Genomic DNA, 72,089 nt, shown 5'->3' on the forward strand with positions numbered 1-72,089 from the left:
ATAGGTTACTTACCCTTGGGATTTGCTTTTTCCTTTTGGGTGATAGGTAAGATTCCCATCTCACAAATGGAAACAGCAGTGGAACAATGTAGAAACAAAGGAGTGAGAGGGGAGAGAGAAGAGGTGAGAAGCTGAAGTCAGATTTCTACAGAAGTCCTTATGAAGAAAAAAAAAAACAAGTTGAGGGCAGTTATTACTGGAAAGAAAGTGTTAGCAGGAATCTGCTACTTGTTCAAACATGAGTTGCATGTCTGAGCTATGGAAAGAAAAATACACCATTAAAAAAAATTTACTCTAGTCAAACCGCCACCACCACCAATATCATCTCTAGCAATAAATAGGAAAGTTTTCCAGGAAATTACCCACAGGACTTGGTAGCAAGTTATTGGAAGTGGAGAATCTCCCTGTCAGTAAGGTGAATTTTAACGTAAGTAAGGTGGATTTTAGTGTGTGAAAGGGGATTTTTATTATTTCTTAGGGTTCCGTTTCCTAGGATGCATGGCCATAACTATCTCTATTTCCCAGGTATTAGATATGAGTTTCCAGGTTCATGGATCAAAACATCTCCACCATGCTTGCGCAGCATTATGTAAGGATAAATAATATAAACACGTGTGCTAAAACGGTAAATATCCACTGTGACTGCACGGTGAGATATAGGGATGAGGTGATGTAAACTTGAGAGGCTATCCTATTGCTGGCAACATGCCTTCTTTGTCTGATGCCCTATGATAACAGGGGGACATTGGGCAGTGAGTTGGGGAACCTTTATGGTTGAATGCACAAGCTGGAATGCTGTGTCGCTTGACTGGCCCCCATCAAGGCTCGGGAGGGGGAATCTGTGTTTGCCTCAACTGGCCCCATTGAAGCTTGAGGGGATTTAGGGGAACCTTCTAGGGTTGAATGCACAAGTTGTGCCAGTCTCGATTGGCCCCATCAAGACATAGGGGTCGTTGCCCACCCCCTTCTCACTGGCCCCTGCGAGAAGGGTGATTAGGGAATGCTGTAGGAGTTTGTGGCGCTTCCATTATCAGCAGTAGTACGTTAGAGGAGACTAGACTAGAATAAAGCTTATTATTAACCCTTTGAAGCTGTTTTCCTGTCTGACCAGATCAAGAGTGAACCTGTTAGAGGCTGGAGTCAGAAACCTCCAGTGCCTCCTGTGTATTATCTGTCTAACATCAGCAAATGTGGAAAATATTATAAGGACCTGCAAATTTGTGCCATGTTTCTGGCGGGAGGGATTGTTTTTTTTCATGTTTATGTTTTTTGCCACTGCCAAGTGATGCCCGGCAGACATCACTGTGGAGGGTACTTTGAATGAGGGGCACTTCCACCCAAACCTCCCAAAAGGGAGATTTGATTGATTCCCCTTGACAACACCTGTTCCCACCCACAGTATATACCTTCCTTTTTAAGTCTCCAACTCTATTCCTCCTTCCCTCTCTCAACTTTTGGGATGAAGAAAACTCAAAAGTCCCTGGTGCCAAATGACCAGTCTGCTTGGAGATAATATTAACTAGGAAGAATTTTAAGCTAGGGCAAAGATCATGGCTCCAAGTAAAAAAGCTTAAAAATACAGATGATAAATACAATTCATAATTCACTGATCTCTTAGGCAGTTCATTTGATTGTCAGGCTGGAAAGACTTCATAGTCAGCTGGATTTAATCACAGGCTCCCCCACCCTTACCCCCATCACAGAATTTATAGCAAAAACACCAACAACTCAGGATTAAATTATCTTTATCTAGAAAGGCATTGTTAAAAAATACAAATAGCGCAGAAGTAAAATTTATAGTAGCAGAGACACACCTAAATGTCATCTATTGTGGCTGGCGGTAAAACAGAAGGGAGAAACAAAGGACGGAGTAAATTCACCATTGTGCCAGCGGCCTCCATGAATAGGCAATACTTTAATCAGTCTCTGCTGTATTCTTTTAATAAGCTAAATGGTGAGCCAGAGAAATTAAATGGTCCTAGCTACTAGGAGGCTTAGAATTGTTTGCTTGGAAAACACCTTCCATCGGCTGCTGCCCCTCACTCTCCAACTTGATCTCTGTATCTGTCTCCAGAGAGATTTAAAAATTACAGCTGCAGTGGAGAACACCACCTTCTAGTTCTGATCCCACGAGGGCTTTGTCTCTTCTAGAACTAGGGAGACATTCAACCTCCACAATTTTTAGTGACTTAAGCTGAGACACAACGTTTAGTCCAAACATTGCTAGAATTACTATTAAACAAGTCACTGGTCTTCCCACTAGAGGAGATGAAATGTCTTGAGGAAAGTTTCTCTACAGTTTATCAGAAAGAAAAAAAGCATTCCTTGAAAGATAGATGGAAATACCTCAAGGGGAAAATTCCAAAAATCTGAAATGGTAATAGAGGATCAGAAGATTACACAGAAGATGAGGGAAATACAAAGGAAGATAAAAAGGACCACAGAAACTTTGGAACTATATAATTGTTTGGAAGCTCTTCCCATAGAGGGTAGAACATCTTTCCTCATTCCATAGAATTAAGATTAGGATTTTCAGATGTTGCCAGAAGAGAGGTTCTTGTCATAGAAAAGAGAGATGAATTCTGGTGAAATGGAGATAAGGTGAATTTATGTGAATAGATAAGAAGAATGCTATCAGCCCCAGGCAGGTGTCTGACACATATTAGACAGAAACTGTTATTCTGCAATTGATTTAGACTAGTAAGCAGGAACTGTTTGCCAAAATACAAATGTCGGGAACCTTGGGAGGAAGTGACCATCTCATCTTAGAGTTCGTGATTGATAAGGAGAAGAATGCTAGGTATACAATGACTCATTTCCTAGATTCTAGGAGAGTGGGTTTCAAAGAGTTCGCTGCTAAATCTTGCTGTTTATTTGCCCACAATATTTCTCTCCACTCACACAGTCACAAGCCTAGTTCAAGCTTTCTTCATCTTTCATCTGGCCGAAATAGCTTTCTCATTGGTCTTCCTGCTTCAAATACCTGCCCACTCCAATCCATCATCCACATGCCTGCTCAAGTGATCTTACCAAAATGCATGTCTTCCCATGTTACCCTCTATTAAAAAATTTCACTGGCTCTCTATTGAGTCTAGGATCAAATACCAATTCCTCCAGGGTATAAGTATAAAGAATGAAACAGTCCCTATATGAAATGAACTTAAAATTATTATTTTTTTTGGCGAGGCAGTTGGGGTTAAGTGACTTACCCAGGGTCACACAGCTAGTAAGTGTCAAGTGCCTGAAGCCAGATTTGATGAACTTAAAATTCTAATGGGGGAGACAACAAGCAACTATAAAAATATACATCATAAGTACAAAGTTAATAAATACAAATATATACAAAGTAGTTAAAAACAATATTCCAAAAGGAAGGTGATGGCAGTTTGGGGAAGGGGTTAGAAAAGGCTTCATGCAGATGGTTTGAGATTCATCTAAAGGACTGGGGTACCTAGGTGGCACAGTGAGTAGAGCACCGGTCCTGGAGTCAGGAGGACCTGAGTTCAAATCTGGCCTCAGACACTTGACACACTTACTAGCTGTGTGACCTTGGGCAAGTCACTTAATCCCAATTGCCCTGCCTTCCCCCCTCCAAAAAAAAAATAGAGATTCATCTAAAGGAAGAGAACTCTATGAAGAGAAAGCAGGAGGTAGAGCATTCCAGGAATAGAGGATGTGATGTGACCTCATAGCAACTCTTTATAAAGTAGGATTGGGTCACAGGTTAGGCTTCAGAATCTAATATTTCTCACTGCCCCTCCCCCAATCTCTAGAATTGGGATGGCCTGAGAGTTCTTCTATCTTGAAATGCAACGGGAAAAACCTAGCTGGTTTCAGCCTCTGGCTATGTGCTGATTTTGTTGGATAAGGGCTGAGGACTGAAAATCCCTGTCACCTTTGGTTGAGGTAGGGCAAGACAAATTGGGAAGACTCCTAAGGCTTTGGTCATAATCAGACAAATATGAGTTCCACCTAGGCCTGGCTGCTCTAGAATGGTGGCAGACAATTCCTGGGTCCTCCACGGGGGAATAACACCCAGGTTAGAAAGAGAGTTGGAGAAGATCAGGAACTGGACCTAGGGCAGATGTGGGGTCAGGAAGTCAGACTTCTCAGTCCCACTGTCTAGGCCTGGCCTCAATAGGCAGGTCTTATCTCCGGACCTAATAAGCACAAGCCAGCCTGAGGGGAGAGAGGTGGTGGGGTGAGACTAGGCCTACCAAAGGAACCGCTATCATTATATCTCTCCCTATCTCCAGGCAGTTCACTCTACATTTCTTTTTTTTCCACCTTTGGTTTGTTTTTTTTTTTTCCTTGCTTCCTGCCTAATTATTCTTGGTGGAATGGGGAAAGATTTGAGTGAAATTTCATGATCAACAAAGAAATTTCAGGATCTGACTTCCTTGGCCTGAAATTTAATACATTTATTTAAATTGTTTATAAAAAATGATCTAAATTATTTAAAATTTATTTATTTTGCTGTTACTGTACATTTTCACTTTTTCCCCCTCTTTGAAATCTAAGACGTTTGCCCATCTCCAGACCCATTTCTCTTAAATGATTCTTCAAAGATTACTAACAGCAGCTCAACAATCATATTCACAAGTTCTTTAAGTACCCTGGAATGGAGTTACTCCTACTCAAGTGACACCTCCTCATTTATTTTGTGTTCCAATTCCCTGTTAACAATTTTTGCCCTATCTGGGATTCTTTTATCCTTGAGCTGACTTAGAATTTCATGCCATGACTTCTATGAGCTCTTTGGATACAACTTAGTAGACTCTAGGATACATATTAAATTATGCACAGTATTGCTTGTTATATCCATCACAAACCCTGTTTGGTAGTCACTGCTTCCCAAGGTTCCTGTTATTTACAATTTGTTAACCATTTAATTAGTCATAATCATTCAGATTAGAATACATTCTTCCATAAGTGCCACTCTATAAAACATTTTTCTTTTTAAACAAATCTATTTTTAACATTTATTTTCTCTTTTTCAAAAAATTAATTTATTTTTAGTTTTCAACATTCACTTCTGTAAGATTTTGAGTTTTAAGTTTTCTCCTCCTCCCTCCCCAAGATGGCATGCAATCTGATATAGGCTCTACATATACATTCATATTTAACATATTTTCACATTAGTCATGTTGCAAAGAAGAATTAGAACCAATGGGAGGAACCACAAGAAAGAAGAAAGAAAACAAAACAAAAAAGGAAGAGCAAATAATATGCTTCGATCTGCATTCAGACTCCATTACTTCTTTCTCTGGATGTGGATAGCATTTTCCATCACGAATCTTTTGGAATCATCTTAGATCTTTGCATTGCTGAGAAGAGCTAAGTTTTTCAAAGTTAGTCATTGCACAATGTTGCTGTTACTGTGTACAATGTTCTCCTAGTTCTGCCCACTTCACTCAGCATCAGTTCATATAAGTCTTTTCTGAAGTCAGCCTGCTCATTTCTGGTAGCACCATAGTGTTCCATTACATTCATATACCACAGCTCGTTCAGCCATTCCCCAATTGATGGGCACACCCTCAATTTCCAATTTTTGGCCACCACAAAAAGAGCTGCTATTTTTTTGTACAAGTGGGTCCTTTTCCCATTTTTACGATCTCTTTGGGATATAGATCTAGAAGTGGTATTGCTGGGTCAAAGAGTATGCAAAGTTTCATAGCCGTTTGAGCATAATTTAACATTCATTGAGTATGTTTGAAGGCAGTAGGGAAGGAATCAGATGAGAGGGGGAGTGGAGATTTGACATCCTTAAAAACCTTCACTAGACCACAACATTCCTTCACGTTATCATCTTCTATTTCTCCTTCCTTTATCAGCCACCTCCCAGACAAAGCTTCCCACCCTCACTGCCTCCACTTCCTCTCCTGTCACTCCTCAGCCTTTTGTACTGTAGCTTACTTCATCCCTCAGTTGAAACTGTTCTTTCCAAATTATCAACGATCTTTTCATTGCCAAATTTTATTGGATCTCTTTTCAGCCCTAATCTTTCTTGACCTCTTTGCTGCTGGTAACCACTCTCTCCTGCATGCTCTCTTCTCTGGGCTTTTGTGACATTACTGTCCTGGTTCACCTGGTATCTCCTTCATTGCCTTTGATAGCTCATCATCCTTATCATGCATCATATATGTAGGTGTCTCTCAAGGTTCTAACCTAGCCCCTCTTCCCTCTACATTCTTGGTAAGCTCCCATGGATTTAACTAACATTTCTGCAGATGATTCCCAAATATCTATCCATCTATCTATCCTATTCAACTTTGGATTTGAGTTTGAGATGTCTCTGGGTCGTCCAATTTGAAATGTCCAATAAACAATGAGTTATGTGGGGAGAGATCAGGGTTTGGTAGGAAGACACACACTTCCCAATGATCCAGCAAGATCGACCTTCTTGTCAATTCTTGTCGTGCCACTCTCATCCCTCAATTCCATGCCTTTTCACTCCCTGCCCCCCATCTTTAAAATGCTTTCTCTCCTCACCTTCTAGCTTCGGGTCAGCTTAAATTCCACCTTCTGGAGAAGGCTTTCCTCAGTCTCCAAGAGCACTGCTAGTTCCTCCATTGAGATTACATTTGATTTATGCTGAATATATGCACAACTCATATATACCATTGCTCACATGCTCTTCCACATTGGAATGTGAACTCTGAGGGCAAAGGTTTATCTCCAGTACTTAATATAGCACTTGGCATACAGTAAGCACTTAATGAATGCTTGTTGACTGTTGAATTCTTATTTTTCTGCAGAGTAGAAGTTGATTTCTGAAGTTAGACTTACCCTCTTAACTTCAAGACTTTATATCTGTTACACTGTTCTTTTACCTTTATCATTTTATCTATTTATTTGCCATCTGCTTTGGATTCTCCTCTTTCCTGTTAGTCATTGTCTTCTTTATTATTGAGACTTTTCCATAATTCTTTTGGGAAATGCTTTGCTGATAATCTGCTGGAAAGTAGAAAGGGATGTCTCCTGCCCTTTGACATTCTACTCTAGCATGAACTTACTCTGCACTTATTTCACACGTAAGTCCTGTAGCAGGAAAACAAATGTGGTTTGATCCATGTAGGTCATCAGAACAATTCTTACCCTCCACAACTTTTATCTATTTTTTAACTACTCTAGATTGACAATGGCCTCTGTCTCAAAGGAATTTTAATTTACCCCTGTAACTTAACCACTCTAGGGGTTCAGTTTCTACAATTCTTGCCTATGGGTACCAGTTTTTGCTTCAGTTTTCTCTCCTTGAGAACAGTTGCTCTTAATTTTTATAAAATTCTAGGACTAGAAAACATATTAATACTTAGCCCTCAGGTAGAAAACATCTAAACTATTCAGGAGAGATGATTTTCTACCTTTTCTTCTAAATACTTTCTACATACTCAAATGATGAAGACCCTTACCTCTCATTCCCTTAGTTACGGCCAAGGCAGAAATTTTATTCTGCTGTACAGGCCCATAGTATTCCTTTCTTACCAGGTTGATGCAATAACCCTCTTGGGTTCTCTTTACATTTCTTGTACATAGATTTTTCCTAAAGGGCTCAAGAGCATCTGATATCAGTCATTTGTACTTTATTAGGAAATTAAGTCAAAATGTCACTTCTTTTATATGTACTTCCATTTTAAATCTTGTTTGTAATTGAGATATGAAAGACTTTATCATATTAAGTGGACTTATAGAATACTACATTTTGAAGCTATAGAGAAGAAACAAAATTACCTAGAGCTAAAATATTGCTATAGACTAAAAGCAAATTTTTATAGATGTCTCTAAGTAAACGATGAGTGCTATGAGGAACCAGCATTGGTTGGTAGAATGAAGGTAATAGACTCATCAAGTACAACACAGCCAGTATTCAAAAATACTTGTGATAGCTCCTAAACTGACAAATACTCAAGGCAGCATGACTTCATTCTTTGTGTATTATTTTAATATAAACTACATTTCTATTTACAAATATACAGATTACAAATGTGGTACAACTATACACAAAATACTAAAATATCTTTACAATTATCTTCACTTGGGAAATTTAATTCTGTAATAAAACTGAGTATGATCATCAATAAATGTAGATTTTCCAATTTCACAATTAGCAAAATCTTTTGAAAATGGATGACACTGTCAGTTATCAAAAGAGAAAAACATTTGGCAAATTGTATGATTCTCCTTATACTGTGAATAAAAGCTACAATAAGGAAATGTTAGAGGCTCTCACTTCAGAAAACTGTGGAAGATGAATTGTTCATTCTGTTGGTGGTCAATCTAACAACGATTGTATGTTCATTACAGCAGGATCTTTAAATAGAAAACAGTTCAGTATGATTACAATATTTCTCTACAATATGTCAAAATTATTTGTCAAAGTATTAATCTGACATGAATATCTCAACTAGATCTAAACACAAATATAAAATCTGCTAATAGTCCACAGTCAAATGCTGTTTGAATATTAAAAAATTAATGAAATATAAAAATATATACATAGCACAGGAAAACAGTGGAGTCTTCTTTTATTTACAAGAATACTGTCTGAATAAACATAAGTAATTTGAAAGTCTTACATCAAAATATTGAGCCATTAAGTCCAAAAATTCCAAATTAAGTGGAATAGGAGTAACACTATTAACACCATTTTCCCACCTGGACATTAGTTTGTAACATCAAAATTACATATGGCTCATAACTGATGATTTCTTTTTAGTAGGTTAAATAAGTAAATTGTTGTTAAGCTATCTTTATAAAAAGAAATAATTCATGGAAGCATAAGTTTACCTCAACCATGAAATTCCATAAAAGTGACCATGACAACAAAAAAGTGATGGTACCTGAGCATACAAAACATTTGCACCATCACGGCCTACTAATGGCCATCAAACCCCAACTCAAACAAAATAAATTTTTATCTTATTGCGGATGAAACGGTAAATTAAGAAATATATACATTATATCACATTTATTGGCTGATTATACAGCTATGACGTTTGCTTAATGCATGACTGGTTGAAGAAATTAATTTATTTCCTATTCTACATAAAGCTCCAGCCATGCTTAACGCTACAGATAAAGTCCTTTTACCACTTCTGAGACAAACAGGAACATCTCATGAATCAATTCCCATTTGAAGCAATGGATACTGTTTTCTCTGTGGAGAGTTTTTAGGTCTTTTCCTCTTCAGTACTATGTTAGTGGTTTTCCTGGCATCAGTCTCTGTTGGGGTGGTTTCTATCTGTGTTACAAAGCTCTCAGGTTTTACGGCTTCTTTCGTGTGGCTGCCAGAAAAAACTTCTTGGTGGAGCCTCTGAAGTTGTAGAATGGGCTGCATCGTTAGAACTTTGGAGAACCCATCTGCTTGCTCAATCAACACTGGCAAGGACTTAAAAAACAAAATAATGATATTTCAAGTGAATTCTCAGTGAAAGAAAAACACAATACCCTGGATTTCACACATACCAGGCTACAGCCATTCTAGAAAAAATATGATGAAGTCATGACTGGTAGGGTAGACTTTCTTCAAACTACCAAGAAACTGCATCAGTGCTAGATGAGAAACTTCAGTAATAAACTATAAAAGCTTAATAAATGAATATTTGAAAATAACCTAACACACAAAAAAATCAGCTCGAGTAAAGCTTGAGTAATCTATACACTATGAATTTTTTTGGACCTGGGAACATAATCATGAAAAGAACAAACACCAAAGGTAATGCTAATCTTGAAGTACTTAGTTTACTGATAAGACACATTTTACAACTTTCCACTGGAAATATGGGTATCTGTTCTTTAACAATACAGGCAGGTAAAAAATTTCAGAACCAAGAGTATGGAATCTGAAAGGTGTTTCAGATAACAACCTCAAGTTAGTTAGCTAGATATGTAAGAGATTTAATCCACTGCATACATGTACCGAAAGGAAGTCATGGTTTTTCAGGCAATCAGCTTAAATCACATCAGAGATGAAAAGATTTAAAGCTAACCTATGAAGCCACCACAAACTGAAGCAACAGTTAATACTCAACTAGGAGAGATGCTGAATAGTCAAATTTCTAATAAAATATTATATAAAGGACTTTTCAATTTATTTTATATATTTTAAGTTTCAGAGAGTTTTTGTTTTTTATTTTGGATAAAGTAATTCAATAATACAAGCTATAACAGTATTGTGAAGACTTCAAATTTGAATGTAGCCTCTAAAGCTGGCTGGATCAAAAACCAATACCATTCAGAACGACCACTGACCATGGAGTGAAACCTTAACTGCCTATTAGAGTCAGCTGGTGGTACAATGGATGGAGTGCTAGGCCTGGGCCTGGGATCAGGAAGATCTACGTTTAAATCTGGCTTCAAACACTTATTAGCTGTGTGACACTGGGCAAGTCACTCAAACACTGTCTGCCTCAGTTTCTTCAATTGTAAAATAGGGATAAGAATAGCTCCTACTTCCCAGGATTCAAATGAACCCAGATCAAATGATATATGTAAAATGCTTAGCACAGAACCTCGCATATAACCAGTGCTATATAAATGCTTATTCCCTTTCTTTCCCCATCTTCTCTTACACAAATGCAGAAAAATCAAGTTAAAAAAACTCCTAAGAATTTCTGGTAAAACAGACTCTAAAAATATGTGTCATGAATTTTCGAAGAGACCACCAAGCCACATATCTTCCATTTAAAAGGAGCATATGGCTTTTACCTTCATTACTTCAGTAATCTGCTTGGTAGCTGTTTCTCCTCTGCATTTCAAATTTTCCATGTGAGATTCTGCAAAGAAAACCCCAAATACCACTTCATTTCTTTTCCAAAAGAAAACACACAGAATAAAAGATGACTGGAAAATTTCTTAACAAGTATTCACCTTAATTTGATATCTCTTACAATACTATTATTGACTAAATTAAAAATTAACTACCCATGGCTACAAAAGATTTTATGCCATTATAATAAAATCAACAGTGGCAAACACAAGTGGCAGACTGTAATAGCTATACAAAGATGAATGTTTAGAATGTAAGCAGATAAAAGAACAGGGAATCAAGTCTTATGTTTTTTTAAACAGCAGTTATTAGAACATGCAGCACATTGTGGTAATGATACAACACAGCTTAAGAGTGATCATATTTTATGTTTAATAAGGATGTATATGTACAGCCTATATTGGGATGCATGCCATTTTAGGAAGGGGAGAGGGGAGGGTGGCAGAGAAAATTTAAAACTTACAGAAGTGAATGCTGAAAACTAAAATAAATTTATTTATTTTTTAAAAGGGGAAAAAAGAGTGATCATATTTTAAAGGAAATATATGTTAAAATATGAGTTTAAATTAGTAATATTTAAATTTGGTCTTTAACTTCCACATATATATAGACTCTTTACACATAAGAATTAATAATACTAAGCAACATTTGAATTTGATGTGCAAAATTCCACACAGAACAGAATTTTCTGGTTGTATTAACACTGTCATCTGTTCCTCATCCTTCAGTGGCTAAATTTCTTTTTAATTCTGAGGCCAAGTTTTTTCCCCCTTACATTTTCTGTCTTGACTTTGTCACTTACTAGTTCTGGACAAGTTACCACCTCTTTATGCTGCAAGTTCCTCATCTACATGCCTTGCACATAACAAGAATTGTAAAACAATATTTGTTGAAGGAATTAAATCTGTAAATTGAGGCAGTTGGTCTAGATGGGGGTGGGAGGAAGATCTTAACCTTATCTTAGTAAGTTTCAAGGAGGCCCACAAACTTGGATGAGAAAAAAATTACACCTTTATTTTCACTAACCTTTAACTGAAATTTATCATTTCCTCCAATTACGATTTTAAAAACAAAACCCCAAAGAAAAAGCTATTTTGAGAAAGGGCCCATAGATTTCACCCACAGACTGCTAAAGTCTGCTAAAGATGCTGAACTAGATGGTCTATAACGATGCTCTATGACTTCAAACTTTTTTAGAAAGATAGACAATGGTGGATTACAAGCACATTCATGGTCAAAAAAAATGAGCATGGTCATGATTAAAACAAATTATTTCACAGACACCAATTATGTTTTATTTTCTCTTCTATCAGTCTCCATCCTGTATAGCCGAGATATACACTCAAGGAATAAAAGGAAATGGGTGAGAACAACCAAAAGAGTGCTTTAAAAGTACGCTGAAATTTCAAATTGTTGTTGTTTGTCCTTTGTGCTTGAAGAGGACCAAAATGACACCGCCACGTTGGGGCCAACGTACAGTGTGTCTGGCAGTAGCTCATCACACCAATACGAGCTCCAAAGGCTCTACTACAGGCTAGACACAAATAATCCATATAACCATCTGGAAGGGAAATGCCTCTAAATTTGCGAATCTCATGTTTCTTTTGGGCTACTGAAATTTTGCTTTGCACATAGAGCACAGCACCATCTTTGATGTGGAAATGCCATCCCATGGCATTTTATACCACCATATATATATATACATATATATATATATATATGTGTGTGTGTGTGTATACACACATATATATGTATATATATGTACACACACACACACACACATATATATATATTTCTATATCATATAACAATATGCTCCTGTGCCAGTGTCTCCCACGTCTCATAATCAATACCAAAGTTCTTCAGAGAAATCTTGAGAATATTTTTGTACCACTTCTTTGGACCCCCATGTACAAACACATGTTTAGCAATGTGAACAATGTGGCCAGCTCATCAGAGTTGCACACTCAGCAGTAGGGCTTGAATGCTTGGCAGTTCAGCTCAAGAAAGAAACTCAGTGTCTGGTACCTTATCTTGTCAGGTGATCTTCAGACTCTTCCTAAGACAATTAAAATGGAAACAGTTTAATCTTCTGCCCGGGTGCTGGTAAACTGTCCAGATTTCACAGGTTTACAACGATGAGGTCATCACAAAGGCTCTGGAGACCTTCAATTTGGTAAGCAGCCTAGTATCTTCTCTCCCGCGCATTCTTTCGGAGCCTCCCCAATGCTGATCTGGCTCTATGTGTGTGCCAGCTTCATCATTTTTGTGTGCATCCCTGGAAAGTATACTGCCAAGGTAAGTGAACTTATTCACAGCATTCAAAACTTCTCCATTTTTTGTAACTGATGGTTCCACGTGTAGATGGGTTGGTGTCGGCTCCCGGAGGGCCTCTGTTGCCTTGCTGTTAGTTGTCAGGCCAAAATTAGCACAAGTGGCAGAGAATGGAACCATACTTTGGTGCACGTCAGCCTCAGAGGCTGCGCTGAGTACACAATCACCAACTCTTCCTCCACTTTAGTCTTGCCTTGCAGCCTTTTCAAGTTAAATAATTTATGTCAGTGCAGGAGTTGACCTTGATGCAGTTTCTGTCCTTGTTGAAAACATCTGACAAGACTGCTGAAAACATCACACTAAAAAGCACGGGAGCAAGCACAAAGCCCTGCTTTATTTACTCTATCCATGACTAGGAAAACACGACAGCATCGTCCGATATCCAGAATCCATGCAGAGAGTGCTCTTCCATGTGTGACATGTCAAGTGCATGGAAGCTGGCTCACCTTTTGTGTCTCACAGGCTACTATTCAAAATTCCATTGTTCGTGAATTATATGACCAATATCAACACAATCACTTAGATTAACCAACAGCCACAAGCAAACTTAAAAAACAAACCACTTGTGCATGAAAAAATACGACTAAATTGCTAAAACAGGAAGAAAATTTCTTCTTGACAAAAAAAGATTGAAATGAAAAATTGGAAGAAAAACTATTACTTTCTGAATGAAACTGGTTGAAAGGGCTTTTTTAAAATTTGGGATTATACATTAGCAATAAATTTAAGAATGAAACTACATTTCAAAACTATTAAATGTTGAATTAGTTGACTTCTGTAGCATCCTTTAACTCAAAAACTCTGCAATTAAAGCATTTAATTTCAATATGTAGGTGTTTACATTAAATTCTAACAGAAAAGTCCAAAATGTTTAAATTTTTCACTAGATGGAAGACCTTTCATATTAAGAAAACTTCCATTAAATCTCTTTCTTTAAAGATCTTAAACAACCCTCTACTATCTTCCTATATAAGAAGATTTTATACAGGTAACACCATAACTTAGGAACATGGCCTAAACATACTCAAATATCTGACTCATGGGGCAGCTGGGTGGCACAGCGAGTAGAGCACTGGCCCTGCAGTCAGGAGGACTTGAGTTCAAATCCAGCCTCAGACACTTAACATACTTTACTAGCCGTGTGACCTTGGGCGTGTCACTCAACCCCAATTGCCCTGACTTCCCCCCTTCACCCCACCCCCCCAAAAAGGAAAAAAAAGTATCTGACTCATACCATGCCAGAAGACAGACACCCTCAGGAGAACAAGTATTTTTGGTGTTCCTATATTCCTATCTTGGTGTGGTGGTGGTAGGGTAGAAAAAATGTTCGCAGAGCTTCCGTCTTGTCAGCTAGGACCATACAATAGGTTATGTTCCAATTAAAAAGCATAAACGTTGACCAGGTTAGCTTACCAAGTTAACACACAAAGATCCATTTAACTCATAATGTTTCTGAAATATAGCACATGCAACAGTACTGTATTATTTACTGTGCTGGAATGTTCTTGCTCCTCACCTCTACCTTGTAGGATCCTTAGCTTCCTCTAAGGCTCAAGTGTGACCTCCTAATAAGAGGCCAATCCTGATCCCCCCAATCACTTTGTACTTATTCTGTATATAATTTCTGGTTACTTATCTATGTTTGTTATCTCTCCTGCCCCTTAACTCCCACTCCTACAATTAGCCCCTTGAGGACTTTTTTCTTTCCAGCCTAGCACCGGGCACATAGTAGGCACTAATAAAAGTTTGCGGAATTAAACTATGGGTTAAACAGGCTTTTGTAGGGAACCAAATCATCATTTTTACTCTTTTTACACGGGAATGAATTTTGAGTCTCAAACAACCAGTTTACAAATAGATTTTTGGAATGTAACACATTGCCTGCAAATGATGTGCCAGGGACTTAACAGATTTTGTTATTAAGAAAAGGAAATATATAGATCTCTAAGATCGCTGTTTGCAGCATCAGCAAAAGAACCAGAAGAATCATGTCCTATTATTGAGAACCAAAGTTAACAAAGTTAGTTTTCTATATCACTACATATTCCATTAAGGATTAAGAAGGGTGTCTTCTCAGTTACTAATCTCAAAATAAGGAATGATTTAAAAGGAATAAGATATGGAAGCAGCCGTTAAGATGGCCTAAAGACCATGAAAGCTGTTTTCTTAAAATAGCTTAACAGGGAGGACTAAATGCTTGCCATTCGCTATCTAAATAGCAGACTAATGCACTGTTACTTTAAAAAGTACCTTAGTTCTTAAAAATGTGGAAGTTAAGTGCTACCCCTGAGAAAATTGTTTTCCCCAGTTATTGGCTTTCCAAAACAAAGGGAAATGAAAAAGTGGAAATGAAAGATTGAGCAACTGAACTAGTTTTGCTTTCAGGACACTGAAGGCCTTCAAGGAGAGGCTGTCAGATGACCCACCTCCAAGGGCCCTTCTAACGCTTCAATTGTATTCTCTGATTCATTTACTAATCTAGGAAACATGAACTTCTAAGAGGCTACACAAATATACAAACTCAGCAAAAGTGTTCAACCACGTACTTCCTTTCCATTTCCAACTATATTTGATTAATATGACCAAGCAAACATTTATTTTGGATTCATTTCAAAAGTGGTAACTAAAGCTACAAATAAGCAATAGAAAGTAGCACCACTGGTGATAATGAAACAAAATTATTTATTACTTCCTAATGAATAATCTTCAGTTGAATGGGCCTTGTAGAAATTTCGAAATAATAAACACTATGTTATGGACTTCCAAAGAAACTCATACCTCTTACTATTTTCCATGATTTCAATAATTAAAAAAAACAGAAACCCTGTCAAAAAAATCCCACTTAAAGTTTTCCTTTATGTTTACTTCATAGTTTTAATTCTCACCTAAAAAGTCAGACATTTAGGTGACTTTAAGTTTTATTCTATTTGTGATGTCAATATGTTGAAATATACTGGTGAAGGAGTTGAACCTATATAACCAGATGAATTTTATAACAATCTATAAACTGATTAGTAACAAAAAAGTCTGACAACATACAAAAATCTTCTCTTGATAATTCGTTAAAAAAAATAGTGTTGCTCCCTAAGAAAGTCTTGCATTTTCAAAATCATACATGGGTAAATTGTACAATACATGCCTCATTAACTATTTTTATGTTGCACAAAACTACAACGAAGTAGATTCCACCACTACATTTAGAAAACTGAACTCTCCTCAATCAAATATACTAACAGAGGGTTCAGTTCAATTTTGTCAACTACACCAACAACTTAAAGTGTGAACTAAAAATTTTAATTGAAAATTAATAGCTTCTGCAATGTTACAGGATATGAAATAAATCTCACACAAATCATCAGTATCTCTGTAAATTACCAACAAAACATAGTGGGAAGAGATAGAAAAATTTTACTCAAAACAACTTACAGAATGGGCCAAATATCTGGGAGTCTCCTTATCAAGGCACACACAAAGGAACTGTATGAATGCCACACAAAAATTCTACAGAAATAGACCTAAATATTAATTGCTCGTGATCAGGCCATACCAATATAACAAAAATGACAATATTAATTAATCAATTTACCTATTCACATCATTCAAAAACTACCAAAGGATTATTTTATAGGACTTAAGAAAATAGTAATGAATGTCTTCTGGAGGAACAAAAGGTCAAGAATCTTTTCTCAAAGGAAAAGCAATGGAAAAAATGGGAGTCTTGAAGTACCATATTTCAAGCAGTACCATAGAGTAGTAATCATCAAAACAATTTGGTTTTGGTTAAAGGCAGTAAGTCCATCGCATTAGGTACAAAACATAAAGAAGAAAACAAATTTAGTACAGTACAGTACTCAATAAGCACCAAAAACCCCAACTACTGTGGGAAATACTATTTGACAAAAACTGCTTATAAAAAGTCTGGCAGAAATTCTGTCTGCACCTCAGCCCACCTACTAAGATAAGCGCCAAAAGGGGACACGGCATCAATATAAAAGATCACATCATAAACAAATTAGAGGAGAAGCAAAGGAAATACTCTTTCTTTTACAGCGGTGGATAGGGGAAGAATCCATGGCTAAACAAGGCATAGAGAGCATCACAAACAACAACATGGACAATTTTTATTACACAAAATTTAAAAGCTTTTATATAAACAAAATCAATGAAGTTAAAATTAGGAGAGAAAATTAACTGAGAAAAATCTTCAGAGCAATTTTCTTTGACGAAAGGTCTTATATCCAAGATCCATAAGGAACCAATTCAAATATATGAGAACAAGAGCTATTCCCCAACTCCATAGTGAATTTTACTAAGCCTGAAAATATTTCTCACCTGGTGGCCAACCTGGGAATTAAAATCTCTCAATTTAGCTAGCCTGTCCTCTGAATGATACACATGCAGTACAGCCTATCATCAGATCTCTACTCAAAACTTTTCCAATTTGGTAAGAGCTCAGTTTCTACTAGAATATTTTTGGGAACTCAGAGTCATCAGCGCATCACAATAAGGCATTTGCATGTAGTATTAGGGAGGAGTGATAATTCATATTTATAGTGGCATATAAAGCACTTTCATCACAACAATTCCATGAGGTAGGAAGTACAGATAGCATTTCCATTTACAAAAGAAAGTCAAGTATAATCACACTAAGTGACTTGTGACAATTTTTAAAGCACAAAAATGTGTTCTGAGTCCTAACTTAGATCATCAGGACTTCTCTACACCTATGCCTTGTTGGTCAGACAACAGACAATCTATTCCTTTTCTTACTTCAATTGGAAGCCTCTCAATTCCAAGTTATTAGTGTTAAGTCCCATCAAGTATATGGGGACTCCAGCATAGCTAACTGGGGGGTGGGAGATATAGGGTAAGAATTATAAAAGGACAGAGAGGAAGGAAAAGGATCAGGATTCAATTGGAGGGGAAAGGAAGAAAGAGGTAAGGGGCAAAGAAAGAGGCAGTGAGTGGGGTTAAGTAGGAAGGAAGAGTCTGTGTGGGTACTAAAGAATCATGACAATGGTTCCCATTTTCCTTCTCTTCCTACTTTGCTTATCTCTCCCTCTTCTTCACCCTTAATGCTGCCTATGACCAGCACTACAAAAGGAGGACGATCAGCTAGGAACAGAATAGCAGAGGGGAATGAGAATGTTAACATTGTATAGAGCAGGTGAGGATGGTGGCAGAGCAGATGACCTTTTTCCCTACAGCCTGTCAAGTCCCCTCAACTATTACTCTCATCTCACTGGCATTAGAAAGAAGAAGTAGAGCTCAATGAGGGCCAAACTAGAGTAACCACTCATCTAAAGGAGTTGTATTTTGGTCACCTACATATATGCATGTTGAGAGTCTTCTATATAGAATATTATATAAAAAAATTTATTTTATATATGTGTGTATGCATATATATATGTATGTGTATGTGTATGTATATGTGTGTGTGTGTGTATATATATATATGTATATATAAAATTTAAAATTACAAATTAAAACTACGCAAGTAAACCAAGGACCTGTGTGATCACTGACAGGTTCTGTTTCTTCTAGGAGTATAGAAAAAAATCCTGTGACTACAGGGTACAAAGTTCAATATGGGTCATTGGGAAGGACTGACTCCTTTTCCCTGAAGCATAAATCTTAGATGTGATAGTGACTTGTCAAACCTGAAAATCAATATCCAACTGTGGTGATTCACATGGAAACAAATGATACTGTCAAAAACAAACCTAGATATTATCTCTAGGGATTAGAAAATCCCAGGCAGGAAACTTAAGACCTTCCAGGAACAGGTGATATTTTCATCATGGCTATGGACTGAGGGAAGAGACTTAAAAAGAGAAGCAGATGTGGAAAGTAAGAATCTGGCTTCAATGGTGTCAGAGAAGGGGATTTGGGTTTCCAAACAAGAAATTTATATATAAGACATAGAAATTATGGGCTCTTGGTCAGAAATGAAGAATACTTAATAAGTACCAGGAATAATATATTTGCCTTGAGATTCGAAGGTCTGATGAAGAGTATCCAAAAGCCAAAATGGAAGGGAAACGAACAAATTTCCCATATTACAACTGTTATGCCAGATACCACAAAATATATGACATTCAAGGAAAAAAATATTAATAAAAGCATTCAGTAAATAAACAGGAAACATATCCAAAAAGAACACTAAAAGTATTCATAGTTACAGATTGCATCCAAAAATGTGAAAAACTTAGGCTGAAAGCAAAGGTGAATTAAACCTCTTACTGCAAAGAGATAAGTATGGCCTCAGGTGCCACTGCAATTTGATTAGGAAGAATGACTAAAATGGCAGTGGAAGGGCACACTTTATTCAAAAAAGTAAAATATACCAAAGTGGTGGTTTAGTAACACATATGAAGAAGACAAAAATCTGTATCTTCAGTGGGGAAGCAGTTAGTTGTTGAAAAGTTTGTTTGAAACAACAACAAAAAACTCTTTTTAAAAATTAAGATTTCTAAATTAGCACAACAGAGGAATGCTATGGAAATAATTTACATAGATCTTAGTACAGCTTTTGATAAAATATCTCATTCTTGTGGAGAAGACTGGAGAGATTATTAGATAATAACATAACTAGGCAGACTCAGACTTGGATAGCTGAAGCAGCTGTTCGCTGGAAGAACTGTTAATGTTTATATCAGTGTGGTAGGAGGTTTCCAGTTGAGTGCCTAAGGGATCTGTACTTGGCCCTGCACTATTTAATATTTTTAGCAAATGCTCGGATAAAGGCATACACGGTGTGATTACCAAATCGGCAGTTGACACAAAACTCAGAATACCTAGCACAGTGGGTGATCCAAAAGATCCAAAAGGATCTTAAAAAGTTAGAGTAGCAGGTATAATAATAATGATGATGATGATGATGATAACTAATATTTATACAGCACTTGCTATGTGCCAAGCACTTCACCATTATTAACTCATTTGATCCTCGAAACAATTGTGGGAGGTAGGTGCAATGATTATCCCCATTTTACAGACAAGAGGCAAACAGGTGTTAAGTAACTTGCCCCGAGTTACACAGCTAGTGTTTGAGGCTAAATCTGAATTCAGGTCTTCCTGACTCCAAGGTTCATGCTCTATCTACTGCACCACCTAGCTGCCCAATAAAATCTAATAAGATGAAATTCGATCAGGATAAATATAAAGTCTTAGGTACAAAATAGGGTGGGATGAGATGGATAAACAGCAATTTTTCTAAAAAAAAAAAATCTGTAAGTTTTAGTAGATTACAAAGTCAATGAGTCAACAGTATGACTATGGAAGCCAAAAAAGCAAACGTGATCTCAGGTTACATTAATAGTGACACAGCTGGGATGACGTGTATATTGTCCTTTCCCAAAGGATTTTAATTTATTTTGCTAGGTTCTATTTTGAAAGGTTTTCATTCCATGTATTAGTAGGAAGCAGAACAACCCAGCTCTCTCCCACAACTACTCCAACAAAGAAGTGAGTGGGAGTTCAGTCCATCAGAACCTGACCAGGGCAGTAACTGTATAGCTCTCTCGCTGACTGCAGAATGGAATCCAGGATTCAATCCTTGAGCACAGACCGGGGTGAACCTATATCTCTGTCCCTGGAGGGGATTCATGCCACAGTTGAATGACCAGGGCAGGGATTATGGGTTGGGGGAGTGCAGGGCAGCTTGCAGTTCTCAAGGGATCACAGACCCAGCACAGCAGCATGAAATAGGAATGTGTCTGCAGCCAGGCCAAAGGCAAGTAACCAGGGAAAAATGACTGCAGCCTAGCAGGTGCTAAAGGCTGTATCACTCTGAAGCTGCAGAGCCTGCCAGCTGGTTAACGGGACCCAGGGCCAGCAACTGTCTACTAGACTACTTAGGGACAAGTTTAGAATTGTATTGCCCATTTCCAAACCAAAGACCAGAATCCGCAAAATTTAGAAGAAGAAGGGAGTTATCAGGCCACGGCCTTTATCAAGCCACTTATGGCCTGGGGTATTTTTGCAGTTCTCTTTTTCAAGACCTGGAGAATGAATGAACAGCAGAACCACAAATTTTGTGTGTGTGTGTGTTTCTGTGTTAGGACCATTCAAGGCCCCATCCTTCAAGAAGCATACTGACCCTGACACAAAGTGCCAATTCAGGAAATATGAAAGAATGAGTAAATAAAAAAAGATACCAATTAAAAGAGTTATTATGGAGACAGGGATCCCCAATACGTACACACAGATGAAAAGTATAATTCCAAAACATCAACAAGAAAGCCTCAAAGAAAAACAGATGCTGGCCATGAGAGAGATTCCTGGAAAAAACAGATTCTTTAAAAAGTTTTAAAATAGTATTATAAATAAAATGAGATGTCTACATAAAATAGTTGGAAAAGAAATGAGAACAATGGAGAAAAGACTTAAAGATAATCAAAAGCTTAGTACAACAGGTATAAATTTTTACCCAAGTAACAGACTCCCTGAAAATTAGAATGAACCAAACAGAAGTTAATGACTCCTTGAGACAAGCAAGAAATATAAAAAGAAAGTCAAAAGATCAAAAAAAAAAAAAGAAGAAGAAAACGTAAGATATCTTATATGTGATGGAAAACACATCAAGGAGATATAATTTAAGAATCATTGTTCTACCTAAAAACCATGATCAAAAAAAAGAGCCTGAATATCATATTTCACAAAAAAAAATGAAAAATGTGCTGTAAGAGATAACGAAGGAGACAATTTCAGAGAAAACTGGGAACACTTACATTAACAGAATGAAGTGAGAGAAACCAGAACAGTTTTATAACATTATAAAAACAAAATAATTTGAGAAACCTAAGAACTTTGATCAATGCAAAGATCGACTATGATTCTAGAAAAGTAATTATGAAGAATGAAACTCACTTCCTGACAGAAAAGTGAGGAACTAAATATGATGAATGAAACACACATTTTTGACACAGCCAATATGGGGAATTTGTTTTGCTGGACTATACATATTTGTTACAAGAGTCTGGGTTTTTTTTTTAAGTTTCTTGTGGTTTTTTTTTTTCAAATGGGAGCAGAAGGTGAGAGGGAAGAAAAAATAATTCTTGATAATTTAAAAGAAATAAATTGCACACAAAAAAAGAAATCATGAAAAAAAAATAACTTCCACAGGCAAAATATAAGCACTCAAAGAATCCACCCGGTTACCCAAAATGAAGACTTCTAGAAACATAATAGGTAAAACCCAGAGCTTTAAGGTCAATGAAAAAATTCTGAAAGTAGTCAGAAAGAAAGAGTTCAAATACGATGATGAATCACAGACAAGATTATACAAGGTTTAGCAGCTATCACTCACTACACAGGAGCTGGGAGCCTGGAAAACTATATTACAAAAGACAAAAGATAAAGCCTTACAACAAAGAAAAACTTACCCAACAAAACTGATTATAATCCTACAGAGGCCAAAAAAAATATCAAACTTTAATGAAAAAGAGGACTTTTCAAGCTTTTCTAATGAATGGAGCAAAGCTGGGTAAAAACTTTTAAATATAAACATGGGAGTCAAGAAGAGGGGCTTCATAAAGATAACATGTTTACATCGCAATGGGGGTGGGGGAGTCAGTGATACAAGTTTTCCCTTAGAATTCTATCATCAGGGGTCGTAAAGGGAGTGAAGACAGAGGGCTGTGGAGTGCATTGGGTATGTTTTAATGATCTTAATAGAGAAGAGAAAAAAAAAAGGAGGGGGAGATACATATTACATATTATGGAGAAACAAGGAAGGAGGGTAGGTGAGATTATCTCACATCATGAGATAATGTAAATAGAAGACTACAAAAAAGGGAGAAAGGGAAAAGGACAAGTAGCACCTGAGCTTCACTTTCATCAAAGAAGGGCAGAATATATATTCAGAGAACTAAGTGCAGAAATACATTTACATTTGATTTGAAAATCACAAAAAAAGATGAAAAACTTGAAAGCAAAAAAACAGCTAAAACTTTAGGGCTATTGTTTTAAAAAAGACAATAAGCATGAACTTAGTTATTTTGATTTTTTAAAAAGAAATAAAAAACAAATATCAAAAATGAAAACAGAGAATTTGTAACAAATGAAGTAGAAACTGAGAAATTTATTAGAAACAATTTTAGCCAACTATATGCCAATAAAACCAATAAATTTTAAAAATGGATAAATACTTCCTTTTAAAACATATAAAATGTCCATGTTAACAAAGGAAAGAGAATTTAAATAACCCAATCTCAGAAAAAGAAATTGAATGATCCATAAATGAACATTCAAAGAAAAAAAAAATCCAGGATCTGATGGATTTACAAGTGAATTTTATCAAACATCAAAGAACAAGTAATTCAAATATTACATAAACTGCAAAATAAGAAAAGGAATGCTTCTAATTTTATTCTATGATACAAATACTGTCTTGAGACAAAGCAGAGAAAGAAAACTGGACCACTGTCACAAATGAACACTGATGCAAAAATTTTAAATAAAATATATGTGAAGACTACAAAGTTAGGAAGATTACAAATTATAACCAGGTTGAATTTAAGCTAAGAAAGTTGGGCTTATTATTAGGAAAATTTTACATATATTTAACCACATTAATAACAAGAACAAAAATCATGACTATATCAATAGACTAAGAAAAAGTTTTTGACAAAATACATACCCATTTCTGTTAAAAAAAAAAAAAACACAACACACCAGAAAACATAAGAATGTATGGATCTAAAAGTGGCAAATTTTATATGCCTAAAACCACGAGTCTGGATCACACATAACAGGAATAAATTAGAGCCCTATTGAATAAGATCAGAGGCTAAGCAAATATGTCCACTGTCACCACTACTATTTGACATGACGTTAGAAATGCTAGCTATAGCAGTAAGACAAGAAAAAGAAATAGATGGAAGAAGTATAGGCCGAGAATAAACAAAATAATCACTTTTGCTGGTGATATGATTTACTTAGCAAAGCCTAGAAAACAAACTAAAATTTAACTGAAAACTATTAACTTGAGAGGGGCAGCTAGGTGGTGCAGTGGATACAACACTGGGCCTGCAGCCAGAAAGACCAGAGTTCAAATTTGATCTCAGACGCTCACGAGCTACGTGACCTCAAGCAAGTCATTTAACCCCGCCTGCATAAAACTGGAGAAGGAAATGGCAAGTCACGCCAGTATCTTTACCAAGAAAACCCCATGGGCAGTTGATCTATTGATCTATGAAGAGTGAGACACAATTGAACAACAACAAATAACTTCTACAAAGTTTCAGGAAATGAAATAAATACACATAAATTATCAGTCTTCCTCTTTATTACCAACAAAATGTAGAAAGATAAAAGAGAAGGAAAAACTCTATTTAGAACACCTACAAAATTTATAAAATGCCTCCACAACATACACACAGCAACCATATGAATACAATTACAAAATAATCTCTTACAGAAATAGTCAGATCTAAATGTGCATGGTTAGGCCCATGAGTTAAAGTTTGTGGAACTGTGAATTAGTCTAGCCATTGTGGAAAGAAAATGATAATCCTACTTAATTTACTTACTAAGTGGTATACCAGTCAAACTACCAGAAGATTACTTTACAGAACTCAAAAAAAAAATTCATCTTGGAAGAACAGAAGGTCAAGAATTTCAAGGAAAACAATGAAAAAAAGTTCCTAGCAGTACCAGATATCAAAATATAATACGAATCAGTAATCATCAAAATGATCCGGCACCAGTTAAAAAATAAAGTTCAGCCAGTAGACGTACAACATACACGAGGAAATGAAACTTGTGGCCTAGGGTTCAATAAACCCAAGACCACTATTGGGAAAAGCCACTGGGTAAATTGGAAAACATCTGGCAGAAATTGGGTTCAGACCAACACCTCATACTATATATCAAGATAAGGTCCAAATGGATACTTTAAAGGTCACATCATAAACAAATTAGAGAAACAATGAGGGAAATACCTTTTTGTAGCTATGGTTAGGGGAAGAGTTCATAACCAAACAAGGAACAGAGATTATCACATAAGGTAAAATGGGCGGTCTTGATTACATAAAACTTAAAAAGTATTACACAAACAAAATTAATGCACCTAAATTAAAAAGGAAATAGCTGGGGGGAAAATCTGTGTAGCAAGTTTCTCTGGGAAAGGTCTCATTTCCAGGATTAAGGAAACGATTCAAATTTATAAGAATATGAGCCACTCTTCAATAGATAAATGGTCAAAGAGATTTCAGGCTTTTATCAAACAAAGAAATCCAAGCTATGAGCAATGATATGAAAAAAATGCCCTAAAAATTACTAACAATTAGACAAATATAAGTTAAAGCCACTGTGAGGTTCTCACACTCATCTGATTGGTAACGATGAGATAGAAGGAAAATGGAAAATGTTTGGAGGGGCTACAGAAAAACAATCATATTACTGTGCTGTTGGTAGAGTTCTGAATTGGTCCTAACCGTTCTGGAAAGCAATCTGGAACTATGCCCCAAAAGTCACTAAACTGTACATACTCTTTGACCTAGCTATACCATTACCATGTTTATACTTCAGAGATCATAAAAAGAGGAAAAGTAATCATATGTACAAAACTTGATAGAATCTCTTTTTTTACATGGCAAAGAACTGGAAACTAAAAATATGCTCATCGAATGCAGACTGTTTGAATATTATGGTATATAAATATAATATAATACTTATATACAGGGTGTCCATAAAGTCTGTGTGCAATTTAAAATAGTTGTAACTTTGTAACTATATGTGATAGAAAGAATCTGTAACAAGGATTAGAAAGCTTGATGTATCTAGTTTATTTTTGCCTTTAGAAATTTTATGTTTATTTTAATTTTTAGAAATTCAACTTAAAAATTACTTATTTTTCAGGATTACTGTTGACCCATGGCTTCACTAGAAGAGAAAGTAAACTGTGTTCTTTAGTTGGCCGAACTAAAATCTACCACTGCTATCCAAAGTCTACCATTTTCTTGGCCTCCACATTCACCAGATTTGACTCCATTGGATTTCTTTTTATGGGGACATGTGAAAACTAATGTTTATTCAACCAAATTTCTATCTAAAAAAGACTTGCAAGGTAGGATAAGTGATGAGATTGCTGCCATTACTGAAAATCAGCTTGAAAATGTTTTCTACGAACTACAGAATCATATTACCCTTTGTAATAGTAATGATGGCGGACATGTTGAAAATTAACAAGAACAATAAAAAAAAATAAATGTTTCTTCTTTCTTTTGCTTTTTACAGATTCTTTCTATCACATATAGTTACAAAGTTACAACTATTTTAAATAGCACATGGACTTTATGGACACCCTGTATAAAAAATGATAAAAGGAATGGTTTCGGAGAAACCTGGGAAAACTTACATGAAGTGATGCAGAGTGAAGAGAGTAGAACCAAAAGAACAATTTATATGATAATAACATTGTAAAGACAAACAGTTTTGAAAGATTTAAGAACTCTGATCAATGCAGTGACCAGTTATGACTCCAGAGGACCAAAGATGAAAAATGCTACCCATCTCCTGACAGAGAAATGATAGACTGAAGACACAAAATGAGATATATATTTTTGAACTTGTCTGATATGGTTAATTTGTTTTGCTTTGACTATGTGCATTTGTTATGATAGCTTTTCTTTTCTTCTTTTTTCAATGGGGATTTGGGGATGAGAAAATATTAACTGGGGGAAAAAATTTAATTTTCAAAAAAGAAGCTGTTTACTACATAACAGGGTCATTTTCAAGTGCTCTCAACTGAAAGGTTTTCAGTTATCATATTTAAAACATACATTATAAGCAACTAGTTGTATAAGAACTCACTTACATGAAAAACTAGGGAAACTAAAAGAGAAGCAATGAAGGGTTCTCATACTAGCTGACAGCCAACATTTACATAGCACCTTAAAACCTGCAAAACTCTTGTACAAATACCATCTCATTTTATCCACACAACCAACCTAGGAGATAGGTACTATAACTATCCTCATTTTTACAAATAAGGGAACTGAGGCAAAGAATGGTTAAATGACTGGCCAGGGTTACAGTTAAATAAGTCTGAGGACAGATATGAACTCAGGTGTTTTTGATTCCATGTCCAGAGCTTCATCCACAGCATCAACTGGCTACCTCCAAGAATATAATGTTTCTATAGTTAGTTTGGCCTCTATAAAGTCTTAGGCTATCAATGGCTGCAAATAAAATCTGCCTGTCTCGCTGGAACAACCTATCTTTTATCCTGTTCCCTTCCATTTTAGCTTTGGATTTGTGGAAAATCAAATTGGATGAGTAAAGGTAAAGGCATTCTTGTTTCTAATCTATCAGTACAAAAACTGTAAGTCAAAACAATCTTGAGCTAATGCTTCATTTTCCCTGCAACCAAATGTGGACTCACCTTGTTTGGCATCAGATTTTATCTCCTCTGGATGTACAACAGGCCGGTAGTGCTTCTAAACATAAAATAAGAATTGGTGAAAAAATGACTCAATTTTATCTGGAAATGCAAACTTTCTTTAAAAATGAAAATGAGTTTCTTTTTGTCATTGTAAGCAGATATTTTATATTAACATCAGGATTTGCTGCAAAATACCAACTCCAGTCATCACTAGAGGAGGAGAAAAGGAAAAACAAGTTATTCAGCTAAGGCTAAATTCTGCCTTTCAGTGTTGCCACCTACTGTTCATTTTAAGGAGCAGTACCACAGATAATGATTATCAGAAAAAGCAATCTAGCAAGCAAGCAAACATAGACCACAAAGGTTTTGCATTTATTATAGCCATTCCCCAGCTAATGAAGAGGTTCAAGAGTCACACCTGCACGGAATTTGGAACATCTTGTGGGCATGGACACAATGTTATAAATGGTCACTGAGTTTCCAAAATAGATCACAAAAACCTACTTTAAACATGCAGGGTGACCACAAGCTATGTTCTGGCTATCATTGATCATCCAGTTTTGAAGGTAGAGGGAAGGGGAAGAAAGTAAGGGAGACAAAGAGAAGTAGGAAGGAGAAAGAGGAGTTCCTTCCCTTTCTCCCAGGCCTAAACAAAATCCTGAAACAGGAAAGATGTAATCTTCTCCACTGTCCCATCTTTATTTATTTTTGCATCTCTTTCCCACCTCCTGGTGACTCTAGGTAGGCCTTGAATGCCCTTATGCTGCCCCAAGGCTCTTAGTACAACATCCTACGCAAGCTTGCCAATCCCACAAATTTCCCACCATCCCAAATTACTTCCTCTCTCAACCTTACAGTAGGTGATCTCAACTAGGTATTAGGAAGAAAAACGATGTGACTGAACAAATTCACAGTAATGTGTAAATATAACCCCACATCTCTATCAGAGGTACCTGAATATTTTAAAGGGGAATGGAATTTCAAATAGTGCAAAAGTGAAATAGGAAAATATTCAGTCACAGCTTCTTCCTTTCTTCTACTATGAGCTCACAGATGTCTGAAAGCAGCAATTTTTTTCATAAAAGCTCCTATGGCAATAACAAATGGGATAGAGCAGGAAAAGGGTGAGCTAGCTTTAAGCATGCACAATTTGTAAGCCAAGAACTATCACTAAGCTACTTTTTAAAAAAGAAAGAAGTTATATATGTATATATGCATACACATACACCCACACCCACATACATATATTTAGATAAATAGATAAAAGTTGCTCCCTGACTACACAGAAAACTTTCAAAATGGATTCTAAGCACATTTCAGCATGCTCACAGACTTGGAAAAGGCAGGATTAAAAAGGTACAGCAAGGGAGACAATTTCAAAATCCAGTGTATCTTAAAGAAACACTTTTAATCAAATGTCTTCACTTGAGCTTTATTTAATTCATATTCAAGTCAAACATTTCTCTAAGTTTCTTACATATCAAGATTAAGCTCTATAACAACAATAATTCAAGGATCTACTTAATTATCTCTCCTTCAGCTCCTCTACTTTGCTCAAGTTCTACCAAAGGGCTGAAAGGTCCTAAGCATCACTAAAAATTAATCCAGTCATATACACAAAAACATATGCTGATATTGGTGGGAGAGGGGAGAAGCTAACTTAAAAATTTTAGGCAAAATTTGACTTTATATCCTTGCCTCCTCTTAAATGGATAAAAATGTGGATCGTGTATTTTTTTTTAGAATTACTAAATGTTTCAGATATGTTGTTCATATACTGCTACCCAAAATTCATATACTTTACACCCCTACAATTATTCCTAAAAACTACAGAATAAGAAAATTTTGTATACAACTATCTACATCAAAGCATCAAAATGTCTAAAACTTGAGTATAAGATAAATAGGCATTTCTGTCTCTAGAATAGAGGTCAGCAAACTACAAATCTGACCTGTTTTTGTATGGCCCACAAGCTAAGAATGGTTTTTACATTTAAAAAATAAAATTTAAAAACAGTTTAAAATGTAAAAAAAAAAAATATTAGCTTGCAGGCTATAGAAAAACAGGTGGTAGGCCAAATTTGATCCTTGGCCCAGATTTTGTCAGCCCCTGCTCTAGAAGATATAAGCATTTTCGGAGGAAAACAGTGCTTTCTTTGCTTATGAACATTCTCTTGTTTTCTTCTAATTTAGAAATTGGTACATGTCCTTGGCCTCCTAAGTCTCAAAAGACTTGGTATGGAGTGGACAAGGCTGGTAGCACTCATTGTTACTGCAGCGGTCAGAAATAAGAAATTTACTGTGTGATTGGTTCAAAAAGCTTGGAGAGAGAGAGGAGTAAGATCTTGGAACATAAACCTAAAGGGGGAGGAGAGAGCTAAGACCATCTAATCCCACCTCCTTATTTTTATAGATGAGGAAAGGGAGGCTCAGGATATTTAAATGACTTGCCCAAGGTCATACAGGTAGTGGTATTTGAAGCCAGATCTTCTGATTCTGGAGCTAGAGTTCTTTCCACTTTCCCACAATGCCTCCCTTCACCTAAAGGCCATAGAATTGGAAAGATGAAAAACTTAGGGACTCCTTGCCCTGAGACCTTGTACTACAACAAAGAAGCTGATGAAAAGTACCCTTCTTCGTTGAAAGATTACATACTAAGCAATATACAATATATTTTTATGTTTCTAGAACAATGAAGTGTTTGAGGATTGTTAAATAAACTGCTATAAGCAATGGAGCAGCCTTTATCCCTCTTTGGAAGACGTGTTCCATGACTGCCCTAAATAAGAGTCTTTTCAAGAAAGGTAGGTCTCACATTGAGATCTGTACTGGGACGATATTTAAGCCCATGAAACTAACAGTCTCAGGTACATAAATACTACCCATCATCAATGAAATCAAATGCAATTCCAAATCAGGTATTCTTATGCCCTAAAACAGGCCTGTTTTACATTCTTTACATTGTTTGTGGGCCAAGCAAATGGCCCTATGTTGTGCAGTTCTGCCCTAAGGGAACTTCACATAGTCAGTTTTGCTGAGGGTTTTGCATTTTCGCTGGCCAACTGAAATCCTTTGGTGGGCAGGAAGTGTGGGGGCTGTGGCCCTTGATATGGTGCAGGCCTGCCCTAAAAGAATAAATCTCTGTCTAGCAGTACTAATTACAAATGACAAAGAAAGGAGAAAACAGTTAATAGTGAATTCTCTTTAATTCTCTTTCCAAATTCTTAGGATTGTAATGTCACTTTTAGTCTCCTGACTTCAATTTCTACTTCAATACTAGCTCAATACAACACATGGCATTCCTAACAACAGTAGAATTCATTATAATAAGAATTTCCATAAGCTTATATAATTTAAATAATTATAAAGACAGTCCATCTTACCAAAATTTCATGTTGCGCTTTCATGGTTTTGATGACACATTCAGCAATCTTTCTAGGATACTGCTTACGTTTTGTAGCTGTATCTACTATAACTTCATCAAACTGATCTTCAAGAATTCTGATCTTAGGATCTAAATTCATAAAAATAAATCATTTAAAATGAAAGAAATTATGCCTGAAATATTTTCTGAGTACACTACTAATACTCTATAGGAAACTATTAAATGCTTAAGCTTTTTAAAAAGGTAGCACGCTTCTGGGAAAAAACAAAATAATTTTTGAATAAAGAAAATTAATTAACTTAAATATAAACCACACAGTAAGGTGATACAAGCACTGGAAGTACATGCAATTTCCCAAATTCAATCCAAGTAGGTAGCGCAAGTGAATATCTCTTTAGTGGTCTTAGCTAAATTAAACCAGCGAAATCAGTTCTCAAAATGGTATTGCTATCCCTTAAAATTAGATAAGCTAGTCACTTTGCAAAGAGCTATACAAAAATGAGTCAGGTCAATTCCAGCAAACATCATTAAGCACCCACCCTATGGGTGGACTTGACTAATCTAAGCCCCCGTTTGCTTCTCTGTACTTTGGTAGAACAAAGATTTCATTCATGTGTCCAGTTCTTTCACTAGTACACAACACAAATCCTCTATGATTTACCCTGGGCAATTTTTGTCAACATTTCTCATAAATCTTCTTATCCAATGCAGTTAGGAGGATTCCTCTAGCACTTTTGGTAGATACTAAGGGGTACCAACATACTGCTTGGACTTTCCAAACACTGCCCCCCACCGTCACATGACTAGCCCATCTCTTTGAGCCCTATATATTCTCTACAATTTCTAGGCTATTCCTTGTACACCAATCATTGTTGGTAACATGCTACAGTTCTTTACACAAACTATTGTCTTTTTATTGCCTTTTGGGTGATTTGTAATTTTAATCCTTTTGACATCATGGAGTTCTAAGATTCACAGTAACATAATGCCACTGGCAGAATATTAGTGTTAAAGAAAAGGGCTTTTGTGGTAGTGAGCAGTCTGAGATCACTGAAAACACACGCAATTTCAAAAATGCAATCCAACCATTTTTCTTCTATTTATTTTTGGGTCCACTTTCAAAATTTAGCCAAGATATGCTGGACTGATTCAATAGGCTGCCTGCTTAGCTTCATGTCACAGTCTGATCAATATACATTCTTCATCTACTTTTGCCCCCATTGTGGTTATAAGACCAATTCCTTTTGCTATGGATTCTAATGAATAGGTTTTGTAGGTAGTATTCAAAGCAATTAATACAATTCCATCATCAATGGAAGCATCTGAAAACTACTAACCTACAAAATGAAGGTAATATTTGCAGGAGCTATTTCATAGGCTAACGGGGAGGAAAGCCCTTTGTAAACTGCAAAAATATTATATAAACATAAGCTGTCATTATCATTGTTATTAAAATACACAATTATTTTAAGCCTACCCAATAAAAATGCTTATCCTGCAATATTCTTAATGTGAAAATTTCATTACAATTTTAATTTGCTCAATTAAAATGATAAAACAAAGAAATTATATCATTAGCCTAGAAGAAAATACTTTATGATTAATTGCAAAACAAGTCTCCAAGGCAAACCAGGTATGAATGAAGAAAAAAATGGGTTCTTGGCACCATCTATTGGTCAATCTGCAAAACTGAAAAATGTCATTTAATCTAAGCCTGTTTCTTATGAATGAAAGAGATTTAAGTGGTTACTATACACCAAACAGCGTGCTAAGCACTGAAGACAAAACAGATGCTCAAGAAGCACATGCTCTAATTGGGGAGACAACATAAAGCTCACTTACAGGTTGGAAAGTGAGGTATATGCGCCCTTAGGATTTATCAGTATTTCAGAAGGCAGTTGCCAGAGGTATAGAGATCACAATGGCAAGGTAGATAGCTATGCAGGAACAATGATAAACCTAGAGTCAGGGGTGGGGAACCTGCAGCCTCAAGGCCACACGTAGTTCTAGGTCTCTGGGCATGGCCTTTTGACTGAGTCCAAGTTTTACAGAACAGATCCTTTTATTAAGGGGATTTGCTCTGTGAAGTTTGGATTCAGTCAAAGGGCCACACTTGAGAGCCTAGAGGTCCACATGTGGCCTCAAGGCTGCAGGTTTCCTGCCCCTGGCCATCTAGGCCATCCTCCTCTTACTTTCTCTTTTTCTGGGTATTCCTGTTATGGTTGCCTCTTGGTTTTCTTCCTATCTGTATAATTACTCTTTCTCAGTCATCTTTCGCTGAAATTTCATCCAGGTCATGCTCACCAACTATGGGTATATTTTAAGGTTCTGTCTTGGGCCTTCCCTGTCAGCTTTGCTTGCTACTCTCTAACTTTATCAGGTCCCATGGGTTCAATTATCATCTCTCTTCAGATGACCCCCAGGTCTACTTATCTAGTCTTTGTCTCCCTCCTGAGCTCCAGGCCTGAATCACAAACTGCTGACTGGACATCTTGAATTAAATTTTCCCCTAAACCAACAATAAAATTAGGTCTCTAATGTTATTGAAAGCACCACTATCTTTCTAATCACTCAAATTTCCAACTTCAGTGTTATCCTCATTCTTCCCCACCCCACGCATTCAAGCAGTTACCAAATATTATCAGTTCTATCAACACATCTTTCACAGACATCTTCATCTCTTTACTCACAGAGCCTCCTCTCTTTCCCTGGACTATTGCAATAGTCTTCTAATCCATCTCTCATGTCTCTTCCTGCTCTAGTCCATCCTCTATATAGCTGCCAAAGTAATTTTCCTAAAGTACAAGTCTTACCATGTCACCCCCTACTCAATAATCAGTAGTGGCTCCTTATTACCTCTAGGACCAAATGTGAGTTATTATTAGAAGACAGTCTCTTTTGGGGAAAGAGAGTGAGAGATGTTTGTTGGCACCGCTTCTACTCACGAGTAAGTTTTCTACTTTCTACTAAGTTAGTGAGTGAAGTGGATGGATGACAAGGAAGAGGCTTCAATCGTTTAGGAAATACATTTATAAAACTGAACTGAACTGAGATCTTCCCCTTTATCTACTAAAAAATTAGCACACACTCAAAGTTACCCTACAGAACAAAGTCAAAACAAACTCTGCACACTACATAAACACTAGGAAGTGTCACTGAAACATCACCTACTTCCTCAGCCCTTTGACAGCATCAAGGCAGCAGCTCAAGTCATTTTTCAAGTTTTCTTTAACTAAATGAAGGCCACAGGACATCGAACTAGCACCAAAACAGCACTCTGCCCAGCTCCAGCACTCTTTCCCTCATGTTTTACTGTGTGATGCTGAGCAGACCACATGGCTTCTCAGCCTCCAGCTCATGATCAATACAACTTGGATAATTCCACCAGTTCTGTCTACTTGACAGGGTACTCAGAGGATCAATTGAGATAATGCACACAAAAGAGCTTCTTCAAGATCAACCAGATGACAATGCTCATTGCCAATACCATTTATAAGGTGTCAATCCAAGGTATTTGCTTGTTTATTTACATTATAAGTATGATATGCCTTCTTTATTGATTTAAATTTCTCTAAATTAAGGGCAAATGGAAAACTGAAATTAGAAATGAAATAGCAACATTAATATTCAAAATTAAATTCAAAATGAGTGGTCATACTTTATGTGAATAGGCTATAAAGGATTTAATCACATACCTATAGGAATTTCTTTATCTGAAGTTTCCTGCCACGCCTCCCCATTGAAACTAACATTCTCTTGAACAGCAGTTACAAAATTCTGCAATAAATTAAGAACAGTTAAAATAACAAACACTGCAAACACCTGATTAAAGCAGGGTCCACAACTAGTGCTTCAGATTTTGCCCATCCAGCACAAAGACCAGTCAGATCAGAAGAAGAAATCAAGGACCCAGGTTCAAATCCTACCTCTGCAATACACCTTTGCAGATTGAGCAAATCACAGAACTTCTCTGGGCTTCAGTTTCCCCATCAGCAAAATGGAGATCCTAATACTTGCACTACTTATCTAATGGAATTGTTCTGGGCAAAACGCTTCATTCTGGAGCATTAGAACAATATAAGTATTTATATGTACCTCTCTGTGGGGTGGGGCTAATACCAAAAAGTGATATTATGCCATTGGGTATATTTATTCTTTTAATAATAAAATCAGGATCCATTTCAATAGTTGAAATTATAGTTACTCAAGCAATAAGCATTTATTAAGCACTATGTGCTAGGCACTATGCTAAACGCTGGGGATACAAAGAAAGGCGAAAACACTAACCTTGCCCTCCAGGAGCTCATATTCTAATGTGACAAAATATAAATAACTATGCGGGTATGTGTGTATTTATGATGTCTATAGAGTAGAGAGAAGGTAAACTCAAAGGGAAAGCAGACATCTATCATGTAATTCTACAAGCCTTTAAAGTATAATTTTTTTATAACATTTAAAAGTAAATAAAAACTAAGGTCCCAACCATAGTACACCTCAATTAAAAAATGTTAAATGAAGACCAAAATTCTTTGAGTAAGAGTCTCAAAAGCACAGGTATTAGAATACTATATCCTGACAACTGACACAGAGCAATCCACTTTAAGACCATGTTAGTATTAACTCCTATTCAGCATGGCACGGTGGAAAGAGTACTACGGTTTTGGTCAGAGAGATAGGTTTGAAGCCAATTCAGGCATTTACAAGCTGTGGTACCTCAGGCAAAACAAGTAACTCCTCTGGGTCTCAGTTCTTCCACTATAAAATGAGGGCATTAGACTAGATGATTTCTAAGGTCCCATGCAGCTCTAAATCAGTGATCCTGTGATAGCATCTATAAATTATCTTATTTTCTACTCCAAATCTGTAAAGCAGCAAATCACAGGATCATATATTTAGAGTTGCCAGGGATCTTATGGGCCATCTGTCGCGAAAAACCGCATACCATGCTTATCAATATTGATTGTGTATTTTTAAGTATCTTATTAATGTTAATCCCACCAGTGCAATTATCATTAGTACGTGATATTATACTAGGTAGTTTAAGATACAGCTAAATCTCCTATTAATTTACACTACTATTTTGTAACATTTCCTTGTGTATTTTGTGTATCCAAACCATTATTTTCCAAAAGTTCTGTTTTCCAATCAAATAATTCTATTTTGAATTACGTTTAAAAACGTAAATAAGAATGACAAGCTGAGTCACAAATTTCCTGGGAGACTCAAGCATTTAAAATAATTTAATCAAGTTACTCCAGAAATAAATTCCAGGGACTTAACAAAACAGTTTATTCATAGATTTGAGCTGGAAGGGGGCTCAGAAGCCATGTAATACAACCTCCCTCTTCATTTTACAGCTAGCCCAGAGAAGTTAGGCTGACCAAAGGTTACACAGTAGTAAATGTCAGAGGCAGAATTTGAATTCAGGCTATGTCCAAACTCTACAGCCAGTGGTCTTTACATATTGTATCATGCTTCTGATTCCTAGTTAGTCAACAAACATTTATTAAGCTCTTCCTATGTGCCAATCACTATGCTAAACATTGGAGATGCAAAGAAAGGCAAAAACACTCTTTTCCCCAAGGCACTCACATCCTGATGGGTGAGACATGTAAATAGTTATGTACATACTCTGTATTCTACACAGAGTAGAAGGTGGGATTTCAGCTGAATCTTGAAGGCAGCAAGGGAAGGTAAAAGGTAGAGGAGAGGAGGCAGAGTATTCTAGGCATGGGGGGCAGCCATTATAAAGGCAGAGTCAGGAGGTGGAGTATCATGTGTGAAGAGCTAGTAGGTCACGGAAAATGGATTATAAAGTGCACGGAGGAGAGTAAAGTATTAAGACTGGAAGGTATGAAGGGACCAGCTTGTGAAGGACTTTAATGCCAAACCGAGGAGTTTTGATTTGGTCCTGAAGGTAAATAGAGAGCCACAGAAGCTCACTGAACAGGAAGGTTAAATGGTCAGACCTAGACTACAGAAAAACCACTTTGGGAGCTGAGCTGAGCAGAGAATGAACTGGTGTAGGGAGAGATCCCAGACAGAGAGACCAATTAGAAGAAGACTGCAAGAGTCAATGCAAGATGTGATGAGGGTCTGGACCATGTGAACAAAAAAGGGACATTTATGAGAGATGGCATGAAGTTCAAAACACCAGGATTTGGCATAGGCTGAGGAGAACACTGAAGTGGTAAGCCTGGGTGACTGGGAGGATGGTGGTACCCTCGACAGTAACAAGTAAGTTCCGAAGAAGGAAGATTTGGGGGAGAAAAGTATTAAGTTCTGTTTTGGGCATGCTGAAGTCTGAGATGTCTATGGAACATCCAGATTAAGATGTTCAAAAGATAATGTGGAACTGTGGTACAGGAGACAGCAGGACTAGATACAAACCTAGGAATAATCTGCGTAGAAATAGTAACTGAATCCACGGGAGCTGATGAGAACACCAAGTGAGACAGTTTAAGGGGAAAAGAAAAGAGGGTTCAAGAACAGAGCCTAGGGGGACAGAAGCAATTAGTGGGTGTGACATTAAGAACTGGCAAAGCAGACTGAAAAAAGAGTGGCCCCAAAGAAAAGATATGGAAGATACCCCCCCAGCTCATTGGCAGCCTCAGGGTTCACAGGTGTGCAATGTTACATAAATGTCAGATTTTTTTTTATGTATTTATTTATCAATTATACTCAACTTTTTCTTTTCTTTCTTCTTTAAAAAACCTGGTATAAGAGACTGCTGTCTGGTGGAGAAAAGGAGAAAGGATAGAGGAAGAAATTTGGGTAATGCCAAAACAACGTATTTTTTTAAAGAAAACTATTTTTTTTAAAGGGAGGCTATTACAATAGTCCGGGTGAGAGGTGATAAGGGCCTCAATCAAGGTGATGACTTTGTGAATGGAGAGAAGGGGACATAAGGGATAGATGCTAAAAAGAAAAGAAAAGACAAGATATGAGGTGAGTGAAAGTGAGGAGTTGAGGGGTACAGTGAAACATCAAGAGAAGTTCAGAAAAGGAGAGGGTTTGGAGTTGAATTCGAGATTGAATTCGCACTGAGCTCTAGACATCCAAAAGGCAGTAAATCATGTGGCACTGTAGCTCAAAAGAGGGACTAAGCCTGGATGTAAAGAAACAGGAAGATAATTCAGGATTTAGGAGGATGGATCAGTAAACCTCGGTGACTCTTTATTCTCTCTGCTCACGAACCACAGATCTGAAAAATATCTTCTTCTGAAAAATATCTTCTTCGCCCCTCTCCCTTGCTTATTATTATGTGACTTTTGATGTTAAAGTCGTGTATCCTTTTGGAGCTCTTCTTGGTATGTGGTATAGAGTGTGAGGGACCTATCTAAACTTAAGTTTCTACCAGACTGCTTTCTAGTTTTCCTAAATGTTTTCCGCCCAATAGATACCGGTCTTTGGTTTTCCTAGATACATAGAGTACTTGGTCCCTTTCTATGAGGGGCAGGGGACGCCCGACACGGATGGTGCCGAATGGCACATACACACTGCGCGTTGTCCCCCGTTCCTCCCTTCCCCCAGGTTTCCCTCGCTAGCCTTTCTTTCCTCCTTTCCCCATCTCTTCAGGCTACGCCGCAGGTCCAGACGTCGGGAGCTAAGGGAGAAGCCACAGCTGACCCGCTGATGCGCCCCCGGCCCTCCCTGCCGCCGGCCGCCGTACTCACTACCCCTCACCCAGCTGGGCCTCGGCTTCCTAGTCTGTCCAATAAGGAGCCAGGGCCGGAGGATCCCTCGCACCCGGGACGTGTGCTGTGAGGGACGGGGAAGGGTGCGCAAGCAGGAGGATTCTGACGCTACGGGGGAGGCGGCCCGTACCCACTGTGCGTCCTTGAGCGCCGGCTCTCTGCACTGCTCGGGCAGGACGGCCCCCAGCTCCTGGATGAAGCGGCCGCACATCTTCAGCACGTCGGCCACAGCCTTCTGCGACGCGCAGCGCACCCGGAAGTCCTCCGCGGGGCCAGGGGACGAGGCCGGGCCTGAGGCTGTCCCTGTAGCCACAGCTTGCCTCTCCTCTTTCTCCTTCTCTTCTTCACCTTCCTTCTGCTCCGGCGGGCGCTCCGAGTTCCCCGCCATTTTCCCCCAAGTTCGAAATCGGCGGGGCACAGACTCCGGAAGCGGAAGGGCGGGGCTATAGAAAACCGGAAGTGTCCCGGAAGCTGGAGCCTTCGCGTTTGCGTTCTGCCGGGTAGGAGAGGGTAACCATGGGAGACGTGGCGCGCGGTTTCGTAGATTGTCACTGCCACATCTCCGCGCCCGACTTCGACCCGGTACGTGGGGCCGCGGTGGGGCGGGAGTGAGGAGCCCCGGGATCCGTCCATCGGATCCTGTGCTTTCCCACTTGCGTCCAGGCCCTTCTCGGCCTCTGGCTGCCACGCTCCAGTGTACTTGGGCTCCCTAGGCGTTGGCCGCCCCGGGGCAGGGAGAGCGCGAGCCCTGTGGGTGCTGCTGCCCTGCCCGTCTCGGGCAGAAGAGGAAGAGGGTGGTCTGTTGAGACTTCAGTGAGTCGACAAACATTTATTCAGCGCGTAGTATATGCCGGATAATGTGCGCTGGGGATGCAAAGGGCCCACAATCCCTGCTTTCGGTAATAGTAACTAACATCTATTTATATTTACTGACCCCGTGTTAGCACTGTGCTAAGGGATTTACAATTATTAGCCCACTCGATCCTCACAACCACCCTGGGAGGTAGATGGCTGATATCCATCCCCACTTCACAGATGGGAAAACTGAGGCAAAGAAAGGTTAAGTGACTTGCCCAGGGTCACACAGCTGGTAAGCGTCTGAGGCCAGATTTGCCCTCAGATCCTCCTAACTCCAGGCCCAGGACTCTATCTCCCGTTCCACCTAGCTGCCCAAAGAGCTCATAGTCTGATGCAGGAGACAAGGTACAAACAAGCTACAGTATATACAAAGTAACTTCAAGATCATCTACAGAAGGGCATCAGCTTCAAGGTGGAATCGGTCCTGGAGAAGGCAGTATTGTACTGGGAACTGGAAGGGGAAGCCTGAGAGTGTTCTAGGCATGAGAGACCCCCTGAATGTGAAGTGCTGAGGGCCCAGCCTCTGAAAGAAGCCTCCACCTGCTTGTGAAATCCCTAATAGAACCACCTGACAAGTGTCCGTGCAGCCAGCCTTTGCTCGAGCACCTCCGTTGCGGTTCGGCTTGCCTCCTGCTGCTTAGGAGCCCATTTTCGGACTGCCGGTTATGAGGGTGGACCTCCTTATGTGCAGTATGGACTTGGTTTTTTACATCTTCCCCCTGCAGTTTCTAGTACTCTGAGACTGAGCAGAACGAGTCATTGGACAGGCCTTAAAATGGGGGCAAAATAACACCCACCTCCCTTGGGGGTTGTTGTGAGGATTAAATGAAATAATATTTGTAAAGCATTTTGCAACTTCAGAAAGCTATATAAATACTAGCTATTATCTTAGATGCCAGGAATACAAAAATAAAACAGTCCTACCCTCCAAGAACTCAGTTTCTAATTCTTCAGGTATTCAAGGACAGCTCTCAGTGCCAGAGAGATGTTTTTGTTCAACCCATTTCAATTCCCAATTTGTATTTTATCTTCTGTAGTATAAACAGTAGAGAGGTATGGCACTCACTTGTGAAATGAAAGTTCAGGCTAACCCGCTGTAAGATAGATAAAAATAGGGTAGCAATAGCAACCCACCCCATATAAAAATCTGTTAATGCTGATCCAAACACACTACAAGTTATAGGATTTAGAGCCAAAGATGAATCCAAACTCACCTTTTTACAAATAAGGAAACTGAAGCATGGAGATACCCGCCATACAGGGCTTTATGCTTGATGCTTTTGAAATAAAGAACGTAGGCCTTGCTGTGAACAGCTCACAATCCGAAAGGTAGGCCTAGGGAATCTGTGTGAGGCTCTTGGGTAAGCCAGATTCCTGGGAAACCAAACAAGGGTGGGGAAAAAACATTCCCAAAGAGTTCAGGTGCTCAATATAGAGAAAACTGAATCCAGCTAGACCAATACGACCATTATTGAAGTATTTAGAAAAACTATGCTTCTAGTAAACAGCTAGGTCACACAGTGGATTGAGTTCTGTACTTGGAGTCAAGAAGACCTGAGTCTGAATCCAGCCCCAGACAGTAGCAGTGTGACCCTGAGCCTCTGCCTCAGTTTATCCATCTGTAAAACGAAAACAATAAAAACAACTACCTCCCAAAGTTGCTGTGAGGATCAAATGAGATAATATTGGCACATAGTAAGTGCTATATAAATGTTAGCAAGGAGGAGGAGGAGAGGTGTGAGATGAACCCTTGAACAAGAGGTAACCTATGCTGTAGTGGCTTACGGGAAAACTTCCATGGCGGGAGGGGGGGGAGTGTAGTATAAATGACAGGAAGAACATTGGGCAACAACAAGCAGATGTCATGCTTATTCCTCCCTCTGCCCTCTCTTGGTTTCTCAAGAAGGAGATCCTTAAGCTTATCAAGGTGCTGCCAGAAATCACCGTGGCTCCTTCCCCAGGGAAAAGCAGAACATTGTCTCCTCTCCAAAGGATGCTGTTCTAGGGTTTCACCTTTAGAATGTTAGGACTGGAAGGAACTAGAAATTATCTAGGCATAGGATCATAAGATTTAGGCCTGAAAGGACCTTAGCCTCTGGTTCTGCCTCTGCAATGTAACGATAAAACAATAGTTATGATAAGGTCATGTGACTTGGTCAGAATTATATAGATTATAAGAAGGAGAGCTGAGATTCAATCCCAAGTCTTCTAATTCCCATAGGGCTCTTTATAACTCTTTAAACTTGTCTTGATTTTCTTTACTTGTGAAAGCATTTCCCCCAAACCTTTCCATATTTATCACACATAAACACATAGCCTTATTTAATTTTAATAACTGATGTAAACATTAGCCAACTTGAAGACTCAGAAAGATGCTTATTGTTGTTAATAACACTACTATTTGCTTGGTTATTTATTAGTCCTTATTCATGATATTTTCTTCAGAGGCAGCATGGTCTGTTGGATAGATAGCTGGTCAGGTTTCATTCCTGCTTCTGACCCATACTGGCTATGTGACCCTGCACAAGACTCTCACTCTCTTAGTTAACCCAGGCAGCTCTCTAAGACTATAGGTCTCTGTATTGGTAGAGGGTTTCTTTGTCAGAGAATTCTTTATACCAATGAAATCATAGGTACAATCCATAACCCTCTTCTACTCATTCTCCTTCCTCTAAACTGCCCATCCCTTCTTACCATGCTGGCCATTTTTTTTTGAAAAGGATGTGGGGAAAGATGGACAACCTAGGTAGGACCAATATTTTGTAGGATCCACTTTGATTAAAAATAACCTTTATTCACCCTGTCCAATTTCATTAGGTCCCCTTGTTTAGCCTTAATTTTTGAAAACACTGCTGAGTTATGCGCTGTTATACATTGTTTAATATATCATTCTGTTCCTCTACATATATGCTAACTAAACCTGAACCAAATTTGGAGCTCTTAAATTGTCCTGTTTTCTATCTGTTGCCATTCCTTATGGTCCTTCAGCCAGTTTTCAAACTATACATATTATTTGATATATGAATATACATATTCATCTAAAATGTAATAATATATGTGTATATTTATGTCTTATAAGATATTTAAGATTAATTATCTTGTCTTTTAGGACCTTGAAGATGTGTTGGAGAGAGCCAAGAAGGTCGGTATCTACAGCCTGTACTAATTCTATGTAGAGATGGCTTAAAATTAGGAAATTTAGCTTCTCTGGTGACCTAGGCATTGGTAGCATTTCATGTTGGTTATTGAGTCTCACATTTTGATTATATTGAGGATATTGGATAAATTTAAAAATTTTCTGGAACATTTTTCTTTTGTCAAGAAAAACTACTAAAATAACAATACTCAGAAGACCTCTTGAGATCCATTTTAACTCTGGCTTTCTTTGATATCTCAGAGAAATGAAAGAGCAAAAATTAGATCCTAATTTTCCTTTCTATCGTAGCCAACTTTCAAAAAAACATGCTTGTGGAAAATGGGATTAACCAAGTTAGTTAAAATTCATAGATGATGTATAAGTCTTCTGGAACAAATGAAACTAACTCTCATTCACGCACTACTTTAAGGTTTACAAAGCACTTTCCTTATAGTAACCCTGAGAGCCAGGTAATAGAAATTTCGTTATCCTCATTTTAGTCTCAGAGACTTAGTCATGGTCACATGGCTTATAATATGTACTGTTTGGTGCTCTAAAGGCTTTATATGTTCTTGTTGCAGGCCAATGTGTCAGCCATTGTAACAGTTGCTGAACATTCAGGAGAGTTTGAAAAGATCATTCAGCTTTCAAAAAGGTAGCTCCTTTTTTTATTTATACATTTACATACATACATACAATGTATACATGTGTATATATACACACATACACATTTTTTTCACGCATATATGCACACACACATATATATCTTAGCATTAAAAGTAAATATGCTAAAATCAGTGAAGGCATAATCGTTTATAGACTGAGGTATGAAATTTATCATCTGACCATTATCAGTGCTTAGTGAAAGGGAACAGTGAAGCCAATTTTAATATGGTCTTGAACAAATGGGGGACTGTCAATGTTTTTTTCTGGTTATTTTCCAAAATGGGACAGTAGTATACATTTCCTGCTCTACTACTTGGTAACTGTTTCTCTATTTTTAGATATATGGGGTTTATTCTGCCATGCCTAGGTGTTCACCCTGTTCAGGGACTTCCATCAGAAAACCAACGAAGTGTCACTTTAAAGGTACTGTCAGGTGGATGAGTAATATTACTAAATGCACAAGCGACTGCTGGTAAAATCTGTTTTACTATTGTACTAAACTTCTGTTCCCTGGTATTTGCAGTGAACATATAACAGTTTTTCCTAGGGTCTTGTGTTCTATATTGTTTAGAAAAAATTTTTTCCACATTTATTTTAAAATAGTTGCTGACCATTTTGAAGAGGGGCCGCTGGGTGGCAGAGTGGATAGAGTGCTGGGCCTGGAATCAGGAAGACTCATCTTCCTGAGTTCAAATGTGGCCTTAGACTCTCACTAGCTGTGTGACCCTGGGCAAATCACTTAACCCTGCTTTCCTCGTTTCTTCATCTGTAAAATGACCTGGAGAAAGAATGGCAAACCATTCCAGTATCTTTGCTAAGAAACCCCCAAAAGGGGTCACGAAGAGTTGGGCATGACTGAAAAACTGAACAGCCACCATCGTTTTGAGGAAATGGAAATCTTTGAGTAGCTTCTTAATGGTTTCATGAACAAGGTCAGATATGAGACTATTATTTTTTACGGTGGTGATTCTCAGTTCTTGTATTGCAGTATTCCATTAACAAGTATTTATTAAGTACCTGCTATTTCCTAAGCACTGTACTAGAGGTGAAACAGGTACAGAGACAAAAATCAAACAGTCCCTGCCCTTGAGAAGTTTAAGTTTTATCAGAGGAATCAATATTTTGACTCCTCCCAAAGTTAGAAGTCATTGCTGCCTGCCTCAGTTATGGACTGATTAAAATTCACAGCATAAAAGCTGTTTAACTTAGTAGGGTAGTTATAATACAAAAATTAAGATTCATTAAACCTAATGATACTGCTCTATGGCTGGCAGGTGATTTGTATTAATACCTAATAGAAATTACAGAGTTCTTACCATGCAAATAACACAGAGTTTAATATTGTTCCAGTATATGTTTTGTCTCTCCCTTGATTTCTAAGTTCCTTAAAAACAGAATACATCTTTCTATTTCTTGGAAAATTTCCACAGTACCCAGTATCATATTGGGCATGTGGTAGGTGCTTAATAAATGATATTTTGGTTGATGGATTACACAAATCTTTAATATATGGTAACAGCTAGAGTGGAATATGGAACTTTTAGTTTGATATTTTGCATAATTCCATGTAACTAAACAACAAATTAAGGCTAGGTTTTAGGTTAAAATTCTGAGTGGCAAAAATTAGCTACTAAATCCTCGAACCCCCAAAGGTTCTGAGACATAAAGGGTTTTCTTTAACAACAGACTAGATATAATTAAAGTAATTCAAGATAAATAGGATTACTTAGTTATGTTTTAATTTATTTTATTTAAAACAATCTGATCTTTTCTTTTAGGATTTGGATGTAGCTTTACCAGTTATAGAAACTTATAAAGATCACTTGTTGGCAATTGGAGAGGTAAGCTCCCTTTGACTTAGTTAATAAGACTAACCAAAACTATTTCATCCCACAGAAAACACCTCATCTCTAGCTCGAAAACATTTCTTAATTTCTGTCCTAGTCATCAGATTTGCTTGGGGTGTGCCAGTCAATGGCACCGTGAGAGGCATTAAATTAGAAAATATGTTTACCGTCAGGGAGCTTATAGTCTGTGAGGGAAATTAAGACATGTACACAAATAACTAATAAAAAGAATAAGTTAAGAACCTAAGAGGTTTAAGTATGTGCTTTATCAGAATTGATAGTAGGAGAAGTCCATTTCTGGCTGTAGTGTTGGAGAAGATTTAAGGAAGGAGGTAGCATTTGAGTTAGGCCTGAAGCAAAGTGGAGTAATTAAAAATAAACAAGTTAAAATGTAGAGAGATTTTGGAGATGGAATCGATGGGCCTTACTGAATGTGGAATTCAGGTAGAGAGAAGCATCAAAGATGACTCTGTGATTACCAGCACAGGTGACTGGAGAATGGTGGTACCATTAAGAGAAATAGGAAAGCCAGGTCTTCACAGAATTTGAGAGCTAGAAGGGACCTTAGCAACCATATAGGCCACCCCATCCACTAAAGGAGTTCCCACTGTAACATACCTGAACAGTGATCATCCAACCTGAAGAAGGAATTAGAAGGAGGGGGATCTCATTTCACCACCACCTGAGACAAGCCATTCCACTTTTAGATAGTTCTAATTTAGTTTTTCCTAGTACCAGATCTAAATTTTTCTCTTTGCCACTTCTCCTTATTGCTTCTCATTTTGAAAAGAGCAGAACTAAACAGAAAAGTCTAATCTTGAAGACAGCTATTATATCCTCACCTGAGTCTTCTCTTCCCCAGCCTAAAAGTACCCAGTTCTTTCAGCTAATCTTTTTATGGCATGAACTCAAGGCCCTTCACTATCCTAGTTGCCCTCCTCTGGATACTCTCCAGCTTACCGGTGTCCTTGTAAAACTATGGCACCGAGAGCTGAACTTGGTTCTCTAGGTGAAGTTTGCCTAGGGCAGCGTGAATAGTGTGACTTTTGCTTCCCTGTTCCCAGAAGCCATGCTTCTCTTGAAGCAGCCCACAGTTGTTGCAATAAGCTATTGCACACCATACAGCTGACTCCTACTAGGAGTTATGGAGTATAAAGGGAGGAATATAAAGGACTCCCAGTAGGATGGTCTGAGCTTGCATGTCACTAGCATTTCCAGATCTTCAGAAAAATTGGTATCTATCCATGCCTCCTCATCTTTTTTCTGTTTGTGAAGTTGATTTTTTTTTGTACTCAAGTGCAAGACTTTACATTTATCCCTGTTGGAGTTCATTTTATTAGTTTCAGCCCAGTATTTGAGCCTGTGTAGATGCTTTTGTATCCTGACTCTGTTACCCAATATATTAGCTGTCCCTATCAGCTTACTTCATCTGCAAATATGCTGCCCATACCATCTTTGACTTTATCTAAGTCACTGATAAAAATGTTAACCTAGGAGAGATACTACACTAGAGACTTCCTGTCATTTTAACACTAAATCATTAACAACTACTCTTGGAGTCCATCCATCCAACCAATTCTGAATACGTCTGACTGTATTATTATCTAATTGATATCTCCCTTTCTACAATAATATGAGATATTCTAACAGAAGCCTTGCTAAAATCCCGATAAGCTAAATCCGTAATGTTCCCCTGATCTACTACTGTAGTATTACTGTCAAAAAAAGAAATGGGGTTAGTTTACCATTACTTTTTTTGATAAAGTTGCCTCCCACTCAAGCTATTCATCTACCTTCTCATTAATGATCTTCTCAACAGTTTTCCCTTTAGTTAACTAGCCCTTAGTTTGTGGACTCTGTTTTCTTCCCTTTTTAAAAATTATTTATTTATTTAATATTTTTAGTTTTCATCATTAATTTTCACAAGAGTTTGAATTACAAATTTTCTTGCTTTCTTCCCTTTTAAAAAAAATAGTACATTTGTCCGTCACCAGTTTTGTGGTAGCCCTCCCCTTTCTGGGGATCTTTCAGACATCATTGACAATGGCTCTGAAATTCCATCTGCCAGTTCTTTTAGGCCCCAAGGATGTAGTTCCTATGTGCCAGGTGACTTCATCAAGGGCAACTGAGTGCTCTCTTACTATCTCATTATTTTTCTTTTGTATCAGTGCCATGTTAGTTGTTTAGTTCTTTTATTTCCAGTGTAAAAGTCATTCTCCTCTATAGGGAAAAGAGAAACAAACAAAAAAATTGAACAGGTCTGCCTTTTTTCTCCTGTCAGTCATTGTTCAATCCACCCAAGCAAAGGACCTGGCCCTTCTATGATCTTCTTTTTCTCTTGGCATAACTAAAAAGGCCCTGTTATTGTTCTTAGCTCCCCTCACCAGCCTTAGCTCCTTTCAGACTTTAGCATTCCTAACACTTTTTATAGAACCATTCCACACTCTTATATTTATCATGTGTCACTTGGCCTTGCTTACATCTTCTCTCCACTTATTTTTAAAATCAAAGTTGGTTGGTGAGTGCCCCATAAATCTATACCAATGTCTTCAGACAAATCCTTTTCCTCCCAATGTTGGAGGCACAGTGTTTTCTATTGTATCTTCAGAATTTCATTACTGAGTATCTCCTATCCCTCCTGCTGTAACTTCCCCTGAAGCATCTTATTTCTTGGGAACCTATCTATCTTTCTTTTGAATTCACTGAGTTCTGTCTTCCTAAAACCTAAGGTACTTGCCAGAATCTGACCAGTTTTTCTCTTCTTTCATAAACTCTAGAATGGGGTGAGTATTTGTTTTCCTCCAAGGTTCCTGTTATTTCCATCCCAATAACTAGTTCCTCTCTGTTAGTGAGAAAACGATTCAGAATAGAATCTCCCTTCAAGAATGAAGTTATTATTACTGAGGCAAGTTAAGAAGTTTTTAGCTACCTTATTTTTGGCAGAAAGGGACCCCCATCTGATGTCTGGGGGAAGTCCCTCTTCACTGCTGTATTATACCTCTGTTCCTCAACTCCCCTTCTCTTTCTTCCTATAAAGATAATAAATTCAGTTCAAGGACCTGGAGGATATCCAGATGGTGATATCCTGTGAGCAGAGCATAAGAGATATTAGAATAGAGTTAGAGATTATACATATAGAAGCCACAGTTGAGAATGTTCTTTCTGAAGAGGTAGTTGAAGCTGGGATCTTGGAGTAGATGACACTATTCAAGAGAAAGAGTATGGAAAGAATAGTGGGCCAAAGACGAAGCCTTTGGTAGTACCTACAGTTAGTAGAAAGAACAGAAGTGAAGCAGAACTCCTCAGTAAGCTTGAGAAATTAGAGAGTAGACTGATGTTCTCCCCACAGGTACTTGTCTTCATCTTCTGTATACTTAACCATTTTTCCTTCCTTTAAAAAAAAAGTCAGTTATTTGATTTGGAACAGTTTTTAGACTTCTGCATAAGTAATTCTGAAATTGAATTTAAAGAAATTCAAAGTCTCAAATGAAGATCTCTGATCTAATATAAATATTTTCCAGTGGATAAAGCATGTACATCACTTGGTAGCATTGAAGATAATAGATTCTAATTCTTGAACTCTTATTTAAGCAAAGTCTAGGTTTTAGCAATACATTTGTGCACAAGGAATGGTTTTTCTTTTGTTATTTATTTGTTTAGAGTTAAGTCACCAAAACTGCAACCCTTTCTTTTATCTATTTGCAGGTTGGATTAGATTTCTCTCCAAAATTTGCCAGGACTGACGAGCACAAGGAGGAGCAGAGACAAGTCCTGATTAAACAGATCCAATTAGCTAAAAGACTAGATTTGCCGTTGTAGGTTAAGTTTTTTAAATGTTAGCATTCAACATTTATTAAGCATCTACTACTACATTCAAGATTCTGAGTGAGGTTCGGGGGAAACACAGCTAAGACTTGGGCCCCCTTAAGAGGCTTACAGTCTGGCAGAAGTGCTAAGACGTATAGACAAATAACTTTAATAGAAATCAGAATATGACGACGTACAAGAAGAGTACAAACAAAATGTTTTCAATTCAGATGAGAGACCGCTGCCTACTGTAGTGGGACTTGAGAGAAGGCTTTGTGGAGGAAATGATGTTTTAGCTGGGCCTCCAAGGATTTCAATAGGTAGAGAGGGGAAGATGGGCATTTGAGATTCAGGGAAGAGCATGGTCAAAGGAGGTGAGCATCAGGAAAGCCTAGGACATGTGCAGAAGGGAGCGGGTTTGCCTGGAGTGAAGAGGATAGTAGAGAGAATAGGATCATAGATTTGGAGCTGGAAGGAATCTTAAAGATCCAGCTCCCTCACTTTACAGAAGAAGAAATTGTGGCCTAAAGATATTAAATGATTTGTCCAAGGTCACTCAAAGATTAAGTGACAGAACCAAGATCTGAGACCAGGTTGTCTGACTCCAAATCTGACGCCCTTTCCACTGCACTAGAGTCATGTAAGATGAGTAGAGATTGGCCATGAGGGCTTTGAATGGCAAGCTAAGGAGCCAGTGATCAAAGTGATTCTCCTTAGAAAGAGTTTTTACTTTCCCTCTCTCAAGGACTGCTGTGTAATTAGAATAAACATAATAGTCTGCTTTCTGTAGCCTTTTAGCCATAGGAGAAATGTGATTTTATTTAATAGGAATGTTCACTCACGCTCAGCAGGCAGACCAACTATTAATCTGCTACGTAAGGAAGGTGAGTGGGTTTTGGGGCAGCATGTGTTTCTCTAAGCAAAGGATACCTTTTATTTGTAGTACAAGCATCACAAAACTAAGTGGGGTCATTAGTCTGTTGGCCACAAAGTACTATATGGCCTACTTTCCCCAGAATAAGAATCTGTCTTTAATAGTATTTAATTTTTTTCCCAATTACATGTAAAAAGAATGTTTTCAGCATTCTCTTTCATAAGATTTTGAGTTCCAAACTTTTTCCTCCATCCCCTCTCTTCTCCCAAGACAGCAGGCATTCTGATATAGGTTATACATGCACAATCATATTAAACTTATTTCCACATTAGTCATGTTGTGAAAGAAGAATCAGAACAAAAGGGAAAAATCAAGAGAGGAAAAATAAGGTGGAAACAGTATGCTTCTATTTGCATTCAGACTCCACAGTTCTTTCTCTGGATGTGGATAGCATCCATCATAAGTTTTGGAATTTTCTTAGATCATTGTATTGCTGAGAAGAGACAAGTCTATCAAAGTTGATTATCACACAATGTTACTGTTACTGTGTACAGTGTTCTCCTGATATGTGTTTTGAAGCCCTCTGGAACCTTGGGAGCAAGAAATGTATGTCGGGGCGGAACCAAGATGACGGCTGAAAAGCAGGGACTAGCGTGACCTCCCCGCCAAGCACCTCCAAAAACTTATAAAAAATGGCTCTGAACCAATTCTAGAACTGAAGAACCTACAAAACAGCAGAGGGAAGCAGGGCTCTAGCCCAGGACAGCCTGGATGGTCTCTGGGTGGGGTCTATCCCGCATGGAGCTGGGAGCAGAGCGGAGCAGAGCCCAGCATGAGCGAGGCGGACCAACCAGACCTGGAGCCGGGCGGAGTGTGCCCTAGTGCCCTGAATCAGTGAGGTGCAACAGTTACCAGACTTCTCAACCCACAAACACCAAAGACAACAGAGAAGGTTAGTGGGAAAAGCTGCGGGAGTGGAAGGAGTTCATGGTTCGACTACCGCCCCGGGGGCAGCAGAGATGGGGCAGCTACAGAACTACAGCTTCTGGCCCCAGGCCCACCTGGTGGGAGGAATTAAGTGGCAGATCAGAGCAGGAGTGCGCAGCCTGCTGAAGATCTAAGCCCATCCGGGTTGGGGGTCCTTGGGGAAGGAGGAGTGCTGGTGTGGCAGAGCTGGCACATCCCCCCAAGCTTGGAACATAGTTCTCTTAACTCTACAAGCAGTCATACCCTGCTGAAAAACTCAAGGGTCAAGTTAGTTTACTGGGAACATGGCCAGGCAGTGAAAACATACCCAGATTTAGTCTCAGACTTTGGATTCTTTCTTTGCTGACAAAGAAGACCAAAACATACAGCCAGAAGAAGTCAACAAAGTCCAAGAGCCTATAACAAAAGCCTCCAAGAAAAACATGAACTGGTCTCAGGCCATGGAAGAGCTCAAAAAGAATTTGGAAAAGCAAGTTAGAGAATTAGAGGAAAAATTGGGAAGAGAAATGAGAAGGATGCGAGAAAACCATGAAAAACAAGTCAATGACTTGCTAAAGGAGACCCAAAAAAATACTGAAAAATATACTGAAGAAAACAACACCTTAAAAAATAGGCTAACTCAAATGGCAAAAGAGCTCCAAAAAGCCAATGAGGCTTTAGAAGAATGCCTTGAAAGGCAGAATTAGCCAAATGGAAAAGGAGGTCCAAAAGACCACTGAAGAAAATACTACCTTAAAAATTAGATTGGAGCAAGTGGAAGCTAGTGACTTGATGAGAAATCAAGATATTATAAAACAGAACCAAAGGAACGAAAAAAAATGGAAGACAATGTAAAATATCTCATTGGAAAAACCACTGACCTGGAAAATAGATCCAGGAGAGATAATTTTAAAATTATTGGACTACTTGAAAGCCATGATCAAAAAAAGAGCTTAGATATCATCTTTCAAGAATTTATCAAGGAGAACTGCCCTGATATTCTAGAGCCACAGGGCAAAATAGAAATTGAAAGAATCCACCAATCGCCTCCTCAAATACATCCCAAAAAGAAATCTCCTAGGAATATTGTCGCCAAATTCCAGAGCTCCCAGATCAAAGAGAAAATACTGTAAGCAGCCAGAAAGAAACAATTTGAGTATTGTGGAAACACAATCAGAATAACCCAAGATCTAGCAGCTTCTACATCAAGAGATTGAAGGGCTTGGAATACGATATTCTGGAGGTTAATGGAGCTAGGATTAAAACCAAGAATCACATACCCAGCAAAACTGAGTATCATGCTCCAAGGCAAAGTATGGGTTTTCAATAAAATAGAGGACTTTCAAGCTTTCTCAGTGAAAAGACCAGAGCTGAGTAAAACATTTGACTTTCAAACACAAGAATCAAGAGAAGCATGAAAAGGTAATCAAGAAATGGAAATTGCAAGGGACTTACTAAAGTTGAACTGTTTTGTTTACACTCCTACATGGAAAGATGATGTGTATGATTCATGAGACCTCAGTATTAGAGTAGCTGAAGGGAATATGCATATATATATATATATTATATGTTTATGTATATATATATGTATATGTGAGTGTGTATATATGTATGTGTATAGAGAGAGAGAGCATGGGCACAGGGTGAGTTGAAGATGAAGGGAAGATATCTAAAAGAAATAAAATCAAATTAAGGGATGAGAGAGGAATATATTGAGAAACGGAGATAGGGAGAGATAGAATGGGGTAAATTATCTCGCATAAAAGTGGCAAGAAAAAACAGTTCTCTAGGAAGAGAAGAGAAGTCAGGTGAGGGGGAATGAGTGAATCTTGCTCTCATCAGATTTGACCTGAGGAGGGAATATCACATACTCAACTGGGTATCTTACCCCACAGGAAAAAAGGAGGAAGAAGATAAAAAAAGGGGGGGGATGATAGAAGGGAGGGCAGATGGGGGTGGAGGTAATCAAAAACAAACACTTCCGAAAGGGGACAGGGTCAAGGGAGAAAATTCAATAAAGGGGGATAGGTTAGGAAGGAGCAAAATATAGTGAGTCTTTCACAACATGAATATTGTGGAAGGATTATACATAATGATACACATGTGGCCTATGTTGAATTGCTTGACTTCTTAGGGAGGGTGGGTGGGAAGGAAAGAGGGGAGAGAATTTGGAACTCAAAGTTTTAAAAACAGATGTTCAAAAACAAACAAAAACGAAAGTTTTTGCATGCAACTAGAAAATAAGATACACAGGCAATGGGGCGTAGAAATTTATCTTGCCCTACAAGAAAGGAAGGGAAAAGGGGATGGGAGGGGAGTGGGGTGACAGAAGGGAGGGCTGACTGGGGAAGAGGGCAACCAGAATATACGCCATCTTGGAGTCGGGGGGAGGGTAGAAATGGGGAGAAAATTTGTAATTCAAACTCTTGTGAAAATCAATGCTGAAAACTAAATATATTAAATAAAAAAAAATAGGCCTACATTATCCAAGGGAGAAAAAAAAAGAAATGTATGTTGGATGTTCATGAGAAGGAGGTTAATTTGGTTCTACTGTATCAATAGAATATTGTTAGCTTAACTATTAAGTTTGTAGGCCATTTACCTCTCTTGTTCTCCATCTCTCAACTAATGACTTAGATCACTTCTCTACGGTAAATATATTTGTCCATTTGGTTATATGAAGGCAGCTCTGGAAAAGGTTTGGTAATACAGAAGATTAAAATTACTGAATATAAAAGTGTAGTAGCCCAAACCATCTTGAGCCACTCTGACTTGATCTGCCAGTCTGGCCATGGCTGATTTCGATTTATGCGGCCCACCTACAAACATAGAAATTTACATATATGCTTTAGTAAACAAAGCCCAGCTACCGCAGAGCTCTCACTAAAATGGCAAATCAAAATATATTGTCTATTGTTTCAATAAAAAGCTAAGGTTGGACAGCCCTGAGCTAGATGATCTCTTGGGACCTTTTCAGTTCTAAAATTCTGTGATTCTGTAGCTCAAAGTCTGTATTATACTTATGCTACCCTAAAGGGTTATCTAGAGGAAAGCATTTTGTAAATCTTGAAGTGCCATATAAATGGGAGGTTTCTTCCTTACTACCATTGTTTTCCAAGGCTAGGGATACTCACGAATTGACTATATCACCTTTTCTAATAATTGATGGAATACCATACATTCTTTCAAGTTTTAAAGATCAAGAAGTGACATCCTGTTATCATTGTGGTTGTCTTTTACTTAAAACCTCTGATCTCTCTTTTTCGGTTTTATTAATGGAGAAAGTTCTTTTAAAGCAATCAGAATGAAATGTTTATCTTTTCTTTTTGAGAGGTGCTGAAAAGGTGCTGATGCATGCGTTTGATGGCCGCCCATCTGTAGCCATGGAAGGAGTGAGCGCAGGATACTTTTTTTCAATTCCTCCTTCTTCTGCAAAGAGTGAACAGGTGAACTCATTCTCTACACTTCAGCATGGTGATTATAATCTACCAAACAAACTTTAGTTTACTTTCCTGGTATTGTTAGATGCTGTGCAAAAGTTAAGCTTAAATTGCATATTTGCCTACCAATGTCTAGAGACATTAGAAAAATAAATACAGAGAGAAATTAAGAAAAAGGAAGGATTTTTTTTTGTTTTTATTATTAATAAAAGAGAATTCATATTTTGTAGTTATGTCTAACAGTGCTAGATATATTTTAAGGGAGAAAATCCCATGTCTTTTTTTTCCAGCAAATACTTGATAACCAAATGGCTTTTTTCTTCTTGGTTAAAAATCCCATGAGATGGAAATTCCATTCCCAAAAAAAGTAGTTAATTTAGCATTATCAAACAGTGTATCAAATGATAATATTTTTCATGCTGTGGTAGCATAGTTGGATGCCGGGTAGAAAGAAATCATTCCTTGGGACCATGTAATCCCAATTCTGATATTGCCAATAGAATTGTTTTCTAAACCACAAAGCCTTTGAATATTATGAAATATAGTAGGTAAGAAAGGAGTACCAATTAGGAGCACTAAATTATAGTTTAAATACAATACTTCACAGTAGATGAAGAATTAACATTTCAGTGGGAATGTGATATTTGACAACTTGCCAGGTGAGCCCCTTTCCTATTATTGGCCTCGTTATTCCTTTGGGAAATACTTTTTAGTATCTAGTACAGGGAGCTGTAGTATATCAGAAATAGCACTAGATTTGGGGTCAAAAAATCTGGGTTTTAACCATGGCCTCACCACTGAATAGCTGTATGACCTTAGACATGTTTCTTCATCTGTAAAGTGTAATACCTGTCCTGCTGTTTCACAGAGTTGTCATTAGGATAAAAGGAAGTAACTTATGGAAAGAGCTTTACGTACAGTAAAGTGCTACATAGCAATAATTATTAAAATGCGTAATAAATATGACAGCATTCTCATATTTTCAATACAGGCATAAAGCTTATATTTACCTTCCTCTCTCATATTTTAATACTTAATAGCTTTTATTTTTCCTCTAAGAAAGAGAAACTTATAAAGCAGCTGCCTTTGTCTTCCATATGCTTGGAAACGGATTCACCTGTGCTGGGACTAGTAAAAGAGGTAAATGGCACTTCTATTTTAAAGCTCTCAGGGATGTTTGCAATTCTTACATATTTTTAAATTGTAGTTTAAATACAATATAGAGGGAATTGGACTAAAACTTACCCTATAGTTTCTCAGTGTTATGTTAGGCCTTTTTTTTTTTTTAATGTAGTTGTTATACTCTGAGAGTCCTGCTATGACCTGGGGTTTTTACTAATTCATGTGGAATTTCTGCTTTCTGTAATATCTCCCATTTTGTTATAGAAGTGTATAGACACATTATAAAATAGTATAGAGAGAGCTATGCTTAGAGTCAAGAAAACCTGGGTTCAGGTTCCACATCTGACACATTCCTGGCACTGTGATGCTGGACAAGTCACCTAACCTCTGTGTCCTAGGGAACTTTCTAAAAGTCTTAGTTGAAGAGCAGTTGGTGATCTGCATTGGTAAAGAGCATTTCTGTGCTGGGTGTTCCTTGAACTAATGAAATCACAGGTTTGGACCTGGACCCAAAGAAGCAGGGGAGAGCAGGGAAGAGACCGTATATGCTTTGGCTGCTCCTTATAGTCTCTTAACAGCGCATCATTTATTCACATATGGGTGCTTTGTGAAGTTTCTTTTGGTGATGTTGCTGTAAGTACTTGAGAGAATGTTGCTTAGTGTTCCTATTTCCATCCCTCAGCTTGGTGACCCTACTCACTTCTAAGTTCCAAGGTATACTACGTGAGGTGGTAGGGGGTCGTGGAGGATGTGGGCTATTTGTGCTACCATCTATTTAATGATCCCACTATCTAGAAGCATCTGTATCACCCAGCTTTTATGTCGGTGGCAAACACAAGCATATGACTCCCCTTTTTACATCGAGCTTGAAATTAATAATTAGAAAGCCATAGAACAAAGTTACCCCTGTGAAATCTTTTGAGGAATGTTGTATGATTTTGACAAATGTATGGGAGATACTTTGTCAGACAATAGCCTTCAAGGTGGCACTTTCCTCTATTGAATCAAATGTTTTTTAAGTCAATGCACAAATGCACTGGGATCTTGTGTCCTCTGCACCTTTTAGTCTGTTATGGAATTGATAATTAAGGCTTCTTAGAATATCATTTGTGAAAACCTCACTTCTCATACCTTCATCAAGGATGCTCCAGATGCCTAAGTAATTTATTCTCATAGAGATTTTATAAAAATGGAAAAATAAGGTTGTGTGTTGGTAATCATTTTCTCTGTCATCTCTTTTGGTGATAAAGAAAAACTATAGAAATATTTATAGATTTTTCCATTTTTCATCTATTCTTTGTCCTAAGTTTCATCCTTAAATGCCCCTGAAATGATAAGGCTTTTTTGTATTTTTTGTACAGTTGTTTTTCTCTCCATTGCTTTTTATTGTTCTGAGGCAGTACCGTTTGTAATCTCCCACCATCTTCCATTAAATTTTATAAACAAATTTATTTACCAATTTGGCTTCTACATTTACCTGTTTGACTGAGTCAGCTTTTAGAGTCTCTTAGTCTCCTTGTTGAGATGGATTTTTAAAAACTAGTTAAACTTCTTTAGGAAATGATAATAATCTGTATTGGTGTCCTTTTGTCTATCTTTTCATTTTTTAAAATAGCAATTTAAATAGTTCAAAAAGTTGGGTTAAAATTGCCTTATTTGTATAATATGTCTTCTCATTTTAATTTTTTCTTCTTGTTTGATATTGATTTTAATCTTTACCAAATCAGCGCTCTGATAAATACAAACAGCTGATTCATAAATGACTCACAAATCAGAAACAAGTTGTTCCCTGTCTGTTAAAATCAGTTGAATATTTTTGGTGGGTTGGGGTTTGGTTTTGTTTTTGGCCCAGGAAGCGGGGCAGGGTTGGAGGAATATCCCTCATGTCTAATGACTTCCAGCTCTCTTTTTAAAGAAAGAGTTAATGATATATGTTTGAGGCTTCTGTGTAGTCTTCAAGCCTTTGACCTTTCTCATTTCTTAGCTTTGAACCATATTTTCCGGCAAGGTTTTTTTGCTGTCCTTCCCACTACCCAGCTTTGCATTGAAACCACTAAGTGTACTTTGATCTCATTTGAAGGTGAAGGAGTCTTAGGGTCTTCATAAAATTTCTCTTCACTCTTGCTACAGCTATTGTACAAACACTGCAGTTACCTTCATGGTGGTACTTTTCCTTACACTCATCATGAGCACTGTAGTATGAGTTAATCTAGTGTTCCATGAGATGACATTTCTTATTGCCTTTGAGCATATGTTAAAAACAACTCTGATAACTCTTAATAGCCACATCTTAATTTGTCCTTTAAAGTCCCATCACTGCAGAAGTGAAAAGGGATCATTTTGCATTTTTCTTTGTTTCATAAATAGCCATAGCTTCAGGATTCATCACCAAGTGGCCAGGATACTGGTGTTGGGCGCCCCTGTAACTAGCCAGGTTATCCCTTGAAAGCAGACATAGTCTCTTTTAAGTTATCTAATGGACTATAAGTACTTAGTCATCCCTAGTGATTTTTTCAGGCAGAGCATGATGAACATGTATGCTTTTGCATACACTGCTAGGGCAGTGGCATGTTTGAAAATAAAGGACAGTGACTAGATTTTTGTTTTCATTGCTCTCTCAAGTTTCTCTTGCCTGTCTTATTTCTCTCAGGTCCCGGAAATCTGGGACTATTGGGTGTCATAGCTCATCAGGCCTATTCTTTCTGTGTCACAGGAGCGGAATGAACCTAAGAACATTTCCATTTCTGCAGAATTCATTGCCCAGGTGAAAGGGATCTCAGTGGAAGAAGTTATGGAAGCGACAACTCAGAATGCTCTGAAATTGTTTCCCAAACTCCAGCATCTGCTTCCAAAATAACCTGCCAGATTCCCTCCAGGAAAATCATTTCCTAATATACCACTAGGTGGCAGCATTGAAGGAAAATACATCTTCTGACTAAAGAAAGAGCATGGACTGGACAGGGGCCACCAGCATGGAGCCATGAGAACTTTAAATTGTTATCGGTTGAGTTTATGCAGAGCAAACTTGACTGGCATTTCTGGAGCTAGGGTTTAGTTCCAGCTCTACCGTCGACTATATGCAATGATAGTGTGCGAGTGAGTTAATGATGTATGTTTGAGGCTTCTGTGTAGTCTTCAAGTCTTCCATCAAAATCGATCAAATGCTGAGGGAGGAGCATGGGAACAAATGCTGCTGTTGCTGATCTTGCTTCTGCCTCCACCAGTGCCTCATGGAACAGTGCTTTCATTTATTCAGGTTAAGGAAGTTCACGTAGGCGAGAGACAGGCACTGTCTAATCCCCTTTTTTTTAGTGCTTGGCAAGTGCTGTACCCAAACGTTACCTAATAAATGTCAGTTTTGCTTCAGTCTGAATTTTGTCACATTTCACATTTATTTCATGTAGATTAAGAAAAGTTTGATTTTAAACATCAACGTTTTTTAGTAAGTACAGCAATATTATATTTTCATATTTATAATATGAAGTATACCTATATGACGGAACATACAAATTTGTAATTTTCCCCCCAAAATTTGTGTAATCACCAAGTTATTATTGCCAAATTGCCATTTGAGTCCAGTATTAATAAAACTTGGTATATAAATATATATTCTATAAAGAACGTGAGCCACAAATAGGAGATATCTATTTCCTATAAGCCTAGCACAGAGCCTTGCCCTATCTGGCACCAGGACCCATGAGATGATCATATCCTCTTGTCTGTTACCCTGCTTCTGGTAATCTCTACTGCTTCTTTATTTTTTAGTGATCTGGTGGGAAGGAGATAAGAATATATGTGTGAACCACTGGTAGAGCACTACAAAAAGTTTCAATTTACACTTATATGTAAACTGGTAGAGCAAAAGATATCCCTCATCTTTATATTTTTGCTACTGTGATTCTATCTAAGGTAATTGTCATCAGTTTTTTCTTATCAGTTATTTATTAACCTGGTTAGTTATGTTAACCTTTAGATGTCACTGTCACTCATAAAGTCCCATAAGACAGTGTTTACAGAATCCTAGATGTTCAGAATGGGAACGGTTTAGAGGTTATCTAGTTCATATATGAACACTTCCAGGACAGAGAAAAATACCACCTCGTAGGGAAACCCACCACCTCTTGAAGCAATGCATTCTACTTTTGAATAACTTTAATTGTTAGGAAATTTTTCCCATGTCAAGTCTAAATTTGCCTCTCTGCAACCTGTACCCATTGCTCCTACTTCTGCCTTCTGGGACTTACGAGAACAAGAGTGATCCCCTTTGCACATGACACAACCCTTTAGATAAAGATGACTTTAATGTTTCCAGGAAATTTTCTCTGTTCTAGGAGGAAACATCCCCAGTATATAGGAAGTTCTCCAGTTCTTTGCCATCCTGGTCGTCCTTCTTTGGACATATTACACCTTATTCAGAGTACTTTTTGAAATACGGTATCCAGAGTTGAACACTACTCCAGAGGTTTTATCAAGGCAGAGAACAGCAAAGACTATGTACTTCCCTCATTCAGGGCACTAATCCTCATTGAATAAGATCACATCTTTTTTGGAGAGTTGGCTCATACGGAGCTTGCAGTTTGTATTTGTGCTTCATGATCCAACTCAAGCCTTTTATGACCATCCCAGATCCCACTGATTTCTTCTTTCCCTAAACTCTTAGGGCATTTATTATATGCTGCTTTACACTACTCATCTTTCTACTTCATGACCCTGGGCTATTGAAGAATATGTTTTGATTCCTCTCTCTTCCTCACCCTACACATCCAGTGAGTTGTCAGATCTTGTCCTCTATATTTCTACAACATCTTTTGCATTTGACCCCTTTTCTCTACTTATGCAGTGACCACCTTAGTACAGGTCCTCATTACTTCTCTCCTGGATCATTCCAGTGGCCTCCTAGTTGGCCTCATTGCATCAAGTCCACCCACTCCCGCCACTCCAATTTGGCCTCCACACAGCTGCCAAAGTGATTTTCCTTAAGATCAGATACGACCATCTCATTCCCCTACTCAATAAACTCCAGTGGTTCTAAGATAAAACATAAACTTTGGCTTATAAAGCCCCTCATGACCTGGACCCAGCTTATCTATCCAACCTCATTGGACATTTTACTAACAACACCCCCACACCCAATGTGCTCACTCTCCAAACTAGCCTCTCTGTTCATCACATGAGCCTCTGCATCTCTTGTTTCTGTGCCTTTCCACTAGCCACCTCTATTTCCATGTAGGATGCATTCCTCCAGAGCCCCCTCATAATATGCTTCTCTTCCTCAAAGCTGTAACTCAAATACTACCTTCTACATGAAACCTCTCCTAATCCTCTCTAACTACTAGTGCCAACCCAAACTACTTTGTACTTACTTTGCATTTATTTTACAAGTATATATACTATAATGTGTGTATATATCCTCATGTATATGTATGTATGTATCCACAGACAAGCACTTGTCTTCTCCCCTTAGAATGTAGGCTTTTCGAGAGTGAGAACTATTTCATTCTTTGTATCCCCAGAGCCTGGCTAGGAGCTTAATAAAGGCTTGTTGATTGATGCCAGCATAATGCAAGCTTTGGCACACTCTACCTGGCTAAAAAGGCAGAGTACGGTCTCAACCACAGATTGTGTCTGCTATCTAGAGATCTGCCTAGCTAAGTACAGAAAGGCTCATCACTACTAGGTTAACAATTAGGGGATGAATTTTTAGTCATGGCATCCTGTAAAACATGAGAAAAATACAATGTTGCCCTCATTCCTGTGTAGCTCCCTTCTTCTTCAAGGATGGTGGCAAATTGTTGGAATGGTGGAGCAGAGAGTGCTAAGAATTTCAAATTTTAGATCATCTCTAAGCATCAATTTAATGTTGGTATTAAGAAAGTGAGATCCTTATTCAACAACCAAATAGATGATCTATTACTGGAGGAACTGGACTATATTATTATTGACATCTTTGCTTTCAGTGAAAAAAGATAAAAGACAAATTACAGCTAAACAGAAGGTTGACTCACATGTCCTCCATGAAGAGGCAAATAAATGATTCAGCAGTTAGTTTTATCATATTCCTGAAGGCAACAAGAGGCATTATTTCATGAGACAGTCACTTTGTTTTGCACTGCTCAGGATGAGCATAAACTAAAAGACCACCATGAAAATAATTGCAGCTTATGTGGCATGAGCTGTTGCAGAGAAGGAAAGGGTTCATCTATGAAAAACTGGACAAGATCCTTCAAACCAAGATAACATACACATCGATATTTGGTAACTTCAGTATGAAAGTGGACGTTGGGGAAGACAATGAAAGAATATGGTTCAAGATTAAGAAATGAAAGCGGTCAGGGATTGGTATACTAGTGAATTTCTTTAAGAGAGTTGGGGGGTTGGGGGGATGAGGCAAGACGGCAGCTGGAAAGCAGGGACTTGCGTGAGCTCCCCACCAGGTCCCTCCAAACACCTATAAACAATGGCTCTGAACAAATTCTAGAACTGCAGAACCCATGAAATAGCAGAGGGAAGCAGGGTTCCAGGCCAGGACAGCCTGGATGGTCGCAGGGTAAGGTTTATTGCATGGAACTGGGAGCGGAACTGAGCAGAGCCCAGCGTAAGCCGCGCCCGGACCAACCAGACCGGGAGCCAAGTGGAACAGTGAGCTGTGGCAGTTACCAGACTTCTCAACCCACAAACACCAAAGACAACAGAGAAGGTTAGTGGGAAAAGCTGCTGGGACAGAGTGAAAGGAGTTTGCCCCTGCCCCAGAGAGTGTTGGAGGTGGTGCAGCTCTGAGGCTGCTTACAAAGCTACAGCTGCAGTTGCTTCCGGCCCCAGGCCCACCTGGTGGGAGGAATTAAGTGGCGGATCAGAGCAGGAGTACAGAGCCTGCTTAGATCTGAGTTGCTGTCCTGGTTGGCAGTTCTTGGGGGAGGAGGAGCGCTGGTGTGGCAGAGCTGGCTGTGTAGAAGTAGCTCTGAAAACAACAGCATAGCCCCTCAAGCTTGGGACAAAGTACTCCTACTCTACAAGCAGTCATACCCTGATGAAAAACTCAAGGGTCAAGTAAGTTGGCTGGGAACATGGCCAGGCAGCGAAAATGCACTCAGATTCAGACTCAGACTTTGGAATCTTTTTTTGGTGACAAAGAAGACCAAAACATACAGTCAGAAGAAGTCAACAAAGTTAAAGAGCCTACATCAAAAGCCTCCAAGAAAAACATAAACTGGTCTCAGGCCATGGAAGAGCTCAAAAAGGATTTGGAAAAGCAAGTTGGAGAAGTAGAGGGAAAATTGGGAAGAGAAATGAGAGTGATGCAAGAAAACCATGAAAAACAAGTCAATGACTTGCTAAAGGAGACCCCAAAAATACTGAAGAAAATAATACCTTAAAAATAGACCAACCCAAATGGCAAAAGAACTCCAAAAAGCCAATGAGGAGAAGAATGCTTTGAAAGGCAGAATTAGCCAAATGGAAAAGGAGGTCCAAAAGACCACTGAAGAAAATACTACCTTAAAAATGAGATTGGAGCAAGTGGAAGCTAGTGACTTTATGAGAAATCAAGAAATTATAAAACAGAACCAAAGGAATGAAAAAATGGAAGACAATGTAAAATATCTCATTGGAAAAACCACTGACCTGGAAAATAGATACAGGAAAAATAATTTTAAAATTATGATCAAAAAAAGAGCCTAGATATAATTTTTCAAGAAATTATCAAGGAGAACTGCCCTGATATTCTAGAACCAGAGGGTAAAATAGAAATTGAAGGAATCCACTGATCACCTCCAGAAAAAGATCCCAAAAAGAAAACTCCTACGAATATTGTCACCAAATTCCAGAGCTCCCAGATCAAGGAGAAAATGCTGCAAGCAGCCAGAAAGAAACAATCTGAGTATTGTGGAAACACAATCAGGATAATACAAGATCTAGCAGCTTCTACATTAAGGGATTGAAGGGCTTGGAATACAATATTCCAGAGGTCAATGGAGCTAGGATTAAAACCAAGAATCACCTACCCAGCAAAACTGAGTATCATGCCCCAAGGCAAAATATGGATTTTCAGTAAAATAGAGGACTTTCAAGTTTTCTCAGTGAAAAGACCAGAGCTGAATAGAAAATTTGACTTTCAAACACAAGAATCAATAGAAGCATGGAAAGGTAAACAAGAAAGAGAAATCATAAGGGACTTACTAAAGTTGAACTGTTTTGTTTACATTCCTACATGGGAAGACGATGTGTATAATTCATGAGACCTCAGTATTAGGGTAGCTGAAAGGAATATACGTGTGTGTATATATATATATATGTGTGTGTGTGTGTGTGTGTGTGTGTGTGTGTGTGTGTATATATATACACATATATATATATATATATATGTATATATGTGTGTGTGTATGTGTGTAGAAAGAGGGCACAGAGTGAGTTGAATACGAAGGGATGATATCTAAAAAAATAAAATCAAATTAAGGAGTGAGGGAGGAATATATTGAGAGAGGAAGAAAGGGAGAGATAGAATGGGGTAAATTATCTCACATAAAAGTAGCAAGAAAAAGCAGTTCTGTAGGAAGGGAAGAGGGAGCAGGTGAGGGGGAATGAGTGAATCTTGCTCACATCAGATTTGACCTGAGAAAGGAATACCATACACACTCAATTGGGTATCTTACCCCATAGGAAAGAAGGAGGAAGAAGATAAAAAAGGGGGGATGATAGAAGGGAGGGCAGATAGGGGGAGGAGGTAATCAAAAGCAAACACTTTCAAAAATGAACAGGGTCAAGGGAGAAAATTGAATAAAGGGAGACAGGATAGGAGGGACAAAAATATAGTTAGTCTTTCACAACATGAGTATTGTGGAAGGGTTTTACATAATGATACGCCTGTGGCCTATGTTGAATTGCTTGCCTTCTTAGGGAGGGTGAGTGGGGAGGGAAGAGGGGAGAGAATTTGGCGCTCAAAGTTTTAAAAACAGATGTTCAAAAAAAAAGTTTTTGCATGCAACTACGAAATAAGATATACACACAATGGGGCATAGAAAGCTATCTTGCCCTACAAGAAAGTAAGGAAAAAGGGGACTGGGGGGGGGGGAGTGGAGTGGCAGAAGGGAGGGCTGACTGGGGAATGGGGCAACCAGAATATATGCCATCTTGGAGTTGGGGGGAGGGTAGAAATAAGGAGAAAATTTGTAATTCAAACTCTTGTGAAAATCAATGCTGAAAACTAAAAATATTAATTAAATTTAAAAAAAGAAATAAAAAGAGAGAGAGAGAGACAGTTGGAAGGCCCTGGATACAGCATCAAACAATTTTGCAGAAAATGAACAGGCTTGCATGTTATAAATGTTTGTTTACTACTATTTCAACCTTGGGCTCTTCTCCCATCTGTTAAGTGAATGGGACCCACCAAGGCACGTGGCTAAGTATGGACATTTCAGGACAGAAAAGAAAGAGAGGGAGAAGGACACAATCTAAGAGGTGACCAGGAAACATGAGATTCAATGATTAGATGGAGAAATGGGGGATAGGAAAACGTCTCTTAACATGCCTTTGTGCTCACTCTACTGTTCCACTAACTTGGAAGAAATTCTGGGGAGCCATTGCAATCCTATTTATAACAGAACATGAGTCAATCTAGGAAGCAGTCAGAGAGCAGAATCAAAGGTATTTGCCACCAATGGAGAGGTGACTAAGGAAAAGCAGCTATGGGAGGGATCAATGCGTTTTCCACACCAACTGGATATTCGCCCCGTTGGGAGGTCGTGAATAAGAAATCAACTGGGGAACGCTTACTAGTTCCCAGTGAGAGAAATCAATGAGATCTGAGTCAAAGTACCTGAACTGTGTCCATAGAACTTCCTGCCTCTATACTGGTTCAAGGGCTGCCTTGGTTTGGGAGAAGCAGTAGGCACGCAGCTCATGTGGTGGTTATGTAATATATTTGACTGTATTTCTTTGGAGTCTTTGGTTATAAATAAGGAACTATACACAATTAAACTATTCTTGCTTGATCATTCTATTACATTGTCATAGTGTGATTTCATTAAAATATTTTAACAGAAGAGGGCAAACTCAAGAGTCCAATAAGTTAAATCTACACACTTAATCCATAGAATAATAAAGAATGCACTGCTGCCCAAAAAAAAGGACCTACCCAGAGGAAAGAAGTAACCAGTTCTGTAAGAATCATGGAGAACACTAGTGATGGGTGGGCTACATAGGCACTGAAATGAGAATGAGATTGCCAGTGCCTGATTACTATTATTGAAAATGATCATGCAATTGGCCAGAAGTGCCTTCATGGCTAAATACTTATTAAGCATCTACTGTACACAGTGCTGAATGGATATAAAGTTTGAACAAACTACAGTCCCTTACTATCACAGAACTTACAGTCTAATAGGGTGACAAACAGATAATACTTGAATAGTTTTGCGATTTCATCAATGCAAGTATTCCTTCCATTGACAGTTTACAATCCATCCAAGTCTTTGCATTCTGAGTAATTATTATTCATGTTCTTCCATAGATTTGCCAAGAGGAACCACCTAACATACTAAAATCTGTCCTTTAGGTCTTTTTGCCTAAAGGAGAACTCGTACAGAACCTGGATTGTCTGTTTGTTATCCCTTACTCTAGCCAAAGAACAATTCACCTTTACAAATCATTCATCTTCTCAGTGATATCCCTCAGGCCATTTCTTGCATGTAGGTCCTCATTATACCTATCCTGTATCTCTTAATCTCTCTTTTCATCACCTACAAACTTTGATTTCTCAGAGATTGTGGTGTTCCAAGGTTTATAACCATGCAGCACCACTAGAAGAACTCATGGTTCATTGGCAGCAAATATCCCCAGAGCCAGAACTAGTATGAGATGACTAGGGGTATGCCACAGTCAGGGATATGGGGAGAAAGATGCATTTCTACCCCAATGCAGAGACTCCCTCACCTTGCCCAGGCTGAAACTCTCCATAGAACCAAAGCCTTCATACCATCTCAGGGGACTGCCTTTCAAAGTTTCATTGCACTAACTAGCTTAGGGACTCACATAAGAGTAGGTCACTTGGGATCAGGGATGGAAGAGGGATCAGTGAAATGAGAATTAGTGAGATGGTGATAGAGATGTCCAGTGAGACCCTATGCTGCTCCCACAGTAAATTTTATTCTATGTATAAAAAGAGGCTATATAATATTTGCATTATAGTATATCATATAGAAGGCTGACCATGGAGTTAGGAAGGCATGGATTCAAGCCTTGCCTCTGACATGTAGTGGTTGTATGTCCTCCACCCTGGTCCCACCAGATCCCTTCCTCCTTTGCTTCAGCCCACCTTCCACCAGGATCCTACCACAAGGCCTAGAGGAGCAAGGCCATAGGAGAGCCCTTTCCCTCCCTGACCCAAGATCCTACTAGGATCTCCCCTTCCCCTCAACATTCCTACCAACACATCATTTCTTTTCTTCCCTTCCTGTCTGACACCCGTTATCTCCTTATCCCTTCTGTTGTACTGTCAGGCCATTCCCCTGTGGACTACCAGGACTTTTCTCTTCTCTGCTTCTGAACTCTCCTCCATGTGTAGTTTTCCCAACTAACAAGCTCCTTCACTTAAGTTGAGTTCCTTGACAGTGGAGACCATCTTGCTTTTCTATTTGTATTCCTAGTGCTTGGCACATAAGAAGCACTTAATGTTTTTTGTATTCATTCATCCCTTTCCAGTTGGAAAGGCACCAAGTGTTGGCCTAATAATGGACTATGCATATCTATCCTGGACTGACCTGACTTCAGAGAAACTAATCATTGGGCCAGCTACAGTTTTTGGTTACAAAAACTCATGAATATCATTGCCTGGATTATAAGGGGGTTGAAGTCTATTTCACTGAAGAAAATAGTCATACTGAGCAAAGGATAGATCTCTGAAATATGTAAGCAAGTACAACTTTATTCAATGCTTACTAATGACAACCATTAGAAACCTTTTTTTTTGCCTTAGGAGATAATAATCATGGATTGCTATACCAAAAATTTCATGGCCTCTGAGCAGACTTCTAGCCATGAAACCTTTTGAACTTAGCTAAGGCTGATCCTTAGACAGCATCTACACAGGTCACCTGACCGTTTTAATACAGTCTAAGATCATACCACTGAAAATTTATTCAATGTCCATAGTGTGAGCAAAATTATTACTGGGAGCTAGATGATGCTCTTGGAGTCAAGACAGATAGAGAAAAGGTTACATGCAAGGGGGTACTGTAAGAGCCATGTTTTCAACTATGAAAAAGGAAATGACTCCAATAAAGGAAGTGATCACAGCCTGTGAGTGTGATGAAGTAACCTGTAGATACACAATCACATCACTACTTCTTGTTACATACAGAAAAAGGGGGTGGGGCGAGAGGGACAAAGGGAGATCATCTGGTCTAACACCTTTATTTTTAAAGATGTGGAAACTGAGGTCAAGTGACTTGGACAACGTCACACAGAACAGCAAACAGCAGAGACAACATTCACACCCAGGTCATCAGACTCCAAAACTAGTAATCAACATATTTCCAAAATATTTGTCTTAGGCTCATACCTGGACAAAAGCCTCCCAGCTATCTGTGAAGACCTGCTGACTTGCTATTTCAATAAATTGGTCACTACCCCTTACTCCTAGCCAACCTAGGCCATCTGAATTCTATTAACTGCTTCCTCCTTCCTGGTAATAGGCAGTGTGCCACTCATATGGTCCGCATCTCCTGCTGAGTCTTTTTGAGCCTTGGAGGGGAGAAGCCTTTTCCAATTATCTTCCCCATTGCCATTCTCCTCTCCAGTTTCTCCTGAGCCCAATTAAGGCCAGGCAAATTACCCTAAGGTTCAGAGAGGACCTAAAGAAAGCACTAGAACAAGAGAAGGTTCAAGTCTCAAAAACAAGAAGATGAAGAAGGGTCAAACTATAAAGATGGTTTTGAGTGCCACTAACTCTGTTAGAACAACAAATGCTCCCCCATTACAGGAATAATCTTCTGTAAAATATTCTCTAATGCCTCCAGCTGAGATTGTTCTCTCTCTTTCCCCCCAGCCAAAAATTCCCATCACGCTTTGTCTAAACCTGTTCTTTGTTGCTCCTCACACTTTGTATCATACCTGTGTATATGTCTTCCCTCTCGCCTTTCCCATCCCCCCGCCACAGGTAGAAGGGAACAGAATGAAAGGAATGAAAAGAAGAATCAGTATCAAGGAGCTTTTACTGAACTATTCCACAATTTCAAGCAGAGGAGTATTTGTTAGATATTTAGTTATTTTCCATTTCTGCCCCCTTCCTTTTTGTTGCTTCTTTCTTCCTTTTCTCAATCATTGTATCCTTTTCTACTGCCTTCTCCTGATCACTGCTACCATCTCCCTCTTCCTCTGCACTTAACTTAAAATTTTTTTTTTATCAAATATATCTTGTTTTTCTATCACCTTCCCTTGGAAGAAAAATAATTTGAAAAGGAATGGAAAAAGTGGTTCAAAATCAACCAACACACTAACTGAGTCTGATGGTATATGCAAAGTTCTATACCTCTGCAAAGAAGGGAAGGAAGTACATTTTTTCTTCAAGCTTGATCACTATAATTACCTAGCATCCAACTTAATTTTTTTTGGTGTTGTTCTTCCAATTTCCATTGTTGTAGTCATTGGTTATATTCTTCTCCTGGTCTTCCCATCCTTTTCTGTATTCTTCAGTTTCAGTGTTTCTTAGAGTTGAGAAATATTCTTTTTAAGTTCACATAACACAATTTGTTTAGCTGTTCTTTGATCCATGTGGATCTATTTTGTTTCTAGTTTCTTGCTACTACAGAAAGTGTTGCTATAAATATTTGGGAGTAGATTTTCTGTCCTTTTCTTCCATTGAGGTATATGCTTAACAGTGGTATTTCTGAGTCAAAGGGAATGAACATTTTAGTCATTTACATAATTATTAATTGGTATCTTTTATATATGAGCCTTTTGTGCATTCGTATCCTGTTCTTCTTATTGGTTTACTGTGATATTTATGCCAACAATTCCAAAATAATTTAATTTTATATCATTATCCAGCTTCTAAAGAAGCTAGGTAATTCGTGGATTAACAGAGTCCTAAGTTTAAATATGAGACTCTAAGCAAAAATGTCAGAAAGGGACCTTCACCTATTATCACACTTATATCTAGCGACACTTGGGCAGTGGGAAAGCATGTTTGAACAGCAGTTATGCCTACAGAGATTAATAATGAAGGGAATAATATTACAAATCAAGGAATATTTCATTTTCCAAGTCAATGGAATCCAGTAAACCCAATGGGCATAAAAATTAGTTTAGGATATTACACAGCTGTTGCTTAACTACATGGCAGTCTGGTTGGATCAGGGCTTCCACATTTTTGAGAATCTGTTGCCTAGGCTGCGACCTAGAAATGGTATTGGTGGTGATGGTGGTGGTGGTGGTGGTGATGGTGGTGGTAGTGGTGGTGGTGATGGTGGTGGTGGTGGTGGTGGTGGTGAAAGAGGATGAAGAGATGGCTAACCAAAAGAATTGAGATTCACAAGCATATATCTATCTTTCCTCTTCTCTACCAATTATCCCAGCAAAGATAGTAACAACACTAGTCAAAATAATTCACATTTGTATGTGGAGCCAAACAATCCTGACCTTTATGAATATATGAAACTGATTTCTCACAATAGTCCTGTGAGGTAGATAGTGCAAGTATTGTTGCACTCATTTGACAGACGAGGAAACTGAGGTTGAGAGAGTAAGTGATTTACTCAGGGTTACATGCTGCTCTCCTCCCCACTTCTGCATCCACCTCTTAGGCTATCCTCTATATCTTTGTAACGTGGGGAACTTGTCTGTAGGCAGGGATATCCCGAAGCTAGCTCTGACTGACTCATGAGAGTCCATTGATAAATTTTCAGCTTATTTACACCTCAGAAATTGGCAAATGTTACAAATTAGGGCTTAATTGTTTTGTTGATTTCTATATTTAAAATGATGGAGAAAATAATAATGCAGATTGAACTTAAAAGTGTATCTTACATACTTTTTTGTTTACTTGTTTTTGTTTTGTTTTGTTTTCTGGAAGGTCAGTTGTTAAAATATAGAGGCCATTACTTGAAGCCTGTGCAGATGTTCTCTGCTTAGTTGCAGTCGATTTCATGGAAGATTGGGAAAGCCCACTTCTATCTATGTGTAACTGAGGGACTTGCACTATGGGAAAATAAAGAGACCCCTAACTAGCTGCTGAGCCAGAAGAATTTGTGACTCAAAGTTACTAGACTCTTGAAAACTCTTTCCATTCTGGCTACAAGGCAGGAATACTTTGATCTGCCTCCTGAGAGCCAGATGGCAAAGGAGCAGCTGGCCCATTCCGCCATCTGACCTCCATGTGGCTATGAGCACATGGCTACCTCTTTCCCTTTGTGATTAATAAGTCTGGAGCTGGTTATGATCTTGTGAGTTTCCAAAGGCTCTAAGCCAGGGGTGGGGAGCCTGTGGCCTTGAGGCCACGTGTGGCCTTCTAGATCTTTGAGTGTGCCTTTTGACTGAGTCCAAATTTTACAGAGTAAATCCTTTTATTAAGGGGATTTGTTCTACGAAGTTTGGATTAAGTCAAAGGGCCATGCTTGAGGACCTGGAGGGCCACATATGGCCTCGAGACCGCAGGCTCCCCACCCCTGGAAGCATTCTGGAAGGCCTGTGATGTAGTAATTACAGTGTCCCTGGAGAGCAGTGGCAAATGTCAGAAGAAGCAGCTGCATCAGGAGTGGAGAGACACACCAAGAAAAGACATAGATATGGAAAGCCAGTTATCTGAGAAAGGAATTAGCTTCAGAGAGGATGTAACCAAGAGAAGTACTGCATATGGACTCAAGAAAGGGTAGTTCCAAGAGTCATAAGTTACGCATTACCATGTGAGTGTCATCTACACATGTGCCTCACCACCACTGTACTCCAAGTCTGAGCCCACTCTTCCCATGGACCTGTGTACGTGTATGCAAAAATAATGCCCTAGACTTTGGGGGTTAATGTTTTGTGCCTACTGTTCTTGCTATTCTAATTTTGCATTGGGTAAAAATTATCTAGATTCAAGAGAAATAAATTCCCACATTAGCCATGTCCAGAAAAAAAAAAAAACTTTACTTTGCACTCTGAGGACATTGCTTCTTTCTCTGGAGGTGGGAAACATGTTTCATCACGAGCCCTCATGAATCGTGATTGGTCATTGTGTTGATCAAAGTTCTTAAATCTTTCAAAGTTGTTTGTCTTTACAATATTGTCGTCATTGTGTAAATTGTAGGAGAACAATTTATTCAATGACTGTAACATTGTAAAGGAAAACAATTGTCTTCTTGTTCCCTTCAGGACTACCCTTAAACCTGTTCAAGGAGTTTGGGGTAGAAAAAAGTACTCGATGTGATATTTCCCTATTCTTTTCCACTCCCTTAGGTTGGCACTGATTTCTTCTTCCTACTAAGATTGCTGTATCCACAAGAGTGGCCACAATTCACTTTCTTTTAAGCGGAGTTTATTTTAATTAGCCTTTTGTTAGAATCTCAGAAGAAAGGTTGAGAATGCAAAGAAAAAAAAATCTGAAAAAATGTTCCCTTTGGAATCCAACAAAAGATAGACCCAATGAAGCCATATTTCACAATAACTATGACCTAGAATAGACCCTAGAGAAAATTCTGAGTGGATGACAACATCAGGCCAACCCTTATTTTTATAACCTCGTTTTCATTAATATATACATCTGATATTCGTTCCAATTCCAAATTTTAGGACTCTTCCCCTTCTGCTCCAACCCTCACACTCCCACTT

The 72,089-nt window shown here is 38.3% G+C and overlaps 2 protein-coding genes across 3 annotated transcripts; one reads left to right on the forward strand and one right to left on the reverse strand.

Annotated features, from left to right (window-relative positions):
- Nucleotides 1-8,666: 8,666 nt before the first annotated feature.
- Nucleotides 8,667-38,961, reverse strand: NSL1 (NSL1 component of MIS12 kinetochore complex). The gene is made up of 6 exons (XM_036757666.1): nt 38,704-38,961; nt 34,572-34,653; nt 30,875-31,005; nt 27,492-27,546; nt 10,708-10,775; nt 8,667-9,388 (listed from the first exon to the last, which is right to left on the reverse strand). The coding sequence occupies exons 1-6, from the start codon at nt 38,959-38,961 to the stop codon at nt 9,116-9,118; spliced, it is 867 nt and encodes a 288-aa protein (XP_036613561.1). The 3' UTR covers nt 8,667-9,115.
- TATDN3 (TatD DNase domain containing 3) lies at nt 38,681-58,662 on the forward strand. 2 transcript variants are annotated; one of them, XM_036757667.1, is made up of 10 exons: nt 38,681-39,155; nt 42,541-42,573; nt 43,149-43,222; nt 43,572-43,656; nt 45,012-45,074; nt 48,786-48,895; nt 49,716-49,771; nt 54,061-54,173; nt 55,227-55,307; nt 58,003-58,662. In XM_036757667.1, the coding sequence occupies exons 1-10, from the start codon at nt 39,090-39,092 to the stop codon at nt 58,144-58,146; spliced, it is 825 nt and encodes a 274-aa protein (XP_036613562.1). In that variant the 5' UTR covers nt 38,681-39,089; the 3' UTR covers nt 58,147-58,662. The 2 variants fall into 2 exon arrangements, with proteins under 2 accessions (XP_036613562.1, XP_036613563.1); XM_036757668.1 differs by having other exon boundaries at nt 39,058-39,472.
- The last annotated feature ends 13,427 nt before the right edge of the window (nt 58,663-72,089 follow it).

Source organism: Trichosurus vulpecula, chromosome 4 (assembly GCF_011100635.1).
Source record: "Trichosurus vulpecula isolate mTriVul1 chromosome 4, mTriVul1.pri, whole genome shotgun sequence".
Taxonomy (NCBI): Eukaryota; Metazoa; Chordata; class Mammalia; order Diprotodontia; family Phalangeridae; genus Trichosurus; species Trichosurus vulpecula.

Excerpts from the sequence above, each read along its gene's own strand:
- NSL1 (XM_036757666.1), bottom strand. The coding sequence starts at position 38,961 with ATGGCGGGGAACTCGGAGCGCCCGCCGGAGCAGAAGGAAGGTGAAGAA. Across the intron at positions 10,776-27,491 it reads AAAATCTGATGCCAAACAAG|AATCTCACATGGAAAATTTG; the intron begins GTGAGTCCACAT and ends TTTTCTTTGCAG. Across the intron at positions 9,389-10,707 it reads AGATTACTGAAGTAATGAAG|TCCTTGCCAGTGTTGATTGA; the intron begins GTAAAAGCCATA and ends TTGTTTTTTAAG.
- TATDN3 (XM_036757667.1), top strand. The coding sequence starts at position 39,090 with ATGGGAGACGTGGCGCGCGGTTTCGTAGATTGTCACTGCCACATCTCC. Across the intron at positions 39,156-42,540 it reads CCGCGCCCGACTTCGACCCG|GACCTTGAAGATGTGTTGGA; the intron begins GTACGTGGGGCC and ends CTTGTCTTTTAG. Across the intron at positions 43,223-43,571 it reads ATCATTCAGCTTTCAAAAAG|ATATATGGGGTTTATTCTGC; the intron begins GTAGCTCCTTTT and ends CTCTATTTTTAG.